Source organism: Glycine soja, chromosome 5, assembly GCF_004193775.1.
Source record: "Glycine soja cultivar W05 chromosome 5, ASM419377v2, whole genome shotgun sequence".
NCBI classification, from domain to species: Eukaryota; Viridiplantae; Streptophyta; class Magnoliopsida; order Fabales; family Fabaceae; genus Glycine; species Glycine soja.
Window position 1 is genome coordinate 13,207,689 of NC_041006.1, and position 72,089 is coordinate 13,279,777.

Below are 72,089 nucleotides of genomic sequence, written 5' to 3' on the forward strand. Positions count from 1 at the left end.
TGGCTCAAAATTTGTTCTATAATTGGTGCCTATTTTATACCAATCCTAGTTCTGAAATTTCAATTGAAAATTATTGTGAAAACAAGGGCCAAAACTAGAGGTTTCTTGAGTCTTTTTTTTAGAGTTTTTCTACTCTACTCTAGAGCCATTCTAGGTTTCTCTTTGAGTCCTAGCTTGCTTTTTTGTGCTTTTCATTGCTTTAATTGTTGAATAATCCTTGGAAATTTGTCTTGTTAAAACTCTTTTGGTTTAGCTTTCATTTCATTTTTTTTTGGTCTTTGGTTATTGCTTGTCTCTTTGTTTCCTTGCTTGTGAGTTGCCATATAGGGAATTGGAAAGGAGGATTGGTGCCATATCTTGAAGAATTTGAGTCAAGAAGCAAGGGGCCAACCACCTTAAGAGCTATTGGACTAAGAAGCACTCCAAATTGAGTGAAACACTAAAGAGAGAATAGCCACCACAATTGAGGACTTTTTTCTTTGTAATTTTGTAATTGGCAATTTGCTTTGCTTTCAAATTTTGTAACAAAAAGGCCTTTCATTGGAAGTAAGTTGGGAGCCTCCGCTAGGTCACCCTACTTCCATTTGTGTGTAATAATTTTAGGCAATTTTCCCTTAGGATAGTGAGTGTTTTGTTGGGAACCATAAATGAGGTCACCCAAACACTCTTAGGATGCGCCTAGTTTGCATTTCTTGCACTTTAATTTCTTGCTTACTTTCATAGCTTATTTCCTTTACCCTCCATTGTCAAACCGCCTAGATAGCTTTCCTTTTACCAATTAGTTTTTACCTTATCTTTCACACCTTTTTTAGTGTTTATTTTGGCTAGTTTCAACCATAGTTTCTTTTACCTTTTTTTCAAACCCCCAACAAGAAAGAACCATAACTTAGGAACCAACATGAGTCTTCATTCTTCATCTAGTGTTAATGGTGAGGGTTCTACTCCTAAGGACCCCTTGTATAAGATATTAGATGAGTTGAGATCCCTTAAGTTGTGGAAAGAAAAACAAGAGAGAAAAGATAAAGGTAAAAAAAGAGTGGAAGAAATAAGTCAAGATGAAAGAGAGAAAATAAGAGAGGAAGAAAGAAGAAAAATAATGAAAGAAATGAAAAGAGAAAAACATGTCTCCTATAGTAGTCATAACTCTTGCAAGAGCCTAAGTGAAGAACTTCGTGACTATTATGAAGGAAGGCATAGGTCACATCTTAGACCTCACTCCCATAGGAGAGAAAATGAAAGAAAGCCTCAAGAGGTTAACATTAAACTCCCATACTTCCATGGGAAGGACAATGTAGAGGCTAATATAGATTGGGAAATAAGGGTAGAGCAACAACTTAAAAGGAAGTCCACTTCAAAATCTTATGGCTCTCACTCTTATCAAAAGAAAGACCAAGGTCAAGGAATCTTAGGGGTGAGACCTTCTAAGCCCAAAGATGATAAGGGGAAGACAATAGAAAAGCAACCCCTTAAGGCTAGTATGCAAGAGAAGACTAGCTCCATGAAGTGCTTTAAATGTCTTGGAAGAGGACACATTACTTCTCAATGCCCCACCAAGAAAACCATGATTATGAGGGGCCAAGACATTTATAGTAGCCAAGATGAGGCTACTACTTCACCTTCCTCTAGTAAAAGTGAAGAAGCAAAAGGGGAAGAATCTAGTGAAGAGATCTACCCCCAAGAAGAAGGACAACCTTTAATGGTTAAGGAGGAGTGTAAGGAGGTAAGTGTCTCCTCCAAGAGGTTAGCTAAGAAGGAAAGACATTTTGAAATAAAAATAAATATTAAAGAAATTTCCCTTCTTAGACAACCTCCACATTTTCTCCTTTGTAAAAAGACACTTGTTAGCATTGCCACATCTCTTAGGCTTGAGTTTAATCCTCAAGTAAAGGAGTTGTTGGATGAGGGTTTGGTTCACAAGAGATTAAATCCTTGTGCTTTGTTGGTTCCCAAAATAGGTATTATTAGGCACCAAATCCCTAAAATAGGTGGTGTGATGAATGTTTTGGGTGGTGCAACACTCTTTTGTAAAATCACTCGTGCACCCAACATCTTCATGATTTGTGTACATAGGGACTCATTAGGTAGGTTTGTTCTTATTTTTAGTTTCAATACAAACTTAGGCACTCATATGGGACACCTTAGGTTTGTCATACTTTTTGGTAGGAATAATCAACATGAAAATACAGAAAAAGGTATGTTCTATTGCTTTACTTTTCTTAATTTTTTAAATTGTGATCAAGGGGTTCCCATGAACCCTAAGAGAATAAAGGTCATTCCTGAGTGGCCCGCTCCACCAAGTGTAAGAAAAATTTGGGGCTTCCAAGACTTAAAAAACTTTTACAAAAGGTTTGCCCCATATTTTTCTATACTTGTAGCACCACTCATTGAGTTGGTGAGGAACCATGTTCCTTCATGGGAAGATGCCCAGGAAATGAGTTTTCAGACCTTACCTTACTTCAACATACTAAACACCACTAATACATATGTTTTTGTTCTTTTTACAGGTGTTGAGGAAAAAAGCCCAGCGTTTCAAGAACCTCGGGATTTGAGGTCAAATCCTTTTCAAGGGGGAGGGAATGATGCAATCCTACCTCGCAAGGGCATTGGATAGAAAACTCCAAGTAGATTGGGCCAGAGATGCAAGAGAAGGCCCTAGGGTTCTTATGAGCCTTAGGGTAGATTTCGGGCCCATGGGCTAAGTACGAGCCCACTTATCTTTGTAAATATTAGATTAAGGTTTCATTATTTTTGGGCCTTGTATTTAGGGCTCCATAATGTAGGTAGGGTACCCTAGAAATATAGGATTTTTCAGCCCTTGTATTTTAGGGCACCTAGACTAGTTTTTGTATTAGGGGTAGTTTTGTAATTTCACATGCACTAAGTGGATATTTGATGTGTGTGGTTGGAAATAAATTTAATTGAATTGGTAGAAGCCCAATCCAATTAAATTTTAGAGGGGGAGGTGAGCATTTGCTTACTACACCCCATTGCCACATCATATAGTCACACTTTGTGCATGTCCTTCATGCTTTTCATGCCTCATGACACCTAAGCACACTTAGTGGAGAATCTTGGAATTGATCTTGGATTAGTGGGCTGAACCATAACTAAAATTCACTAATCATAATTAGTAAAATTTTGGCTCCAAAGTTTGGCTCCACAAATTCAATTTCAAATTCAAGTGAAATTTAAATTTCCCTCCAATTTTGTGTGACACTTAGGCTATAAATAGAGGTCATGTGTGTGCATTTTTTTCAACTTTGATCATTTGAATATTAAACTTCAGATTTCAAAGCTCATTTGGAGCACAAAATTTCGTGCTCTTCTCTCCCTCTCCATTCATTCATCTCCTTCTTCCTCCAAGCTCTTATCCATGGCCTCCTATGGTGGTGAGCTTCTTCTAGACTCATCTTCTCCTTGAAGTGGCGTCTCCTCTCCCTCTCCCTTTCTCCATTCCGCTGCCATTCATCTTCCAAGAAGCAAAGGAATCCATTGATGAAGAAGATCCTAGGCCTACAAGCTCCAATGGAGCTTGCATCACCCCCATTTTTACTAAATACACCCCCAGCTTTTTTTTGGTGCTTCTTTTTTCGTAAAGTTACGGAAACTTACGAATTTCGTAACGATACTTGTTTTCTTTCCGTAATGTTACGGAACCTTGTGGATTACATAATCATCCCTTTTTTGACTTACGGAACGTTACGGAACCTCACAAATTGTGCAACGATGCTTCCTTTTTGATTTCTGGTATGCCACGGAACCTTACGGATTGTGCATCAATACTTTCTTTTGATTTCCGGCATGTCCCGGAACTTCACAAATTGCCGAACGATGGGTGCCAAGCACCACACAAGGACCAAACAAAAGTTGCATGCCACCAAGCAAACGTCCCTGGATGAAATTAGGGTATGATAGTTGCCCCTCTTTACTTGTCTTTTATTGGAGATAAAAGGGAAGTAAAGATAAGACACTAATTTCGTTCCTCTCGGTTGACGAGAGTCACGGGTGACCATAAAATATCTCTGCATGCAACTGACTTGTTGTCCCCGGGGGAACAAAGGGTGCAGAAGACGATGTCAGTCTCTGCATGCTATCAGGCTTTTCATCTTACAGATAGCAAAAAGAATGTTTATACGGATAACCACTCGGGTATTTCCGTCCGTCAGCGTGACTCAAATGTCAGTATGACAGATCTTGTGAGCGCGGAAGATGACGTAAATCTCCGCGTGCCAACGGGCTTGTCGGCCGCGATTGACGAAGGATGCAGAAGACGACGTTAGTCTCTGCGTGCTATCAGGCTTTTTGTCTTACAGACAGCAAAAGAATGTTTATACGGATAACCACTCGGGTATTTCCGCCCGTCAGCGTGACTCAAATGTCAGTATGACAGATCTTGTGTGCGCGGAAGATGACGTAAATCTCCGCGTGTCAACAAGCTTGTCGGCCGCGATTGACGAAGGATGCAGAAGACGACGTTAGTCTCCGCGTGCTATCAGGCTTTTCGTCTTACAGACAGCAAAAGAACGTTTATACGGATAACCACTCGGGTATTTCCGCCCGTCAGCGTGACTCAAATGTCAGTATGACAGATCTTGTGAGCGCGGAAGATGACGTAAATCTCCGCGTGTCAACGGGCTTGTCGGCCGCGATTGACGAAGGATGCAGAAGACGACGTTAGTCTCTGCGTGCTATCAGGCTTTTCGTCTTACAGACAACAAAAGAACGTTTATACGGATAACCACTCGGGTATTTCCGCCCGTCAGCGTGACTCAAATGTCAGTATGACAGAACTTGTGAAGGTGGCCGACAAAAGCGAGGCTCTTGCTCCTACGTATCCTCCAATGAGGAACTCAGACCTACCTAGTTCTTGATAACTTGTGAGACTTGAAAAAGTCTCCACCGAAAGATGCTGACATCTCCGGAAAGGGTGTAGATGACCACATTGGCTTCTGCTCATCAATCACACTTGGGGTCACTGAATGACGAGGTGCGGATAACCGTAAGGTGTCTCCATGGGCTACCAGCTCTTGGGTCATGGTAACAAAAAGCGGTGCGGTCGACAAAAGCGAAGCTCTTGCTCCTACGTATCCTCAAATGAGGAACTCAGACCTACGTAGTTCTGGATAACTTGTGAGACTTGAAAAAGTCTCGGTTTTTTCTCCACTAAAATGCAAACATGCTTTAGTAAAGAGACAAATATTCCAACTGATTAGAGCAGCATATGCTTTTTTGAGTGAAAAACAATGCGTCTACCGGGGAAGGAGAGTCTGCTGATGAAACCCCCCCATAACCATAAATGAGATTTTGGATGTTAGCATTTCGTTTCTAAATGACCATTTAGAGGAAACACTGGGTTCAACAAAAATAGAAGAAAATCACTTAGAGTGTATCAACCTCGCACAGGTAAGTGTTTCATCCTAATTCCGAACAATACGACTTGACTTTGCGAATTATTTCCTATCAAATCAAAGATTACATGCGTGATCATGGATCAATAGGACTTCCCTTGGAAATGGGTTCTTTTGGTGGGTTTTTCGACTTTTGATCTTTTTTTGGCTTTTTCCTTTTTTGTTCTTGTTTGACGCGAGGCGAACAAGTCACCGACGCACAGGATTTTGGTTGGTAATCAAAGGGAGAAGACCACTTTAGGTCATGGTTTCCTTTCCTTCCTTTTGTTCATTTGGTGACAATTCTGTATTGTTCAGATATTGTCTGGTCCAAAGACCTTTCTGCACATTTCTTCTGGTTTCTTTCGATCCTTGATCAGGAACTTTCTTTCCTTCCTTTTTTACTTTCTCCCATTCTTTGGTTGGGAATTTTCTTTCTTTTCTTTTCGCTTTCTCCCACTCTTTGATTGGGAATTTCCTTTCCTTTTTTTTGCTTTCTCTTTGATTGGAAATTTTCCTTCTCTTCTTTTTTTTTGCTTTCTCTTTGATTGGAAATTTTCCTTCTCTTCTTTTTTGCTTCTGAGGGTAAGGATTGACATTCTCACCCTGGGTCAAGGTTTATGGTGAGTCAGGATTTTGGCTCAAGGCTTGTAGAATGGCTAGACATGATACATGTCAAGGTTTGGTTTGGTTCAAGGATAAAAAGGGATGCCCCACATTATTTCCATGACACAAATGCAAAAATGATGATTTGGAAACTTTATGCAAAACTGGTCATGCATGCACCTATGTGGACACTCAAGTGTCAAATTTTTATGGTCATGTGATGCTAGGGCTCAGGATTCATTTCCTCTATTTTAGTCAACCCAATGTTTCCAAAATATGTTCTTTTATCCATTTGTGCATTCATCCGAGTCCATTTTTGGGCGTCTGGGAAAATTTTCACAGCGTTCACCCTTCAGGTGTACACACATTTTTTTCAAGAACTAGCTATGATCGGCGAATTTTCCTTTCAAACAAAAGTCGGAAATCATCTCTTTCAAAAACATGTTGGTTCTTTATCTTCTATTTTCCTTCTTTTTCTCCTTACTTGCTCTCTCTTTTTTTCTTTTTATCATGATTTTTGTTTGTTTTATTTTTTAGGACGATGTTCCTAAATGAAAAACTCTACACGGTTCCAGAATTTCAAATAAACATCATCGATAATAATGATATAAGCACTAACGCAACAATCCAAACAAAAATGTATGCGCGATACAAATGACAATCGAAACAACAAAAACAAACATTAGTCTCTGAAGTCAAAAAATAACATAACATAAAAAATGATAAAAGAAAACATGAAAGAAAACATGAATCTGGGGATCTCCCAGTCATGTAGCTCCACTCCCTCCCAAGAAGTCAAGCAAATCGGCCATCTCCTCGTCCTCGTGGGCCTCCTCTCCATCGTCGAGAGCCTCTGGGGGTGCCTCTCCTGCCTGGGCCTCGGGCCAATCCCCGGGCCATGCGACCTCTGCCCTGAACTGGTCTGGAGTAGGGCATGAAAAAGAAGCGAAGCCCTGGCTCTGCATGCTGAGGCTCAGCTGGTAAAGGGTCTCATTGGTCCGCACATGGGCCCTGTGGTTGGCAGCCTCTTGGCGAACCACATGCCGTAAATACTGCTCCATGTCAAACGACCCAGTTGGGCCAGCCTGATGAGGTGGTGGTGGCGCGCCTACGGCCTGTGGAGCATCACCCTGAGGCTGTCTCTGGGTGCAGTACTTCTCAATAAAAGCCCGGGTGATGGGCGGCTGAATCACCTTGGTAGATGCAACGGGGACTCCGAACAACTGGCAGAGTCCTGTGATCAGTGCGGGAAAACCCAGGGCCCTGTTGGACTTATCTGGGTCCAAAGGGTGCCTGGTCGGCGCCATACCTGCAAATAGATAGATGGCATCAGCGATCAACTGAGCCACATGAACACTCATCCGTGTCAGGATGGCGTACACCAGCTGACACTTCGGCAGAGGGAGGTCGGAATTATGATCGCTGGGCAGGATGTTGCTGAGCAGCAACGTCATCCATATCTAGGTCAGGGTGGTCATGTTGGTGCGCATGATTCGCACTCGCCTCCCTGCAGTAGTCCGGGCAAAATCCTGCCCCGGTATACACAGCAACTGGGCGATGGCCTCCTCATCAAAACCATCGGACCGGTTCCTCCTCTGGCCATACTCGCACTCCTGGCCCTCTTCCAGCACTAAAGGATATCCCAGGAACTGGCTGATAGCATCCGCATCGAACGGGATCCACTGACCCCTCACCCAGGATCTCATATCTCGCATGCCCTCCTCCGCAGGCCAAGCATTGGCATAAAATTCGAGGACTATGTCTGGGTCGAACTTGGCCATGGGGGTAACCAGTGATGCCCACCGCCGACGAACTATCTCCTCCTGGAAATCGGTATACTCATCGTCCCTGACCTGGACGCGTCGCTCCCGGAGAAATGACCATCCCTTGATGGCCTCGAAGCGCTGCTGGTGTTCAGCGCTCCTAAAGCGGTGGCTGTCATACTTGGGAGCGGAACTGGTTCCTTCGGCCGCTTTATCCTTCCTGGATCTTTTTGAGGCAAGCTTCCTCGGGGCCATTTCCTGCGAAGGCAAACATTTGGAAAGTTAGTTTTACCAAGAAATGCTACTCTTAAAACAAAAATGGCATACAAACTCCTCCAATAAACACAAACATCAATGTAAATTTAGAGCAAACTCATGCACATACTTCCTTATGAACATTCACTCGCACAAGATATTCTTCTAACTAAAAAAATGCACCCATGCACAATCAAGGCACCTTCGTTACCTAGACCACTTATATGCACTTCCAAGGTGTATTTGCTACCTACATCACATGCATTTCCTTTGCTAAATTTACATACATGCATACTCAAGGCACTTTGGCTACCAAAAATTGCATACGTGCACATTCAGGTATTTCTAATACCTATACATACACAAACTTCGTGATGAATCTTGGCTACCTGCACAATAAGGTGCTACATTTCATGCTTTATTCAAGTGTTTTTGCTACCTAAAGCCGCATGCAAATTCAAGTATATTTTCTTTTGCTGACTAAAATTGCATTCAAATTAAAAGGTATCTTTGTAAGGTATTTCTATACATAACATGCAACATATATATATTTTTGTGAGACATTTTGACTACCAAAAATTACATGTACATACATCCAAGTATTTTGCTATCATACCCAAAGTGTAAATTGCCAAAGGTATTTTGCTACCTATTCTACACCTACACGTCTGTGATGAACAAAATTCCTAAACGTCTAGGTGTATGGAAACTATTATAGCGTGGCTCATAGCTGATTGCTGGCCAAAAAGGGTAGCTTCACCCAATATGCACCCACTCTTGTGTTTTCTTGCATCAAAACAAGCTTTGGTTACTAGGCCTAGGGTATATGTGGGGTAATTATTCTAGCCCTCACGAAACTGAACATATGTTCAAAAAAATAGAAAACATGCGCAAACCAAATTGTCCCATAGGTTGTTTCCCTATAAAATCATGCGCAAATGCCATTGAGGCATTTCACCGACCACTTGGTGGGCGCGCGTTTAAGCATCAATAGCGAGAGAACGGGAACAATGTGGCATGCCCCATTGCTTCAAAATGCATTATAGGCCTAGGGCCATCTCATACAAACCCTCAATTCAACCCAATCAAGCAAGAAAACAAACAAAAATTGCCCCACATATATGATCACATTCCCACAATTTAGAGCACCAAAAGAAGATCAAAATACACCAATGGAAAGCTAGAAAGCTTAAGGATGGAATACTTACTTGTTGGTGATGAATAAAAGCGCAAAACGGAATCGAAAAATGCGAAAAATAGTGATCCTAGGGTTGCAAACTCGTAAATCCCGTGGGTATTGCTTTTGAATGGGGGGAAAAAATTTTGAATGCAAAAACATCCCCCTCCTTCTTCTTTTTTTTATTTTGGTGCAGGGGGGCGAGCTCAGCTCGCCCAGGCGAGCTAACCTGCACTTTTTTTTTTTGCCGTAGTTTATCAACATCGACCAAAACCTTGATTGGACAACATCCCAGGGATTTTTAAAAGTCAATTGATTTTAGGAAACGACTGTACACGAGAATGACTCGCGTGAGGGGACCAAAGCTTTTGATGCCCCGCCAGCCACTCCGTAAGGTACTGATCGAAACCCCCCCAGGATAGATTAGGCATCGAACAAAGGTAATAATTACTATGAATTCAAAGGATACTGGGCTGCTTTACAGCATCGCTTTTTGCTTGTCCCGGGCTAGGTTAAGGACAACGACCTATTGGTAGTGACCCTAGCCTCTTTTTGTGTCCGCCCCCAAGTATCTGAAAGTAGGAAACAACGAGGTGTGGCAAATCTCGAACGCGTCATTGTCTTACCTTGATTGGTTCCTGCTGCTTTAACTTTGTCTCCACCCCAGAAGGTAGCTCGAGATGATCCTGCCCCTGTTTTATCACAACAATATGCATGCGTATGCGTATGCATGAACGTTTTCAAACGCAGCAAATTTTAGTGAAAGTTGGTTTAGGTTCAATTTTAATTAAGCGCTTGGGGCATCCCATGAACTGAGCGGAAGGGCTCAGGTGATCACAAATTAACGCAAGGTTTAAAACCAACGTGAGGACTAAAGCCTCGAACCCACGTTCACTTCTTTAAAAAATTGTAACGAAAGATACAGTAGACGGGGAATCCCTGGGGGAAACTCAGAAAACACACAAAGATAAAGAACATGCAGCGACATCCTTAATTGCCCCAGATTCTAAGCATAATATCGCTTGACGACATCAGAGTTCACGGGTGAAGGTAGCTCTTCGCCATCCATGTTGGTAAGCACCAGGGCTCCTCCGGAAAAAGCCCTCTTCACAACAAAAGGCCCTTCGTAGTTTGGGGCCCATTTTCCTCGATTGTCCTTGACAGCATGGGACATTTTCTTTAGCACAAGGTCTCCCTCATGGAACTTGCGCAAGTGTACCTTCTTGTCGAATGCATTCTTCATTTTTTGCTGGTACAAGCGCCCATGACTCATGGCCGTTAAGCGCTTACCTTCAATGAGGTTGAGTTGGTCATAGCGCATTTGAGCCCACTCTGATTCCTTTAATCCGAATTCTGCCAAGATCCTTAATGACGGGACTTCTACCTCAAACGGTAGCACAGCCTCCATCCCATATACCAATGAGAAAGGCGTTGCCCTAGTTGACGTTTGTACTAAAGTTCGGTAACCGTGTAACGCGAATGGGAGCATCTCGTGCCAATCTTTGTACGACACGGTCATCTTTTGGATAATCTTTTTGATATTTTTATTTGCCGCTTCCACGGCTCCATTCATCTTTGGTTGGTAGGGCGTGGAATTGTGATGCTGGATTTTAAACTCCTCGCACATTTCCCCCATCATCTGGTTATTCAGGTTGGTGCCGTTGTCTGTGATAATCTTCCTTGGCAAACCATATCGGTAGATGATCTCTCTCTTAATGAACCTGACCACTACACCCCTCGTGACATTGGTGTAAGAGGCCGCCTCGACCCACTTGGTGAAATAATCTATCGCCACGAGGATGAAGCGATGACCATTCGAGGCCTTGGGCTCAATGGCCCCGATGACATCTATTCCCCACATGGAGAAAGGCCAAGGGGCGGACATGACATTCAGAGGATGCTGTGGAGCATTGACATTGTCTGCGAACGCTTGACATTTGTGGCATTTCCTTACATGGACACAACAATCACTTTCCATGGTAAGCCAGTAATAACCTGCCCTTAGGATCTTTCTGGCCATAGCATGCCCGTTGGCGTGCGTTCCAAACGAGCCCTCATGGACTTCCTCGATCATGTGGTTCGCCTCTTTGGCATCCACGCACCGCAGGAGTGTCATGTCGTGGTTTCTCTTATAGAGTATGCTTCCGCTCATGAAGAAGCCGGCCGCCAATCTTCTCAATGTCCTTTTATCATTGTCGGCAATCTCTGGTGGGTATTCTTTGCTTACGACATATTGCTTGATGTCGAAATACCAAGGTTTACCGTCCCGCTCCTCTTCTACTTGGCAACAATGCACGGGTTTGCCACGACACCAGAATTCAATGTATGGTAGATCCCCGTGCGGCGTTAGCTGGAACATAGACGCCAAAGTGGAAAGCGCATCCGCCATCTGATTTTCCTCCCGGGGAACATGATGGAAGGAGATCTCATCAAAGGTCTTAGCCATTTCCTTGATATAGGCTTTGTAGGGTATCAGCTTGGGATCTCTAGTTTCCCATTGCCCTCTCAGCTGATGGATTACCAATGCTGAGTCGCCGTACACCTTGAGTAGTTTGACATTGGAGTCAATCGCTGCCTGGACGGCCAGGGCACATGCTTCATATTCGGCCATGTTGTTGGTGCAGTCGAATCCTAGCCTAGCTGTGAAAGGTACACATTGATTGTCCAGAGAGACCAATACTGCTCCAACGCCATGGCCTAGAACATTCGATGCTCCGTCAAACCATACGGTCCATTTGTCCCGATCTTCGTCCAATTTTTCCTCAAACAAGGCCATGATGTCCTCATCCGGGAATTCGGGATGCATGGGCTGATAGTCGTTAAGAGGCTGCTGAGCCAAATAATCTTCCAAGGCGCTTCCTTTTATCGCCTTTTGGGTGACGTAAACTATATCAAACTCGGATAGCAGGACTTGCCACCGGGCGATTCGTCCTGTGAGAGCTGGCTTTTCAAAGAGGTACTTGACCGGGTCCATCTTGGATATCAACCAGGTAGTATGGCTCAGCATGTACTGCCTTAGGCGATGGGATGCCCATACTAAAGCACAACACGTTCTTTCGAGCAAAGAGTAATTCATTTCACAGGCCGTGAACTTCTTACTCAGGTAGTAGACAGCGCGTTCTTTCTTTCCGGATTCGTCATGCTGCCCCAGCATACATCCCATTGACTCGTCCAAGATTGTCATGTATAAAATGAGAGGCCTTCCAGGTACCGGTGGTATAAGCGCAGGGGGATTCATGAGACACTTCTTAATCCCTCCGAAAGCCTTTTGGCAACCCTCATTCCAGCGGTCAGTTTGGTTTTTGCGTAAGAGTTTGAACAACGGCTCACAAATGGCGGTGAGCTGCTATATGAATCTGGCAATATAATTCAAGCGTCCCAGGAAACCTCGGACTTGCCTCTCTGTACGGGGTTCCGGCATCTCAAGGATGGCCTTCACCTTTTCGGGGTCTACCTCTATCCCTTTCTGGCTTACGATGAAACCAAGCAATTTCCCTGATTTGACCCCAAAGGTACACTTAGCGGGGTTCAACCTTAATTGATATTTCTTAAGCCTTTCGAACAACTTCCGCAGGTTGACAAGGTGTTCTTCCTCGGATTTAGATTTAGCAATTATGTCGTCCACGTAGACCTCGATCTCTTGGTGCATCATATCATGGAACAAAGCTACCATCGCCTGTTGATAAGTTGCCCCGGCATTCTTGAGTCCAAAGGACATCACCTTGTAACAGAATGTCCCCCACAGGGTGATGAAGGTAGTCTTTTCCATATCCTCTAGCGCCATCTTTATCTGATTGTAACCGGAGAAACCATCCATGAAGGAAAATAAAGCGAAATTGGCCGTATTATCTACGAGGATATCGATGTGTGGTAAAGGAAAATTGTCCTTGGGACTGACCCGATTCAGGTCCCGATAATCCACACACATTCGTACCTTCCCATCCTTCTTAGGGACCGGTACAATGTTGGCAACCCATTCTAGGTACCAAGCGACGGCCAGAAAACCAGCGTCAAATTGCTTCTTCACTTCTTCTTTTATCTTCAAGGATGTTTCGGGCTTCATCCTTCTCAGTTTCTGCTTTACCGGGGAACACTCGGGATTTAGAGGTAATCGGTGCTGTACAATGTCAGAACTCAAACCGGGCATATCTTGGTACGACCAAGCAAAGATGTCTTGGTAGTCTCTTAGCAGGGTTATTAATTCTTCACGGATAGGTGCGGTAATACCCGTGCCTATCTTTACTTCCCTTTTTCCACTGCTAGTTCCCAAGTCTACTAGTTCTGTTTCTTCTTGATGAGGCCCCCTTTCTTGGTCCTCATGGGCGACTATCCTTTCTAATTCTGGGGGAAGTCCCACATCCTCGTTCTCTTCATCTTCCATTTGATTCGTTTCTTGCTCAAATTTGATAGGCGGGTCCCAGGTATTAGTACCTTCGAGGGGCTCGTCATCGGATCTGCCGTTTTAAATATAAAGAAGTAAACATGCAAATGGATGAGAATGGGTAGAAACGTAGGAACAGATGAAGAAAGATCCTTGTATTTATAAATTAAAAGACACAAAGCCTTAACAAAAGAAAAACTCTAAAGCCTAGGCACAACTATAGAGCTTTTAAAACCGTAAAGGTTTACATTATGCTCGTTGCGTAAATGCCGGGGCGTTCCTCTACTCGCCAATTTCCCAGCTGGAAATCAGGAAGGCATGGTCGTACCAAATCCAATGTACTCGGAACATCATCTTCGTATATCGCGACCAGTTGACCTTCGTCCCCCAGACCCGCGCTTATAAAGCTCCTACTTATGTGGCAGGGTGGGCTTCCTTCACCTTCTTGTCTCAACCGCGAGCTTTGACTACCGCTCTTCCTTCCCGCGATGCTTCTCTTTATATCTTCCTGAGTGGGCTTATAGCCTAACCCATACCTCCCATGATTTCCTTTGGCATTTATCAGGCTAGTTATGCCGCCGTTGTCTTTGCCTAAACCCATTCCGGGTTCGTAACCGTTCCCCAACATAACTCGGGCCATCATTACTGTTGCATCGGACAGGCAAGCTTGCCCAGAGAAGGAATCCACGGAGGAAATGCTTACCACCTCGAAAGACTGGAAAACGGTTTCTAATGACTCCTCTGCGGCCTCCACATAAGGCATAGAGGATGGGCAGCTCACCAAGAGTTCTTCCTCGCCTGATACGATGACCAGATGCCCTTCCACTATGAATTTCAACTTTTGGTGGAGTGTAGAGGGAACAACTCCCACCGAGTGGATCCACGGACGCCCCAACAGATAGCTGTAGGGGGGGTTAATATCCATTATTTGGAAGGTAACTTGACAGGTGTGAGGGCCTATCTGTACCGGGAGGTCGATCTCTCCCCTAACCTCTCGGCGGGTGCCATCGAAGGCACGAACCACCATTGAACTCGGCTTTAGGTGGGAAGCATTGAATGGTAATTTCTCCAAAGTGCTCTTAGGCATCACGTTTAAACTGGAACCATTATCAATGAGCACCTTGGCCACGATGTGGTCCATACACTTGACTGACACGTGCAAAGCTTTATTATGCCCTCTCCCCTCGGCGGGGATTTCTTCTTCGGCGAAGGCGAGATAGTTGTTGGCAGTGATATTATTGACCAGCCCTCCGAAACCTTCTACCGAGATGTCTTGGGCCACGTGGGCCTCGTTCAGAACTTTTACTAGCAGAGCCCGATGAGGCTCGGAGCTCATGAGTAACTCCAACAGCGAGACCCTGGCCGGGGTTTTGTTGAGCTGCTCGATAACCTTGAATTCGATCTGCTGAATTATACGGAGGAACTCGCTGGCTTCCTCTAGCGACACCTCCTTTTTACCATCCTTTTTCTCCGGAAGACCTTTCGTCGGAATATCTTTATTCGAAGCGAGGGGTATTTCATCATCTTGTTCCTCCACCACTTTTGCTTTCCCCTTGACGTTCGCGGGTTGGACTGGTAGGTCCGGGGGTGCAAACACACGACCGCTACGGGTCACACCACTCAGTCCCGTGATATTTGTTACCTTAGCCGACAACGAGCTGATGTCGGTGGCTTCTTCTTCCTTCCCCCTCGGAGGTGTATATCTCCATGGGACTGCGTGGCTATTTTGGTATGGGAAAGGGACAGGTTTAGCTGCCAAGGGGTGTCCGGGCTTTTACGAAGTTGTGCTCTTGGTGAAGTATATCACCAAGGGTTTGGGCTTCGCAACACTGCTCCCATCCGTGGACTGCATGCATATGTGCTGCTCTTCTCTTCCTTCACTGTCGACTTCCAGTTGACCCTGATCTATCATCCGCTGTAACAATTCCCCCACTTCCAAACACGTTTCCATGTTATGCAGCTCGCCGGAATGCAGCAAACAGGAATCCTCCTTACGCCCACTATGGGGAATCTCACCTCCTTTTTGTAGGGCCTCAAAGATAAACCTCCTAGGGGTTGCCACGTCCCTCAAAGGTTTAGACCTGCGCGGCCTATCGGACTCAACGGCATTAACCGCTCCCCCTCCATGATTGGCGAGCGGGTTGGTTTTCACATTGGGTCGATCCTCTTGGAAAGTCAGCCATCCAGCATCTATTAAATGTTGGACTTTGTGTTTAAAGGCCAAGCATTTTTCAATGGAATGCCCCGGGGCACCCCATGGTACTTGCAAGTCACGTTAGGGTCATACCACTTTGGGAAAGGGGGTTGGAAGACCTTTCCGAGAGTTACCACGGCCAATTGGTTGGCGATGAGGGATGGCAAGAGGTCTTCATACGTCATTGGGAGTGGGGTGAATTCTTGAAATGGCCTCGGAGGGAAGTTCCTCATTGTGTTGGAATTGCCGGCCGAGCAAGTTGTGTTTGGAGTTGGAACTTGGGGAGCTTCCCTCTGGGTGGGTGCCTTAGGCTGCACGGGTGCTGAACTAGAGGCATTCCCGGTGTGAGCTGAGAAGCTCAGATGATGTTGCGCATACTAATGGGTACCATGAGGTGGCTGCGGGGGTTTGACCCATGCGGGCATTGAAGAGACGGCATGGGCATCTCCTTCCTTCCTTTTTGCCCCCGTTGTCCCGATTCTTTTGGCATTCGCACTCATGGAGGAAACGTAATCGAACTTTCCTCTTTTCAATCCTACCTCGATTCTTTCCCCAGCGAACACTAGGTCCGCGAAGCTGGATGGCATGTAACCTACCAACTTCTCATAGTAGAACACTGGCAAGGTGTCTACCATCATAGTGATCATCTCTCTCTCAACCATGGGAGGAGCCACTTGTGCTACCAGGTCTCTCCACCGCTGTGCATATTCTTTAAAGGTTTCGCCCTCTCTCTTGAACATATTCTGTAGCTGAGTGCGATTGGGAGCCATATCGGAATTATACTGATATTGCCTTAGGAAGGCAGTAATCAGATCCTTCCAAGTACGGATACGAGAAGCTTCCAGATTAGTGTACCAAACCACCGCGGCTCCAGCCAAGCTATCTTGAAAAACGTGTATTAACAGCTTCTCATCCTTAGAGTGTGCGCCCATCTTGCGACAGTACATCTTGAGATGGTTCTTGGGACAAGTCGTCCCTTTATACTTGTCGAAGTCCGGTACTTTGAACTTCGGGGGGATAACAACATCGGGTACTAAATAGAGATCCGTCATGTCTGCGAACGGATAGTCACCAAATCCTTCCACGGCCCTCAATCTCTCCTCGAGGAGATCGAGTTTCCTCCTTTCTTCAGTTGCCCGGGGCGGTCCTTCCATGGACAAAACTATTGGTTGTGTCGTGAGGTTGGGCTGAGGCAACGTGTTGGGTGCCGGCCCTTCGGGGATCGGGGGATAGAACTCGACATCCCTTCGGGCATAGTCTTGAGGGTTTTCGTGGACCTCGTCGGGCTGTTGAGGAGGCTCCCCTTCAAGGACGGGAGAAGAAATATGGCCCGCATCGTCTTGCATGACGGGTGGTGAGTAATTAGGTGGCAATCCATAAGGGTAAGCCGTTCGGTTGTATCCCAGATGAGGGTTGCCGTCGTGCCCCAGCGTGTACCTTCCCCGTCCTACTGTGTTTGAGGGAGGATGGCGCGCGGTAGCCAAGAGAGTTGGGTCTGCTTCGGCAGTCGAACTGACAGCGGCGGCCACGTTTTTCTCCATGAGCTGCCTCATTCCTAACATGGCCTCCATCATGGAAGCCATTTGTTCTTTCAGAGCCGACATGTCGGCTTTCATCTGTTCCTGTGTCTCCTCTTGATCACCCATCGTTCTAGATTTGGATCTGGTGCGATAGGGATGCCTTGTAGCGCGTTTAGTTATGGTGTTTTTCCTAAAAAACCAAACGTGAGGAGTAGGTAAAGAAAAATGAATGCATGCTAGAGATAAAATGCAGGAGTGATTTGATTCACACAAGCTTTTAGAGCAGAAACATAGGACCAACTCATTTTAATTAAGAAAGTCATATCTAGTCAAGATCTGAGAGACCATACAAGTTTCCTAGCGGTTTCTAATTATATGGGCCATTAAGTCTATCATATGCTGACAATAGCCGAGAAGCCCGTGGATTTCTTCAGGGGCGGAGTAGGTGTCCGCCATTGCCTTGGCCTTGGCTAGCAATCGGGGAAGTTCCTGACTCCTGTTCAAGGTAAGAGCAAACCGGTCCATCCATATGGTTGCCTCTTGGTGTAAAGAGTCGATCACCCTTCCTCTAGCCTCTTTTTCCGCGTATACTTGGGCATACTCGTCCGCGACCCTATGCTCGTGGGCCGTGGCTAGACTTAGCTCTTCTTGGTACTTGGCGATGATAGCTAGCATGTTGGTCTCCATCTCGCACAAACGCTGAGACAAGTTTCTTTTGGACCTTGAACAGGCAACTAACTCCTCTTTCAAGACCATGCCATGTGCTCGCGACTGGTCTCTTTCTTCCCTTCGCAGCTTTAGTTCACTGTTGCTACCCCACAAAGCTCCACAAAATTTGTTACGACCATACTTTTCCTTGCGAGCCCTCTTGGCCTCTTGTTCAAGGGCTCTTGCGGTAGTTGCATTCTCTTCTCGTAATCCGGCACACTCTTTCCAGATGCCTGTAGCGGCTAACTTGAACTTCTCCTTGGCAAGTCTCGCCTTTCCTAACTCGTTTTTGAGAGCTTGGACTTCTTCGTCCTCTTCCGGCGCTTCGAAACTCTCTTCGCTGACAACCTTTAACTTGGCGAGCCAATCTAAACCTCGTGTATGAACTTTCAGCCATTCATGATAACCACCAATAATGCCATTATGAATGCCCCTAAGTTCTTTATCTTTTCTTAACGGGGTTTCCCACGCTTTATGGATCCTTTGTATAGACTTGAAATTTTGCGTGCCGAAATCTCTCACAAGGAAAGGAGACATGCTTTCTTCCATCGGTGCTCCCCTCATGGGGTACCCTAGTTGTCTTATAGCGAGCGCGGGATTGTAGTTAATACAACCCCTCGTTCCTATCAACGGAATGTTTGGGTACCCTCCACATGAGAAAAGGACTCCCTCCTTTCCTTCCTTCAATCGGGGGAACCAACTGATTGTTCTACCTCCTATCCCAGCCAAGAGCTGGTCCCAATCTATTCTTCTCTTTTCAGCACACGAGCGATGGCTTCGGAGCGGACATGGATGCCTCGTGTCTTGCTGGAACAGGTGTGAAACCAACCAAACACAGAGAGCGGGCAAGCAACAGATGATCCGTGCACTATTCTTCTCGCACCTTTGGTCAAATGTATCAAATAAATCTGCCAAGACAGCTACCACCGGGCTCTCCTTGCTATGGTGGTATGCAAGGAAAGCGTCGATTGCGGCTAGGTCCACCAAACCATCTACGTTTGGAAAGAGGACGACCCCAAAGATTAGCAATGCTAACACATCCATAAATGGGACCCACTCTTCTTGATTTTCCATATCCCTCGCCTTGTCTTCTAGGTACTTCTGTGGTAGGCCCGCTATGCCGTTTTGAGTTTGTTTTACGCGGTCCAAACCTCTTGCTGAGTCCTTGACCACAGTTGCAATTCTGCTCAAGGAGAGGAGAAACCCGGAAAAAAGATATGGTTTTCTCCCCCCAAGAGGACATCCCAGAATCTCCTCAAATTCTTCAATGGTCGGTACCAATTGGAAGTCTCCGAACGTGAAGCATCTCAAAGGCTGGTCGTAGTATTGGGTGAGTGATGCAATGGCTTCTACGGATACCTCTGCTATGGTCAAATCTAAGATCTTTCCGTAAGTCTTGCGGAAGGCTTGCATTTGGAGAGGTCCCATCAACCGCCCCAATTCCTTAATGCTGGTAACATCTAGGCCTTTAACCTTGACTTGATAAAACCTTTTGCCAGTTTGATTTGTCCCCATGTTTACTAAAGTGAGACAAAAAGCTGTGCGAATCAAAAACTCCGATATCTCATGGGTGGAATGGATGAATGCATGGAGGAATGCATATGACATAAATGTAATTTAGGAATGCAGGAGCCCGGGGAACTGTCTCCTTCTTAGATACAACGTCTAGGGGTAGCAAAGTGCCCCAACATATGTATTTAAGAAGGTGACACGGACCCTCCGTTGGTTTGTTTACATAGGGGATCAAGACAGAACCCGTGTGTGATGCATATGCGAAAGGCGCAACACGGGAATGTACATAGTATGGCAATACTCACTGAATATAAGCAAAAGGGTATATGACACTCATGCATGGCAGTGTGAAAAATGGCACGCAGCGTGTTTGCTCCGTGCCCCTATTTAAGGGACCTATAAGGGAGAGAGCTAACTAGGCTTTTAGTGATAATCCCCAAGGTAGTCATATCTCTCTTGATGGTTTCTAGAGGTATCATCCTCTTCGAAGAACATACTGCAGCAGTAGGGACTACTAGCAACAATATGTTTTCAAAGAGAAAAACTCTAGATGAGGGTTCACTGCAATCAAGCAAGTCGGAGACCTAGCATGATCACAGATTCACCTCCACTCCTTATGTTCCCACGAATCCGGGTATAGGGCCCCTTTTTTTTTTTCAACTCACCGTGTGTGCAAATAGTGTTAGTGTTTGTGTGCATCAAATGAATAAATATTTACCTCAAGCATACACTTAAAAATGCACTAAAAACAACAATGAGTTATATATACAAGAACATAATGAAGGGAAACCCAACAAAGGAGTAAGTCACGGTAAAACATTGCACAAGATTAAATGGCCTAACTCTCTAAAAAACTGTCCCCAGTAGAGTCGCCAACTGTCGGAACCTACCCTTCGGCGGGAGGGCGACGCGTGACTCGCGGGATGCGTGTTCCACGAAAGGAATACGCGCGGAGTCGCCACCAACGTTTATTTGGGGAAAACGTCGGAAAAACTGGAAAAGACGTGATCTACGAACTTTAAATGAAAAGGTTCGGGAGTTGTATTTACGCACGGGGAAGGTATTAGCACCCCACACGTCCGTCATAAGAGACGGCAGCCTTCAAATGTGCAAACATGACTTTGATTTTTACGTTCCCTTTTACGTTCTTATATCTTTTATACCCTTTTTATATTTTTTCCTTTTTTGTGGTCGACAAGGGTGTTTCCCTTTGCTCCTACGTATTCCTCAATTGTGATGAGGAAATCAGACCCACGTAGTTCTTTCGGAACAAAGTGTTTGGGTTAAGTTGTTTTTATCCTTTTTGCACGACATGTTTTTATTGAATGAAAAACCATTTAAGGCGTTGGACCATTAAATGATTTCTCTATTTTTTTCGAAGGAAGTAATAAAGTTACGTATTGATTTTAGGGTTTTTTAGAAATCCACACTTAAACCAATAGAAGTAAAAAAGGACCATTTCAAGGTGTTGGACCTTTGAAAATGGCTTTTTTGGCAATGTCAAAAGTTTGGTTTATGAATTGATTTTAGCCTTAGTTTCACTTTGGTTATTAATCGATTCGATTAAGAAAGAGAAATCCAAAAGAAAAACGTCCGATTGATTCTTTTTGATTTATTTTACTAAAAGATATTTTTGGTTATTATATTATTATTTTACCTCTTTTTGGTTTCCAACGTAGTTACGGCGTGACCGAACGGTCGGATTTCATTTTAACAGAAATCAACGGATATTACGATTCAAATGACCGGTGGAAATTTATTTTATTTTTTGATTAGACGAGAAAATAACTTAAGCAAATGACTTAAGCACGTCAAAAGGGGGTACGGAAAGTAAATGAAATGTAAATGAAAGCACGTAAAAACAAATGAGGACCACTAAGGGTGCATAGAATGAATTGAAAAGTTCGATCTAGGGAACTTACCGGTTGAAGACCGAAGAACGACGAAGAACGAATGAAGAACGTCGAAGAACGGTCGAAAACCTTCGCGAAATCACCCCGGGAAATGTTACGGAAACATTACGGAAGCACCTCGACTTGGATTTTCTTCACGGAACCAATTTTTCTCACTAATTTTAAGTGATTCTAAATTACCAGGAGGGCTGAACCCTTTTCTACTTCACTTCTCCCCCTATTTATAGAAAATTGGGGGAGAAGCTTGCCACCCAGCTCGCCCAGGCGAGCAAGGTGGCTTCCTCCAGAAGCAACCGCCTTCTGGAGGAATCTTCTGGAGGGCCCAAGTGGGCCTGGTTGCTATTTGCACCCCCATTTTTACTAAATACACCCCCAGCTTGTTTTTTGTGCTTCTTTTTTCGTAAAGTTACGGAAACTTACGAATTTCGTAACGATACTTGTTTTCTTTCCGTAATGTTACGGAACCTTGCGGATTACATAATCATCCCTTTTTTGACTTACGGAACGTTATGGAACCTCACGAATTGTGCAACAATGCTTTCTTTTTGATTTCCGGTATGCCACGGAACCTTACGGATTGTGCATTAATACTTTCTTTTGATTTCCGGCATGTCCCGGAACTTCACAAATTGCCTAACGATGGGTGCCAAGCACCACACAAGGACCAAACAAAAGTTGCATGCCACCAAGCAAAGGTCCCCGGACGAAATTAGGGTATGACAACACCACAAAGAGAATAGCCACCAAAATTGAAGACTTTTTTTTTTTGTAATTTTGCAATTGGCAATTTGCTTTGCTTTCAAATTTTGTAACAAAAAGGCCTTTCATTGGAAGTAAGTTGGGAGCCTCCAATAGGTCACCCTACTTCCATTTGTGTGTAATAATTTTAGGCAATTTTCCCTTAGGATTGTGAGTGTTTTGTTGGGAACCTTAAATGTGGTCATCCAAACACTCTTAGGATTTGCCTAGTTTACATTTCTTGCTTACTTTCATAGCTTATTTCCTTTACCTTCCATTGTTAAACCGCCTAGATATCTTGTCTTTTACCAATTAGTTTTTACCTTATCTTTCACACCTCTTTTAGTGTTTATTTTGGCTATTTCAACCATAGTTTCTTTTACCTTTTGTTTTCAAACCGCCAACAAGAAAGAACATCAACTTAGAAACCACCATGAGTCTTCATTCTACATCTAGTATTAATGGTGAGGGTTCTACTCTTAAGGACCCCTTGTATAAGATATTAGATGAGTTGAGATCCCTTAAGTTGTGGAAAGAAAAACAAGAGAGAAAAGAAAAAGGAAAAAAAGAGTGGAAGAAATAAGTCAAGATGAAAAAGAGAAAATAAGGGAAGAAGAAAGAAGGAAAATACTAAAAGATTTAAGAAAAGAAAAACATGCCTCCTATAGTAGTCATAACTCTTGCAAGTGCCTAAGTGAAGAACTTTGTGACTATTATGAGGGAAGGCATAGGTCACATCTTAGACCTCACTACCATATGAGAGAAAAGGAAAGAAAGCCTCAAGAGGCTAACATTAACCTCTCATACTTTCATGGGAAGGACAATGTAGAGGCTAACTTAGATTGGGAAATGAGGGTAGAGCAACAACTTAAAAGGAAGTCTACTTCAAAATCTTATGGCTCTCACTCTTATCCAAAGAAAGACCAAGGTCAAGGCATCTTAGGGGTGATTCCTTCTAAGCCCAAAGATGATAAGGGGAAGACAATAGAAAAGCAACCCCTTAAGGCTAGTATGCAAGAGAAGACTAGCTCCATGAAGTGCTTTAAATGTCTTGGAATAGGACACATTACTTCCCAATGCCCCACCAAGAAAACCATGATTATGAGAGGCCAAGACATTTATAGTAGCCAAGATGAGGCTACTTCTTCACCTTCCTCTAGTGAAAGTGAAGAAGCAAAAAGGGAAGAATCTAGTGAAGAAATCTACCCCCAAGAAAAAGAACAACCTTTAATTGTTAAGGAGGAGTGTAAGGAGGTAAGTGTCTCCTCCAAGAGGTTAGCTAAGAAGGAAAGGCATTTTGAAATAAAGACAAATATTAAAGTTATTTTCCCTCTTAGACAACCTCCACATTTTCTCCTTTGTGAAAAGACGCATGTTAGCATTGCCACACCTATTAGGCTTGAGTTTATTCCTCAAGTAAATGAGTTGTTGGATGAGGGTTTGGTTCGCAAGAGCTTAAATCCTTGTGCTTTGTTGGTACCCAAAATAGATATTATTAGGCATCAAATCCCTAAAATAGGTGGTATGATGAATGTTTTGAGTGGTGCAACCCTCTTTTGTAAAATCACTCGTGCACCCAACATCTTCATGATTTGTGTACATAGGGACTCATTAGGTAGGTTTGTTCTTATTTTTAGTTTCAATACAAACTTAGGTACTTATATGGGACACCTTAGGTTTGTCATACTTTTTGGTAGGAATAATCAACATGAAAATATAGAAAAAGGTATGTTTTATTGCTTTACTTTTCTTAATTTTTTAAATATTGATCAAGGGGTTCCCATGAACCCTAAAAGAATAAAGGTCATTCCTGAGTGGCCCACTCCACCAAGTGTAAGAAAAATTTGGGGCTTCCATGACTTAACAAACTTTTACAAAAGGTTTGTCCCATATTTTTCTATACTTGTAGCGCCACTCATTGAGTTGGTGAGGAACCATGTTCCTTCATGGGAAGATGCCCAGGAAATGGGTTTTCAGACCTTACTTCAACATACCAAACACCACAAACACATATGTTTTTGTTCTTTTTACAGGTGTTGAGGAAAAAAGTCCAGAGTTTAAAAAACCTTGGGATTTGAGGTCAAATCCATTTCAAGGGGGAGGGAATGATGCAATTCTACCCCGCAAGGGCATTGGATAGAAGACTCCAAGAAGATTGGGCCAGAGATGCAAGAGAAGGCCTTAGGGTTCTCATAAGCCTTAGGGTAGATTTCAGGCCCATGGGCTAAGTATGAGCCCGCTTATCTTTGTACTTATTACATTAAGGTTTCATTATTTTTGGGCCTTGTATTTAGGGCTCCATAATATAGGTAAGGTACCCTAGAAATATAGGATTTTTCAACCCTTGTATTTTAGGGCACCTAGACTAGTTTTTGTATTAGGGGTAGTTTTGTAATTTCACATGCATTGAGTGAATATTTGATGTGTGTGGTTGGAAAAAAATTTAATTAAATTGGGAGAAGCCCAATCCAATTAAATTTTAGAGGGGGAGGTGAGCATTTGCTTGCTACACCTCATCGCCGCATCATATAGTCACACTTTGTGCATGTCCTTCATGCCTTACATGTCTCATGACACCTAATCATAATTAGTGAAATTTTGGCTTCAAAATTTGGCTCTACAAATTCAAGTGAAATTTGAATAGAAATTCAAATTTCCTTCCAATTTTGTGTGACACTTTGACTATAAATAGAGGCCATGTGTGTGCATTTTTTAGAACTTTGATCATTTGAATATTAAACTTCAGATTTTAGAGTTCTTTTAGAGCACAAAATTTTGTGCTCTTCTCTTCCTCTCCCTTCATTCATCTCCTTCTTCCTCCAAGCTCTTATCCATGGCCTCCTATGGTGGTGAGCTTCTTCTAGACTCATCTTCTCCTTGAAGTGGCATCTCCTCTCTCTCTTCCTTCTCCATTCCGCTGTCATTCATCTTCCAAGAAGCAAAGGAATCCATTGATGAAGAAGATCCTAGGCCTACAAGCTCCAATGGAGCTTACATCAATTACATTGTTAACTTATGTTTTATTTGATCATGCAGTATTTTAATGATGTTAGACCATTGGAAGCAGAGAGATTGAAGGCGCTTCGCATCCATTGGGCACAGTATTATCTCAAAGTTTGTGTCATACCCTAATTTCGTCTGGGGACCATTGTTTGATGACATGCAACCTTCGCTTGACCGCTTCAAGGAACTTGACACCCATCGTTAAGCAATCCGTGAAGTTCCGCGACATGTCGGGAGTCGAAAGGAAACATTATTGCGCAATCCGTAAAGTTCCGTAACATTCCAAAAGCCGAAGAGGGGATGGTTGCGTAATCTGTAAAGTTTTGTGACATTACGGAAAGAAAACAAGTATTGTTATGTAATTCGTGAGGTTCCGTAACGTTACGGAAAAAGATTTAGCAAAAAAGGGGGTAAATAGGGTGTATTTAGTAAAATGGGGGGTGCAAATAGTAATTTTCAAATCTGGGCCCTTCTAGAAGTTTCTGGGCATTTTCTTGCTTAAGGTGGAAGCAACATAGCTCGCCTGGGCGAGTTGGGTGGCAACCACCTCCCCCGTTTTGTTAAAAAATGGCTTTCGGGACACCCGTAATGCTTCTGTAAAATTTTCATAACCCTAAATAAGCATATTTAACTTAATATGGGTGAGAAGCAAGAGAAAAAAGAATAAAATCATGTCCTATATGCTTCCGTAACTTTTCCGTAAATTACGAAAGAAGGAGGTGAACTTATCAAAATGGGGGGGTGCAAATAGCAATTGTGAAATTTTGAATTGGACCTTCTAGAGTGTTTTTTGAAGCTGGATTGCTTCTGAAGGAAGCATCTTTGCTCGCCTGGGCGACCTGGACGGCAACCTCCTCCCCCTTTTTCCTATAAAAAGGCAAAAAGGGGTTGTTCTAAGGGTACCGGATCCCCCTGGCATATGCATTTGAGCTGTTTTTGGTGAAAAAAATTATTTCCGTGAAGAAAATTCAAGCCGAGGTGCTTCCGTAACGCTTCCGAGATGTTTCTGTAAGCAAATCCATGAAGGTTTTCCTCCGTTCTTCACCATTCTTCATCCGTTCTTCGTTCTTCAACGGGTAAGTTTCCAAATCTTAGACTTTCAATTCATTTCTTGTTTTTTTACCTTTCATCTTTATTTCATTCACTTTCGGTTTCTTTTCTTCCATTTTTAACGTGTTTTAATCGTTTATTTAAGCCGTTTTCTCACCTAATAAATGATAAAATAAATTTCAACCGATCATTTGCGTTGTAATCTCGTTTAATCACTGTTAAAACAAAATCTAATCAATCATTCACGCTGCAATCTCGGTTAAACCAAAAAAAGCAAAATAATAATAAAATAACCAAAATATCTTGTAAAATAATAATAAAATAATCAAAATATCTTTAAATAAAATAATAAAAAAATCGATCGGACGTTTTTTGGAAGTTTCCTTGAATGAATTGACTAATAACCAAAGTGAAACTAAGACTAAAATCAACTCACAAATCATGCTTTGTCCGCAAAAATCACTGAAAACCGTTTTAAGGTCTAACGCCTTAAACGATCCTCTTTGCTTTTATCGGTTAACATGGACCGTTCGAAAGCGTAAAATCAACACATCACTTTACTGCCTTTTGCGAGAACTACGTAGGTCTGATTTCCTCTTTGATGGAGGATATGTAGGAGCAGAAGCCCCGCTTTTGTCGACCTCGTGAGATGGTTAGAGGTCCAACGCCTTAGCTTTCTCACCAAGTAAAATGGGTCATTTTAAGGTCCAACGCCTTAAATGACCCCCTTCCAAGTAAAAAGAATCACTTGATTCGCTCCTTTTGAAAGAATTACGCAGGTCTGATTTCCTCTTCGATGGAGGATACTTAGGAGCAAAAGCCACACTTTTGTCGACCTCAAAAAAATAAAAAGAGACAAAAATTTAGGATACATGATTTCACAACTCTAAATCTAAGGCTATTGTCCTTTGGGACAAACGTGAGAGGTGCTAATACATTCCTCAAGCGTAAACATAACTCCCGAATCTGGAATATTCTTTATGACCGGTTTCCTTTGGTTTTTCTAGCGTTTTCCTTTCAATAAACGTTGGTGGCGACTCCATGCATTTTCCTCCCATGGAAGACGCACCCGTGAGCCTCGCCTCGCTCGCCCGCAAAAGGGTAGATTGCGACAGTTAGAAATCAAACTTAGGATGTTAGGGAACTATATAACTTTAGGTTACTTAATTAGTTTATTGTAGCTTGCATTACATTTTTTACCATTGTTGTTTCATTTTAACATTGAATAATCTTTGTTGATAGTTATTAATAACTTATTTATTCATAGTTATCAATTGATTTTTTAAAATTGATAGTTTACTATCTAGCTTTCTGCTAAAACCTATTTGAAAGCAAAATGCAAATGATATATACTGTGCTGTGTGGTCTGATTCTAAATTTACAGGTAAAATTTTGGATTTTTTTTGTAAAAATAGAGAGTATTTAAAAAAAATCCTAATAACAATATCGGTTTTTCCAAAAAACCGATGTTAACATAAAAAATGTTAACATCAATTTTCTACAAAAACCGATGTTAACGTATAAGTTAACATCGGTTTTTTTACTCAAATTGATGTTAACGTTTGGAAGTTAACATCGATTTTTATACAAAACCGATGTTAATGTTTAAGTTAACATCGGTTTTGTATAAAAACCGATGTGAACAGTCAACATTCATACATTTCTTTTGTATAATTCTTATTATATAACATCGGTTATTAAAATAACCGATGTTAACGATAATACTTTTAACATGGGTACTTTCAACATTGGTTAAAAACCGATATAAAAAATTATAAATAACTGATATAAAAAGCATATTTTCTAATAGTGGTGACTAGAGGGGATAAGAGAAGCATACACAAGAAATATGTAACTAGAGGGGATAAGAGAAGCATACACAACAACAATGCCAAGTAACATTCCTTTTCTGAATAGAGCAGGTGATTGATGGTTGCATAGAATGGATGAGAGAACAAAAGACGTCAGAGAGACATTATAGAATCCAAATGCCACCAAAATGTCCAACATCTTCCTGAATAAACATTGGCTTGTACCCTAATTTATTCCAAAAAGCTTCCACCTAATTGTGAACAGACCATGAGTTTCATACAAAAAAAATAGACACATCACGAAATAAATTCATAAAACACGAGTGGAAGGAAAGGAACCAAGCTACCTAAGGTCTACGTTGTGACCATCTGAACCTCAAGTTGTGTCTCTGGCACCATGTCATACTGGCCAGCAGGAGTTTGTGTGTTTGCATTGACCACGTCCATGTTTTGGTCCAAGTCATTCTGATCATCAGGGAGGTGAACAAAACTATTATGAGTAATCTCTTGCATTGGAATTGTTGACTTGTCTCCAAAGCCTACATCATAAATCACGACCCTTAATGGATGGGTTAATGTTCTCACATGATCATTTTTTTATCATTTCATTGTTGTTAGTGGCTTTTTCTCTCACTTGATCATTTTTTATCATTTCATTGTTGCTAGTGGCTTTTTCTCTCACTTGATCATTTTTTATCATTTCCTTGTTGTTAGTGGCTTTTTCTCTCACTTCCATGTGCTTTTTTTGAACATGTTTTGTTTATGAAGCCGTAGCAGTATATGTCCTCATTCTTTTATTAACTTGCTTGCCATTGGTTGGCCTATTGTAGGTTGTTGGCATACCTTCTCCTTGAGGCCCATACGAAATATCCTGTGCATGCCTTAGGTTTGGCAGCAACCCCTTTCTCTTTCTTATAATTAATTGTAGATTGGCGCTGATTTTTTGTAATAGATTCGTTGCCACTTTTACTCTGATTTTTATGAGATTTGCTCCTTGATCTTCCCTTGACAACTAGCCACTGCCAATGCAGGTACTCTCTCTCCTCATCAATATTGGCTCCAATAGTAATGTCCCCATTATTCTCCTTAACATTCGGAGGCGTAACCACCAGTGGAATGATTGTAGTATTAATTGTCACCGGAGTCTGCTTCGCTGTTGTCGTTCCCTAGTTAGCTACCGTTAGAGGATTCTGATCAGTACGCTTTGTCATTGTTGGACACTGTCTGGCTAGATGGCCATAGCATCCGCAAAAGGCATACAGATGCGATGTAATCAATCTTGGGCGTAGGTGAGATGAATTTCGGAGTCCATGTTTGCACATGTTTGCACCGTCAAGTAGTGATCAAAAATCATCCAAAGGCCTCCGTCTCACTTTCTGTCTGTCATCCGCAATATCAAATTTGACCATATAAAAATTGTTGCCAATATCTAATATGTCAAACCCAACCTTCAGTTTCCAAATTCTTCCTAAGAGATCTTTCATGGTGTGGAAGTCAATGTTTTTCCCCAAAAGTTTCACCACCAAAGCATCCTGCCAAGGAGCACATAGACCTTGAAACACAAATTCTTCAATATGAACCATAGGCTTTGAAGGATTATCTTCCTCAAAGACAATTTTGGCCACTTTCTCCTTGATTAAATCCACAGTTGGGCGTTGTGGGGTATAGCCTGTTTATCTCTCATCACCATGTTTTTGAAGGAAATTTGTTCTTCACTGTCGCCGCTGCCAGGTGGCTCTTTGCCGGAGCCGCCATTGCCATCTACGTTAGCAGAGAAAACAACGTCCCGAGTCGCCATTTCAAAATCCGCAAGCTCTCTCTATCTTTAAACATACAATCTTTAAACATACAAGGGAGTGTTAGTGTAACCTTTTCAAACTAAAAGGAAAATTAGTGTAGAAAAAAAAAAGTGTGAAGTTATACGAATATTGATATTTTAAGTTAATTTGAATTATATAGTGTTTATTGCAAAGAGGCTACCTATTTATTTTTAAGTTAGTATAAAATCTTTTAATTATTTTTACTCTCTCATCGTTCATGCTTAAATCATAAAATTTATTTTTGAATTACAATTCGAAATTATTAATAAGTCTCGATATTAAAAAAAAGTTGTTTTTAGTAGGTTAGATTTTGGGAATTAAAATTGAGGAATTAATGCATTATTATCATATTATCATAGTCCCTCATTAGGTGGGTTATCAATTACAAAATTTGAGAACCAAAAAAGGAAGGCTCTCATTTGCTTCATATGACATTCGAATAAAACGTAGTGAGCAATTGAACTCGCTTCCTCTCTCGTTAGCTTCATCTCTCTCTCTCTCTCTATGTGCTTTATTCGTCTTCTCTTTGATGTTAGGGGGAGGACGTTGTACACATTTATGACTTTTCTTTTTCCTTTTTTCTTCTTTTGTTTCTTTTTTGTTGTAAATAACATTGATGTACACTTTTTCTTGATCAAGGTTTGCAAGTTGATGCTGGAGCAAGAAAAAATGTTTGAAGATAGTGTATTTTCTGCACAATTGGTTATGAGGGTATAACATTGTCGTGATCTTTATTTTTTTATGTTTTTATGTTTTTTCTTTTCTTCTTTCTTTCTTATTTCTCTTCTCTCTCTCCCTCTTTTATGTTTACTCTTGGTCTTTGGTTGTAGGTGCTGAGAATAAAGGGAGATTGTGGCTCTGGAAAGTGAGAAATTATTCTACTTCTCCAATCCTCAATTGCTCCTCTCTCCAATGAATTATTTCATTTTTGTTCTTCTTTCCCTGAGCTAGATTTTTCATAAGAAACTACCTTTTTTTAGGCAAATATATAAGAAACAACCCAACCCTGTAATAAGAAAGTGATATATTAGAAAAGCAAGCACAAAGTTATCATTAGATGGCTCCAGTAAAATAAAGATAAGAGAGTTTGAGTGAAATGTAACATGTAGTATTTATTTGATTTTTACTAATTACTTATTGTCAATCATCAACTTTTTATTTTAATGTATTTTCATTGTTTATAAATATTTAGCTACTCTTTATAAATATTTATTGATTACTTATATTTTTTCTTAACACACAAATGCAGGGCCAAAGAAGTTCTGCGTCGAATAAGACAAACATAATATATGCCAATTGTGGTGTGATCATTTAACCATATTTTTTGCCCACACAGGTGGTAAGATAATGTACACGCTACTAAAATTAATAAATGCTTTTTACGACATACTTCCAAAGTCGGTCGTGTTATACGACCGCCATCTTTGTATTAGGAGCGGTGACATCTTAATATTTTACATATGTAAGGAGGTTTTCATTTGGTGTCTTTGAGAGGGAGATAGGGGCATTTTTGTAATTATAAAAAAATTTATTAAGACTGTGTGTCTAGACAACGTCGTTGAAATTCCTACATACAAAGACAGTTTGAATTTGCACCGTCGTGAATCATATGTTATAAAAGTTGTCCCGCGGGTTGCTTCTTGTTCTTCGTGAGTACGTCAAGAGAGTGTCTAAGTGAGTTTCGCAGCACCTTGACACCTTCACACCAAACCTTCCCGCGCTACCTTGCTCGTGAGTGAGTTTCTAAGTGAGTTTTTCAGCTTTTGAGAACCCAAGATATTGTATTTTCGTTGCACTAATATCGTCCAATTTTGACTTTTCAGGAACTTCCTCCCTAGGTGGTTCATAGGCTGGGTTGGGACCCCTAGCTAGTTGTGTTTTGCGACAAGAAGATTTATCGCTTTCCAGGTTCGTGTTCTTTAGTGCCTAACCTTTTTTGTTTAAGGGGTTGTTGCTTGAATTCCTGTATTCCGTTGATTTGTCTTCTTCATCTTCATTTATGTTTGGAAGTACATATTACCTTATAAGCGGTGATTTTTAACTCTACTGAATTTGAAATTCCATGATTCACAAAAGTAAAATTGTATAACTTCAATGTATTGATAGATCTGAAATAGTAGATTTTGGGGTTCAATAGTAGATTTGTATAACTTCAATGTATTGATAGATCTAAAATAACTTTGTATGTATACAAATAAATCAGAACATGAAAATTAAAGAAGAGAGTGATATTGTATGTGCATATGCATAATATTTAGAGTTTAGAGTAGGGAATAACTTAAATTTCAAAATATTTAATTGCTTTATGGAAGGGGGGAATGTGAATAATAATTAAAAAAGAAAACATTTAGGCTAATTGGAAGGACAATGGTTCTAGGTGAATATTCATGAGTTGGGGGTTCAACTAGTTGTATAATATTCATTGCCTTCTACATATTCCATCTAAGGATGGGTCATGAGTTGCCCCGGTAAAGAAAGTAGTGCACAGACGAATCATCAGAAGAAGAGGATAGCCATCTATAGTGATCATGACAGAATACAAGTGAAAGAATATAAGACATGGCTATATATGAATTATCAAATTTTAATTTTCTTAAAAGGAAAATATCAGATGAAAACATGTGTGGATATAAAATATATCTTTATAAATTTAAATAATATAAGAGATGTGTGAAGATAAAAATATTTTAATATATATTAACATTAATAATTATTATATATAATATTTATTGACATATACTAACACACTTTATTAAAATTTAGATAAAACTATCATTAATATATTAAAAACCTCACTACAAGGGCTACATTCTTGTGGTGTGTTGCAAGTGCTCAAGACTATGGAGTTAATGAGAAATTAGAACAATTTTGTCTTGGTTTTCAATCACTCATGTCAAACAATATGACTAGCATCACCTTTTTTAGTTTTTAGGAGGTAGTTAGAGTTTGGCCCAAATTGGGGTCTGTAAATATTTCTAAGACTGGTTGGTCAAATAATTGCATGAGTATAAATTAGCTTTCAAGTAATCCTTAGAACAAAGCACGCCTCATTGAAATTGTTTCTCGTGGATATAGCATGTGACCCGAGTTGGTAAAGCTGGCCATTGACTTAACTTCTTGTCCGGTAAATTCATACCTTCTCATAGACGTTGCAAAGGGTATTTGGAAATTACCTTGGAATAAAGTTTATTATAATCATTGGATATCTTAATCATTTACTAAGTTGCTTTTGAACATGTATATTACTATACTTGTATGTATCTTTAATTGCTGAAGAATCAATGTTAGCTAGACTTTATCAAAGTAATTGAAGCAAGTAACAAAGATCCAAAGTCTAGCTTGATCCCTATACATATAGTACATTCTTAATTTGATCCTTTTACATATACATTCTTAATTTAGTTTCTATCTATTTAGTGTATTCTTAATATGAATTGTTGTTATCTTGTCTCATAAGTTTCAAATTTTTTTGTGATTTTAAATTTCAGTTTAAAATCTATAAATACGAATTTGAGAATTTTTAAATATTTGTTTCATGTTGTGTTTTTTTTTTTCAGCTTTTCTTTCAGTATGTTGTAAGAGATAAAATCATCCATCCCGTCAAAGCCAAGGTACGTCGTTTTCTTAATTTTTCTGGAAAATAATTATTTAATTTAGGATTTTCTCTTACGAATTATAATAACTTTATATCCTAAAATTATAATAACTTATTTTTTGTATGAAATTGTCTTAACAATTTTTTTTGGTTATAGTCTTATAATTAATATATATATATATATATATATTGATTTATAAAATTAATATTTAAATGATAGATTAAATATAAATAATTTGTGAACCTCTTATTTTGATTTAATCTATCCTTTAAATATTAATTTTATAAATAAATTTTATTATTAATATTAATTACAATGCTAACATATATTATTTTTATTTTTTCTGATGACTTATCATTCAGGAAAAATAAAAATAATTAAAAATAATATTTAATTCAAGGACGATGCTTACGTGAGCAACTTCTTTTAAAGTTCTCAACCAAAGACGGTGCTTACGTAAACAACTTTGAAAGTTCGCAAGCAAAAACGGTGCTTACGTAAACAACTTTGAAAGTTTGCAAATAAAGACAGTGCTTACGTAAGCAACGTCTTTGAAAACACAAACAAAGACGGTGCTTAGGTAAGCAATGTCTTTAAAAGTTAGGATTCTAAGACGTTGTCTTTGAAAGTGGATCCTTTTTGACAACGTAGAATTTTGACCCATCGTTGAACGATTTTATTTTCCACGACGTTGGATACAACGATGGTCATCCACCGTCGTTGTATCCTGTTTTCCACCGTCTTAGAATCGCGTTTTTGCAGTAGTGACAAAATCATGTAAATTATCACAACTTCTCTTTTTGTCTTATAATTAACTTCTTTTTATTGTTCTTTCATCTCCTAAAATGGTAAAGGAGAGGGTTACTGCTAAATTGAATAATTTGTCAATTTTCAGTTTACTAATAAATTTGAATTCTTTTTACATTAAAAGAGAAGGTTTACTTGGTGCAGGATATTGCTTCAAAGTTTTCAATAGAACGGGATTCAAAAGCTTTTGAACTAACGGTGTAAACAATTTCTCTTTTTGCACATGTGTTGTCTCTCCATTTTGTTCTCAAAATGGTCTTTACCTTCTTTTTTTATTGAGTAAATTGATCTTTATCTGAGAAATTATGTTCTTCCATGTTTTTATTTGTCATTGGGAATTTTTTTGAAAGTGTATGTAAATTTTTAATTTTAATTAATTTCTTCCATATACTAGTACTTGAGAAACAATATTTGTTTTCTCTCTTCTCTAATAAATATCACAAATTAATAATATGAGGTAACTATACTACTTAAAAAATGTTGTAAATGATTTTTTTAATTTTGTAATAGTTGGATTTAAATTAGTAATTTTAAATAAACTTAACTAATTGTTTAAAAATATTTTATAAATGGTTTCTTGAAAAAATATTAATATGGTCACTTTATAGGTTAAACTTAATTAAAAACATTTACTTGTTATACATACATATTATAAAAATAGGTATCTTAAATATTTAAGATACAGATTTTTTATAATTAAAATGTGTAATAAATGTATTTATCGAAATATGGAGACGTCGGGACAAACGTAACATGTATGGGCTGGGTCCACGATTTTACACCCTTGACTGAAGGTGCCCTTTGTTAGGAAAACGTGAGGATGAACTTATAAAATAAAGGACTCCGACACTCAAGTAAGTACGTGAATTACTTGAGAATGTAATGAAAAGCGTGAGATAAAACCTGATATTTATAGCATGAGCTTCTGGTCGTTTGATTGTAGAACCTATACATTGGTGTAATAACTTTTATAGATAATTCATAACAGATGGATAATAGTTAGTAGATAAATAATAACTTATAGATAATTTGTCTCTAATATTGTATCTTGATAAAAGAATTATAACATTATCATTAATATTCAAATATTGAGATATTTAGTGTAACATGTTAGCCCAATAGCCTGGCTGCCAAGGACTGTGTGTCCGTGCTTCTTTGTCATGACTGACATGGAGGGCTGACGTACGTATTGGAGCACCACGTCACTTGCCACGTCAATTTCATAGACCCCGAACAATACAATAAATAATTTTTTCAATATATAAACTATATTTTAAATTTATAATAAACCATTCTAATTATGATATAAGATTACTTTTAATTACTAAGAATTTAGAAAAATATTCAAATTCAACTTGCTATAAAATATAAAAGATAATAAACTAGAATAAATAAATAATTAAGAAAATCAAATACACCGATAAAGTAAAATAATACTAGTAGTTTGAAAAGATAAGGAGACATGATTTTTGGTTAATTGTAGGGAAAATAAAATATACTGATCTCCAAGTTATGTATTTTAAATTATAATATAGGTATAAAATATTTTCAAATATATCAATTTCATGATTAAATTAATTTTTAATGAAAATTTTATTCAATATAACAATTTAATTATTGGAAATTTGAAAAATTCAAATACGAAATTAGTAAGAAGTTAATAAATTCTTTGACTAATTAAATATAAAAGGACTATTTAACATGAAATTGGAAAATTCAAAAATTAAATTATATGCACGTAAACTTTTAATATAAAATTAACATATATTATCACTTTTGAAAAATGTTTATTTAACTTTTTTTTTAGTTCCCACATTTAGTTATTAAATATAAACAAAATGTATATTAAATTTCTTATATTTCTATATAAATGTTCTATTTGATTTTGTGATTTATTCTTGAAAATATTTATTACTAAAATAATTTAATGTAATTATTTAATTTAAAAATATAATAGTAAAAATATATAATAAAATTTAATTTAAATTTTGTCACTTAAATACACGTTATAAAGTGTTACTCATTGCAAAAAAAATTCATGTTACCGAAACATAAGAAGTGAGGATAACAAAATTTAGTATGACGAAATAATTAAATGATTAATTTATTTATTGATTCTTTTACTTATTATTATTCTAGAAATATATAAAAGTCAAAAACATGGATATATGGTAATTCTTCTCATGACTTTCACTTGACAAACTTTGATCGTTACAAGTTAAATGATATATAAAAGGATAAAATAGAATTTTGGTTTTTATCTACATTTTTTGTTTCAATTTAATCCCTTATATTTAATTTTTTTTTAACTTGGTCCCTTAAAGTATTTCTCTTTAACCAAATTTATTATTTATTAATTTATCACATTAACTTGATCAACTTATTAACACGTTATAAATTCTGAGAGATTTTATATCTGTAAAAAATTATGTCGTTCAAATCAAAAGCTAATGGAAGGATCAAAGCGAAACTTTTTAAACTAAAGGAATTGAACCAAATTGAAAAGAAAAAAACTATAAATAAAAGACCTAAATTCTATAGCCTATGTAAAATTATATTCTTTATTTAGATTTTTTTTTCTTTTGTTTAGATTTTTTTTAATTGTCTCTTTACTTCAACTAAATTGTTGGTGTTGTCAAGAAACAAATTTGGTGAATAAGAGATTTGGAAAATAGATAAGTGAAAATTCAAGATAGTAAGTGAACTTGATGAAGAATGTTGGACCATGAAAAGCTAAAATTGCCAGAACTTAAGCACGACGGTGAACAAACCTGTTGAGATCGAGGAGGTTGTGAACGATGAATCTTTTGCTCTAGATGTTTGGTGTTAGGTTTCAATTAGTGGCGTTTTTGCTCTAGATGTTTGGTGTTAGGTTTCAGTTAGTGGTGTTTTTAAACTTACAGAAATTATATTTTAAAATTTAAATTATAAAATCAAATTTTGACTACTAAAAGTAAAAAATGTAAATCCGTTATTCATTGTTTGGGACCTATTATGGAGAAGGACTAAAAAAATGCACTTTCCAATTTTAAAGGAATAAAGAAAATAACTTTTAATTTGAGGAAGTAAAATAGACATACTCTCATACTTAAATGATTAAAAAAAATTTAAATCTATTTTATTATTTTGAATTTTTAAATTTATTTTTTAAAATAATTAGAAAATATTATTACTCGCACACAATTTTTCCAGTGTATTATACGGATAGATGCACTAGTTGTAAAAAATATAACAATATATATGTATATTATTCAACGCATTATTTATATATTTTTAAAACAATTTTAACATTTAAATTTTAAATATATGATTAATTATAATATTGAAATTTAAATAATTATTTAAATATTTTCTTAAAAAATTGAATAATAATTATAATTATAATTATAAAACTTTATATAACTTTTTTGTAACTTTAAGAAAAGTATTTATGGAAATAAAAATAATAATTCTGTATAACTTAGTTTAAATATATTTTTAATAATTTATAAAATTACAAATTTCTTTTTTAAAAAATTATATGTAATTTAAATCAAAGAATAATTTTTCATTTGAACACAATTTATTATATTATATGGTATATGTCAAATATATATATGAGATAGGATAACGTAATAATATTATTTATTTTGTTATATGGTGTGCATCAAACACTCATTTAGGATCAAAATTTATCTTTCTCTTATCTTGCCTTTTAACCCCTTCTTCTCTTATTGTTTGTTACCTATCATATTATATAATAAATTATTTTGTTTCTAGTCTTAAAATTTGTTTAGGCAACACTTTGAAAAGTTATTTTGATAGTGTCTAACAGGTCATCAATAAAATAAAAAATTTATTAAGGATCAAATCATTAAAAAGTAAAAATATATTTAAGCCTAAAATATATACTTGATATTATCACCTTAATTACTGTGATGATGTGCTTTCATAAATTAAAAAAATGATAAACTTAAGCAAATAAAAAAAAAGGAATGTGAGCATGTGCCCACGCCGTATCAGCCTATATGGCAGAGTAATCTTTTATAATATATAATTGATGATTAATTATAGATTCTATTTTCAATTAAATTTTTATTTATTAATTATTTTGAAAATTAAAGCGTATGATAAAACAAGCAAGTACCGTGACATACATTGGAAAGGGACTTTTTTTCCTTTGAAGGTGCATCTCTAGAATTTAATAACACCAATTGCAATGACCATCCTTATAAACAAGAAGCACACGTAAATGGTCAAGAGCCCAGCTCCCAAGAACTTATCAAGCTTCATATTCTTCCTTACCAATATCACAAGGTCCCAAAACACTCCTCCCATCAAGAACAAAAGTGTTGAATAAAGAGAAGGGTCTCTGGGAATGACATAAGAGTTTGGGGTTCAATCAACAATGATGTAAGTCCATGTTACACTCATAGAGAAGCCCCCGGCTAGCCAAGGAAACAAGCACTTTCTTGGTGGACTAGTGCTCTTGGTGGTCACACATGCCATGTTCCCCAAAACAATCCCAATTAAAGCAGCTATTAGGTATGAAACAAGACTACTCTTTGAACTCACATTTTCCATTTGAGTGTTACAAAGAGTTGCAAACAACACTAGTGCCAAAGTAACTGATATAACAACGTATGGCTTTGACCAACTGATATGAACCCTCATGGCACAAGGGTTGACTTAGGATCGTCTAGGATTAAACCTTGATGGAAAATACGGAAATTGATTAAGGAAATGATGGAAAATAAGGCGGTTAATTTCGTGGGTCTTAATAAGGTGGTTCTTGGCACAAAATGGATGAATGGGATGGTAAAATTTAGGTTAAGTGGTGGCTGGACAGAAATATAGAAATGGCAATAACTGAAGCTACAGGGCTCCAAATGAGGTGATTCCAAAACGAGGTGAAATGTCTCGTTTTGAAATTCAATTTAGGCTCAAGAATCACTTAATTTGAGTGCGTAAAACGGGAGTTATGGCCACGAGATAATTCTGGGCAGAAATGGATTTTCTGGAATTGTGGTTTGAAAGAACAAGGGTGAAGATGAAAGGAAGAAAAGAATCACTCTTTCCAGGGAGGGCAACACACAAAGGTTGTGAAAGTCCTTTGATACAGCCAGGGTGTTCTTGAATCACTCAAGAATTTAGGAGAATCACTCTCACTAAGATAAAAGAGATAAACTCTAATTTTCTGAATAAAACTCAACTTGTCTTTATTGATAAAATGGTTCAGCTTATATAGAAGCTTTACAACAGATTTTAGTAATGACCCACTAACCTAGAATTAAAATAAATTAATGCCATTAACCTAGGGAATTAAAAAAAAACTTAATGGCTGAGTGTAACTGAAATTGTGGCAACCAAAGGTCACCCCCAACAGCCAACAAGTCAGCCACCATTTGGTCTCCCAAAAGGCTGATGCCTAGGTTGCCAATTGGGCCCTTATTACAACTTGAACTAAACCTACTAAAGCTCTTTTAGTTGATTAACCCAAAACATATTTTTGGTCAGCCAACTTTATAAGGATTGGGCCATTATTTAGACAAACTAAACACTCTAAAATTGAGACAAAGTGGTGCCATTTAGTCCTCCTCCATTTGGGCCATGATACAACTCACAACCTTGGACTTTTCTCCTTGAAACTTGGGCTTGTATTCAAATAGTATGGACAGCACTTGTTGAAGAGCTTCCTTGGCTTTCCTTGCTCTAGCCCTTGTCATAGGCCCTCCAAGTCCTTCAAGTGGATCCTTGCCCTTGCTCTTGGTCATGTCCTCATCATTCTCTCCCTCTTGAGAAGGATTTGTCCTCAAATCGGATTCTCCATCTGCATCAAAAAGAGATAAATCAGAGACATTGAAGGTGGAACTAACATTATACTCACCGGGCAGCTCAACTTTGTAAGCATTGTCATTGATTCTTTCAAGCACTTGAAATGGTCCGTCTCCCCTTGGTTGAAGCTTTGATTTCCTTTGTTCCGGAAACCTTTCTTTTCTCATGTGCACCCAAACCCAATCTCCGGGTTTGAAGACAACCTTCTTTCTCCCTTTGTTGGCTTGTTTAGCATAGCTTTTATTTTTCCTCTCAATTTGATCTTTGACTCTCTCATGAAGCTTCTTCACATAGTCCGCCTTTGCTTGACCTTCTTTATGCTTAAAAACAGAAACATTAGGCATAGGCAAAAGATCAAGAGGAGTTAGTGGGTTAAAACCATAAACAACTTCAAAAGGAGAACAATTAGTGGTGCTATGAACAGCTCTATTGTAAGAAAATTCAACATGGGGTAAATAAGCTTCCCAAGTTTTTAAGTTCTTCCTCAAAACTGTCCTAAGCAAAGTTCCCAAAATCCTATTAACAACTTCCGTTTGCGAATTGGTTTGTGGGTGACAAGTGGTTGAAAATAACAATTTAGTGCCCAACTTGCTCCACAAAGTCCTCCAAAAATGACTTAGGAACTTAGAGTCCCTATCACTAACAATGCTCCTTGGCAAACCATGGAGTCTCACAATCTCCTTGAAAAACAAATCAGCCACATGAGAAGCATCATCAACTTTTTTACATGGAATAAAATGAGCCATTTTAGAAAACCTATCAACAACCACAAAAATGGAATCTCTACCATTGCTTGTTTTTGGCAGCCCCAAAACAAAATCCATGGATAAATCAATCCAAGGATACTCCAGAATTGGCAATGGAGTATACAATCCATGAGGCTTTACCTTAGACTTTGCCTTTTTACATACAATGCAATGTTCACAAAATTTCTGGACATCCTTTTTCATATGAGGCCAATAAAAATGTTCTTGTAATGTTTCTAGAGTCTTTTGGATCCCAAAATGCCCCATTAAACCTCCTTCATGTGCTTCACAAACAAGAAAATTTCTAGTAGAACATTTAGGCACACACAATTTGTTTTCTTTGAAAAGAAAGCCTTCATGTCTAAAGAAACCATTTTCTGAAAATTTTTCACAATTTTTAAAAATTTCTCTAAAAGTTTCATCATTTTCATACATGCTTTTCAAACATTCAAGACCAATCAATTTTGTTTCAAGCATAGAAAGTAATGCATGAAGCCGAGAAAGAGCATCGGCTACAATATTACCTTTTCCCTTTTTATGTTTGATAACATAAGGGAATTGCTCTAGGAATTCCACCCACTTCGCATGCCTTTTGTTAAGCTTGTCTTGCCCCTTGATATATTTGAGGGACTCATGGTCACTATGAATGACAAATTCCTTGGGATAAAGGTAGTGTTGCCATGTTTTCAAAGCCCATACTAAGGCATACAATTGTTCTTCTCTAAGCACAGTCAAGACAGATTTTAAATAATCAATATGCAAATCAAGTGAAGTGCTATAGATAAGAATATCATAAAAGTACACCACAACGAACTTTCCTATGAACTCTCTCAAGATATGGTTCATTAGTCTCATGAAAGTGCTAGGAGCGTTAGTTAGGCCAAAAGGCATAACCAACCATTCATACAAACCATATTTTGTTTTAAAAGCAGTTTTCCATTCATCCCCTTCTCTAATCCTAATTTGATTGTATCCACTTTTTAAATCGATTTTAGAGAAGTAACATGCATCATGCAATTCATCAAGCAAATCATCAAGCCTAGGTATAGGATGCCTATATTTAATGGTGATGCTACTAAGGGCTCTACAATCGGAACACATGCGCCATGTCCCATCCTTTTTAGGGACCAAAATCACTGGGACAGCATAAGGACTCATACTATCTCTTACCCAACCTTTGCTAATGAGTTCATCCACTTGTCTTTGAATCTCTTTGGTTTCTTGTGGATTACTTCTATAGGCTGGCCTATTGGGCAAAGAAGCTCCCGGAATGAGATCAATTTGATGCTCAATTCCCCTCAAAGGTGGTAGTCCACTTGGCACATTTGGTGGAAACATGTCTTGAAAATCCTGCAAAAGAGTTTTAACACTAGAAGGCACTTCAAAATCATCAAAAGTGTTAGTGGTCAAAATCTGATTTTTGCAAAACAAGATATATAGTGACTGTTTAGCACGAAACAACCTCTTGACCTCACTTTTTGTGGCTAAATAGCTCTCCCTCACTTCAAGTGTTTCACTCTTCTTTTGTTCACTCTTTTTCCTCTCAAGTGTTTCCCTCTTTTTCTCACTCTCAAGTGTTTTGCTCACTTTTTCTTTTTCTCTTTTCTCTTGAAGAAGTTTTTCTCTCATTTTCTTTTGATCCTCACACACTTCTTGTGGACTCAATGGCTTGAGCACAATCTTTTTGTCTTGGTGCATGAAAGAGATCTTGTTGGTGTAACCGTCATGATTGGCTCTTTTATCAAATTGCCATGGTCTCCCCAAAAGTAAGTGACTGGCCTCCATAGGAACAACATCACAAAGTACCTTATCATTGTATTTCCCAATGGAAACGTCCACTTCAACTTGCTGCCTCACTTGCACCTCCCCATCCTTACTAAGCCATTGAAGTTTGTATGGCCTAGGATGTGGTTTAGTAGCTAAATTTAGCTTTGACACTAATCTAGCACTAGCCACATTGGTGCAACTACCTCCATCAATTATCACCATGCACACCTTGCCATTGATTAAACATCTAGTGTGAAAGATGTTTTCTCTTTGGCTCTCCTCCTCATGCTTCAATTGACCACCAAGTAACCGCCTAATCATCAACAAATCTCCCTCCGGAGTCTCCTCTTCCTCTACGTACTCACTCTCCTCTTCCTCTTCAACATCAGATTCACTTATATATTCTCCATCTCTAAGAACCATGGACCTTTTGTTAGGGCACTCATAAGCATAGTGTCCTAGGCCTTGGCACTTGAAACACTTCACATCTCTACTCCTTTTAGAGGGTTCCTCTTGGGACTTTGAGCGAGTTTTTGATGGGATAGGTGTGGAACTACTAGAAGTAGCAGCCCCATCTTTCTTACCTTTGTCTTTCCAACTAGAAGAACCAAAGTTGGTAAAACTCCTCTTAGCCACTCCCTTCCTTTTTAATTGTTTCTCTACTTGGATTGCTTTGTGAAGCAAATCATCCATTTCAACAAACTCCTGCAGCTCAACAATATCACAGATATCATTAGTCAAACCATTAAGAAATCGAGCCATAGTTACCTCCTCATCTTCTTCAATCTTTGCTTGAATCATGAGCACATCCATTTCCTTGAAATACTCCTCAACCCCCTTGTTGCCTTGGGTTAGTTTTTGGAGCTTGAATTTCAAGTCCCTTGAGTAACTAGCCGGCACATACCGCTTCCTCATGATCTTTTTCATCTTCGTCCATGTATCAACCATTGGCTCTTCATTTCTTGCTCTCTCCTTTTGTAGCTTGTTCCACCACACAAGAGCATAGTCGGAAAACTCCGTGGCGGCAAGCTTCACCTTTTGGTCCTCCTCATAGTTGTTGCATGAGAAAACATGCTCTATTTTCATCTCCCACTCCAAGTAGGCCTCCGGATCATTCTTTCCTTTAAATGGAGGAATGTTGAGTTTAATACCATCAATTCGGTTTTGTCTAGGAACACCATCATTCCCTCTTCTCCTCCTTTCTTCTTCATTATGATCTCTATTCTCCATTTGATCCAACCTCTCATGGAGCGCATCATCTCGTTGTTTCATTAACCTCTCCAAATGTTTCATCAAAGCTTGCATTTGGAATTGCGAAAGCCCCACTTCATCATTAGGATTAGTACCTGACATCTCAAACAAACAAATCAAACGTAACAAAACAATTATAGTTGCTGTTTGAATACCTCACCCACTCAAGTGTATCACACAATTATGGCTTTTCTCTAATGAAACACTCTTGCCTTTTACCACTCTAATTCCCCTTGAGTTCTTAGGCAATTCAAGAGATTATGGTCACAACAAAGAACAATTCACCAATATGTGTAAGGTAAGGCTAGAGAGACAAGGAAAAGGTTAACCAAGAAAAAGGCTAACAATGTTTTTAGGCACAAATGAAGGAAATAAAATTCAGAATTTAGGAATTCAAGTAACAATCCTTCATGCAACCAATATATTACCTTAAAGAGATATATTTTTTTTTAAAGTTCTTCAAGCATGAACCATTCAGCCCAATTTTTTTTTTAATTTTGCTTATACGAAATTCAGCTTTTTTTTTATATATATAACAAAGAGATCAAAAGGCTTAACTTTTGCAATGGTTCAGCCTAAAAAAAATATATATGAATAAGAAGGTAATATAAATGGCAAAGAGAATTGTCGCAACCTACCCTTCGGCGGGAGGGCGACGCGTGACTCGCGGGATGCGTGTTCCACGAAAGGAATACGCGCGGAGTCGCCACCAACGTTTATTTGAGGAAAACGTCGGAAAAACCGGAAAAGACGCGATCTACGAACTTTTAAGTGAAAGGTTCGGGAGTTGTATTTACGCACGGGGAAGGTATTAGCACCCCATACGTCCGCCCCAAGGGACGGCAGCCTTTAATCGAATGTGCAAACATGACTTTGATTTTTTTATGTTCCCTTTTTATGTCTCTATATCCTTTATACCCTTTTTATATTTTCTCTTTTTGTGGTCGACAAGGGTGTTTCCCTTTGCTCCTACGTATTCCTCAATTTGGGATGAGAAAATCAGACCTACGTAGTTCTTTTGGAACAAAGTGTTTGGTTAAGTTGTTTTTGTCTTTTTTGCAAAATATGTTTTTATTGAACAAAAGGTCATTTAAGGTGTTGAACCATTAAACGGTCTTTTGATTTTGAAAGGGGAGAAACGTTAAGGCGTTGGACCATTAACGATCTCTTGTTTTTGAAAGGAGAGAAACGTTAAGGCATTTGGACCATTAACGATCTCTTGGGGTGGTCGACAAAAGCGGGGCTTTTGCTCCTACGTATCCTCAATTGCGATGAGGAAATCAGACCTACGTAGTTCTTGCAAAAGCGGTAAAGTTACATGTTGATTTTATGCTTTTGAACGGTCCATGTTAACTGATAAAAGCAAAGAGGACCGTTTAAGGCGTTGGACCTTAAAACGGTTTTTAGTGATTTTCGGACAAAACTTGATTTGTGAGTCTATTTTAGTCTTAGTTTCACTTTGGTTATTAATCAATTCATTCAAGGAAACTTCCAAAGAAAAAACGTCCGATTGATTTTTTTGTTTTATTTTATTCAAAGATATTTTGTTTATTTTATTATTATTTTTCAAGATATTTTGATTATTTTATTATTATTTTACTTTTTTTGGTTTAACCGAGGTTATAGCGTGAACGATCGGTTAGATTTCATTTTAAAAGTGATTAAATGAGATTACAACACAAATGATCGGTTGAAATTCATTTTATCATTATTTAGATGAGAAAACGGCTTAAATAAACGGTAAAAGCGCGTTAAAGACGGAAGAAAAGAAATCGAAAATAAAGATGAAAGCTTAAAAAAACAAGAAATGAATTGAAAGTCTCGGATTCGAAAACTTACCCGTTGAAGAACGAAAACGGATGAAGAACGATGAAGAACGGACGAAAACCTTCACGGATTTGCTTACGGAAACATCTCGGATGCGTTACGGAAGCACCTCGGCTTGGATTTTCTTCACGGAAACAATTTTTTTCACCCAAAACAGCTGAAGTACATAGCTAGGGGTGACCATGAAAATCAGTGTATGACACTAATTTCGCTCCTCTCGATTTGACGAGAGTCGCGGGTGACCATGAAATTTCCGCATGTAAATGACTTGTTGTTCCCGGAGGAACAAAAGGTGCAGAAGACTGTGTCAGCCTCTGCATGCTATCAAGCGTTCTGTCTTACAGATAGCAAAAGAATGTTTATACGGATAACCACTCGGGTATTTCCGCGTATCATCGGGCCCGCCGCCTCTGGATGATACAAGGGTGCAGAATGACCAAACTTGGTCTCTGCTTGTCATCGGGCCCGCCGCCTCTGGATGATACAAGGGTGCAGAATGACCAAACTTGGTCTCTGCTTGTCATCGGGCCCGCCGCCTCTGGATGATACAAGGGTGCAGAATGACCAAACTTGGTCTCTGCTTGTCATCGGGCTCGCCGCCTCTGGATGACAAAAGGGTGCGAATAACCGTAAGGTATCTCCGCGTATCATCGGGCCCGCCGCCTCTGGATGATACAAGGGTGCAGAATGACCAAACTTGGTCTCTGCTTGTCATCGGGCCCGCCGCCTCTGGATGACAAAAGGGTGCGAATAACCGTAAGGTATCTCCGCATATCATCGGGCCCGCCGCCTCTGGATGATACAAGGGTGCAGAATGACCAAACTTGGTCTCTGCTTGTCATCGGGCCCGCCGCCTCTGGATGACAAAAGGGTGCGAATAACCGTAAGGTATCTCCGCGTATCATCGGGCCCGCTGCCTCTGGATGATACAAGGGTGCAGAATGACCAAACTTGGTCTCTGCTTGTCATCGGGCCCGCCGCCTCTGGATGACAAAAGGGTGCGGATAACCGTAAGGTATCTCCGCGTATCATCGGGCCCGCCGCCTCTGGATGATACAAGGGTGCAGAATGACCAAATTTGGTCTCTGCTTGTCATCGGGCCCGCCGCCTCTGGATGACAAAAGGGTGCGAATAACCGTAAGGTATCTCCGCGTATCATCGGGCCCGCCGCCTCTGGATGATACAAGGGTGCAGAATGACCAAACTTGGTCTCTGCTTGTCATCGGGCCCGCCGCCTCTGGATGACAAAAGGGTGCGAATAACCGTAAGGTATCTCCGCGTATCATCGGGTCCGCCGCCTCTGGATGATACAAGGGTGCAGAATGACCAAACTTGGTCTCTGCTTGTCATCGGGCCCGCCGCCTCTGGATGACAAAATGGTGCGGATAACCGTAAGGTATCTCTGCGTATCATCGGGCCCGCCGCCTCTGGATGATACAAGGGTGCATGTCACATGACCTCAGGGTCAGTATGACAAAGATTATGGGGCGGCCGACAAAAGCAAGGCTCTTGCTCCTACGTATCCTCCAATGAGGAACTCAGACCTACGTAGTTCTAGATAACTTGTGAGACTTGAAAAGTATCCATTGGAAAATGCTGACATCTCCGGAAAGGGCGCAAATGACCATATTGGTCTCTGCTCGTGAATCACACTTGGGGTCACTGAATGACGAGGTGCGGATAACCGTAAGGTGTCTCCGCGGGCTACCAGCTCTTGAGTCATGGCAACAAAAGGCGGTGTGGTCGACAAAAGCGAGGCTCTTGCTCCTACGTATCCTCCAATGAGGAACTCAGACCTACGTAGTTCTGGATAACTTGTGAGACTTGAAAAAGTCTCAGTGTTTTCTCCACTAAAATGCAAACATGCTTTAGCAAAGAGACAAATATTCCAACTGATTTAGAGCAGCATATGCTTTTTTGAGTGAAAAACAATGCGTCTACCGGGGAAGGAGAGTCTGCTGATGAAATCTCCCATAACCATAAATGAGATTTTGGATGTTAGCATTTCGTTTCTAAATGACCATTTAGAGGAAACACTGGGTTCGACAAAAATAGAAGAAATCCACTCAAAGTGTATCAATCTCGCACAGGTAAGTGTTTCATCCTAATTCCGAACCATAGATATGTCATGACTTGACTTTGCAAATTATTTCCTATCAAATCAAAAATTACATGCGTGATCATGGATCAATAGGACTTCCCTTGGGAATGGGTTTTCTTGATGGGTTTTTCGGCTTTTATGTGTTTTTGGCTTTTGATTTTTCTGGCTTTTTTCTTTTTCTGTTTTTGTTTAGTGCGGGGCGAGAAAAAAAAGTCGCTAGCGCACGGGATTTTGGTTGGTAATCAAAGGGAGAAGACTATTTTAGGTCGTGGTTCCCTTTCCTTCTTTTTTGTTCATTTGGTGACAATTCTGTATTGTTCAGATATTGTCTGGTCAAAAGACCTTTCTGCACATTTCTTCTGTTTTCTTTCGATCCTTGACCAGGAGCTTTCTTTCCTTCTTTTCTCTTTTTTCTTTCTCCCATTCTTTGATTGGGAATTTTCTTTCTTTCCTTTTTGCTTTCTCCCACTCTTTGATTGGGAATTTCCTTTCTTTTCTTTTTTTGCTTTCTCTTTGATTGGAAATTTTCCTTCTTTTCTTTTTGCTTCCGAGGGTAAGGATTATGGTGAGTCAGGATTTTGGCTCAAGGTTTGTAGAATGGCTAGACATGATACTTGTCGGGGTTTGGTTTGGCTCAAGGATAAAAGGGATGCCCCACATTATTTCCATGACACAAAATGCAAAAATGATGATTTGGAAACTTTATGCAAAACTGGTCGTGCATGCACCTATGCGGACACTCAAGTGTCAAATTTTTATGGTCATGTGATGCAAGGGCTCAGGATTCATTTCCTCTATTTTAAATCAACCCAATGTTTCCAAAATATGTTCTTTTATCAATTTGTGCATTCATCCGAGTCCATTTCGGGCGTCTGGGAAAATCTTCACAGCATTCACCCTTCAGGTGTATACACATTTTTTTCAAAAACTAGTTATGATCAGTGAATTTTTCCAAAGAAAAGTTGGAAGTCATCTCTTTTCAAAAGCATGTTGGTTTTTCAGCTTGACAACTTATTTTTTCTTTTTTCTCCTTCTTTTTTTTTTATCATTATCATTTGTTTATTTCTTTTTCTTGTTTGTTTTTTTTTTCCTTCTTTTTTCATGAGGTATTTTGCTACCTAAACATGTGTATATTTTTGCGAGGTATTTTTGCTATATACATGCATATCCAAGGTATCTTGCTACCTAAACATACATATATATGTTTTGTAAGGTATTTTTTGTTTACATACACGCACATCTAAGGTATCTCTCTACCTAAACATACATATATATATTTTGTGAAGTATTTTTTTGTTTACATACATGCATATCTAAGGTATCTCTCTACCCAAACATACATATATATATTTTGTGAAGTATTTTTTTGTTTACATACATGCATATCTAAGGTATCTTTCTACCTAAACATACATATATATATTTTGTGAAGTGTTTTTTTTTGTTTACATACATGCATATGTAAGGTATTTTCACTACCTAAACATACATATATATATTTTGTAAGGTATGACTACCTTTTGAGCTTGTGCTCGTTTTATTTAAATCCCCAGGATCATGAGCAACTAGGTGCATCCTACTATAAAAAGTGATCAAATAACAAGCATAGATTCAAAAGGTACTAGGTTGCCTCCTAGTAGCGCTTCTTTAACGTCTTTAGCTGGACGCCTTATGACTTGTCGGTCACTGACCTAGTACTTTTCTTACATTTGGCTTTGGACTTGGTCGCCTATTGGTCGGCCATGTTGTGTAGGCAATACTCAAACCTTTTTGTGGATGAGCAGAGGTGAACTCTAGAGGTGATGGCGGTGCGTCTATTTCCCGCTGCCGACCATCCCAATGCTGCTGTGGTGTTTCGCCCTGCGCCTGTCTGGGGCGCAGTACTTCTTGATGAAAGCTCGATTAGTAGGGGGCCTGATGCCCTTGCTGGAGGTGACAGGTACTCCGTAGAACTGACAGAGACCCGTAATTAGAGCTTGACAATTCCAAGACTCTGTTGGACTTCTTCGGGTCCACTAGGTGTCTTGCAGTCGCGATCCCTGCAAACAATAGATGAAATCAGAAATCAGTTGAGCGATGTGCATACTTACCTATGATGACGTGACCTTGCCGGGGGGGTACGGGCACCCCGTAGGACTGATAGAGGCCCGTAACCAGAGCTGGAAACCCCAGGGCCCTGTTGGACTTCTTCAGGTTCACTGGGTGTCTTTGTGGGTGCGATCCCTGCAAACAAATAAATGGTATCAGAAATCAGTTGAACCATATGCATACTTACCCATGTAGGGACGGCACAGACCAACTGATACTTCCGCAGGGGGAGATTGACATTGCGGTCGCTGGGCAGAATGTTGCTAAGTAGCAATGTCATCTATATCTGTGTAAGAGTGGTCATGTTGGTGCGCATGGTCCGCACTCTTCTCTTTGCAGCGGCACGGGTGAAATCTTGCCCCAGTATGCATAGTAGCTGTGTGATAGCCTCCCTCTCTGGTTGTGCTCGCACAGTTGGCCCTCCTCCAATATCAGGGGGTGGCCCAGGAACCGTTAAAAGTAAACTACTGGTCCCTTAACCGGGAGTGCAAGTCTCGGTTAAGCATTTAAGGATAGAGGACCTTAAATTATCTTAAGGTGTGGATATGGAGCCCACTGAAAGTGAGGACGCGTAGTCCTCTAAAGGCGAGGGCGTGTAGTCCTCTGAAGTTCAGGACGTGTCGCCTTTCGAAGGCGAGGGAGTGTAGTCCTATGATGGCAAGGACGTGCAATCCTCTAAAGGTGAGGGCATGCCCCCCTTTGAAAATGGGGAACATGTAGTCCTCTGATGGCGAGGACGTGTAGTCCTCTAAAGGTGAGGACGTGTAGTCCTCTGAAGGTGAGGGCATGTAGCCCTACAAAGGTGAAGGCACATGACCCTTTGACGGCGAGGACGTGTAGTCCTCTGAAGGCGAGGGCGTGTAACCCTCTGAAGGTGAGGACATGCAGTCCTCTGATGGCGAGGGCGTGTAGCCCTCTGAAGGTGAGGACACGCAGTCCTCTGATGGCGAGGGCGTGTAGCCCTCTGAAGGTGAGGACATGCAGTCCTCTGAAAGTGAGGATGTGTAGCCCTCTGATGGTGAGGACGTGTAGTCCTCTCAAGGCGAGGACGTGTAGTCCCCTCAACGGTGAGGGTAACTAGTACCCAAGGTGAGGGCGTGTAGCCCTCTCAAGGCGAGGACATGTAGTCCTCTAGAGGTGAGGGCGTGCAGCCCTCTGATGGTGAGGACGTGTAGTCCTCTCAAGGCGAGGACGTGTAGTCCTCTCAACGGTGAGGGTAACTAGTACCCAAGGTGAGGGCGTGTAGCCCTCTCAAGGCGAGGACATGTAGTCCTCTGGAGGCGAGGACGTGTAGTCCCCTCAACGGTGAGGGTAACTAGTACCCAAGGTGAGGGCGTGTAGCCCTCTCAAGGCGAGGACATGTAGTCCTCTAGAGGTGAGGGCGTGCAGCCCTCTGATGGTGAGGACGTGTAGTCCTCTCAACGGTGAGGGTAACTAGTACCCAAGGTGAGGGCGTGTAGCCCTCTCAAGGCGAGGACAGGTAGTCCTCTGGAGGTGAGGGCGTGCAGCCTTCTGATGGTGAGGACGTGTAGTCCTCTCAACGGTGAGGGTAACTAGTATCCAAGGTGAGGGCGTGTAGCCCTCTCAAGGCGAGGACGTGTAGTCCTCTGAAGGTGAGGGCGTGCAGCCCTCTGATGGCGAGGACGTGTAGTCCTCTCACTGGTGAGGGTAACTAGTACCCAAGGTGAGGGCGTGTAGCCCTCTCAAGGCGAGGACAGGTAGTCCTCTGGAGGTGAGGGCGTGCAGCCCTCTGATGGCAAGGACATGAAGTCCTCTGATGGCGAGGACATGTAGTCCTCTGATGGCGAGGACATGTAGTCCTCTCAAGGCGAGGACGTGTAGTCCTCTAAAGGTGATAGGTACAAGTACCCAAGGGTCCACCCTTATGAGAAAGCAAGAGATCGACTCATCGAGAGGGCCGGTCATCCCAAATCCACAAGATTTGGACATTAGATGTAGGAAATCTATGCAGTTAACATAATTTTTGGGGATGCAGATGCATGCAACCTTTGTCGTGAAATTTTGGTAAATGCAGACTTCATATGAAACAATGCAATGTAATGGAAAGTTGTACAATGTTCATGACATTCTTTCCCTATTTTGTGATTTTGATTTTGATTTAATTTTTTTTTTTTGGAAAACACAAATTGACTGTCCTTTTGAAAGAGTTGATAATTCATGCAACCTCATCCTATCTTTTTGCAAATCTCTCCAGGAACTCCCTCAGAGTGTGTGTTCTGTTTGATTTAGTCACTTGACCATTTTGGAGTGACGGCAATGGAGTCGTTTGATGTTTGATCAATCCATTGAAAACCTAGGGTTTGTCCCCCCTTTCCCTTTTCTTGTTTAAAAACATCGACAGGTGAGAACTTTTGATCTGCCCCTATGTTCACTTGAGGCTCATGCACGATGCCCCTCATTGCCCCAGTGTAAGGCTTTGAGGTACCAATCGTTGTCTTTCGTCATGACCTTGTAGGAGGGAACCTATTGGGTGAGAACTTCTAATCTGCCCCTAGGTTCACTTGAGGCTCATGCACGGTGCCCCTCATTGCCCCAGTGTAAGGCTTTGAGGTACCAATCGTTGTCTTTCGTCAGGACCTTGTAGGAGGGAACCTATTGGGTGAGAACTTCTAATCTGCCCCTAGGTTCGCTTGAGGTTTTTGCATGGTGCCTTTCGTTGCCCCAGTGTAGGGCTTAGAGGTACCAAGTGTTGTCTTGTTTTCACGACCTCGTAGTGAGGAAGAATGAAAGAAGCAGTTGATTCTTGCAAAAAGAATTTTCCAAGGACGAGAAATAGTTGAAGGATTTTTCAGCTGATGGATTTAAGTCAAATGACTCCTATGTAGAAGCAAGATGTTTTGATGTCTTGATGATGCTAAAGGATCAAGTACTTCTAAGTTTTATTCAAGACAAGAATCCAAGAAAGTCAAGATATATTATCAAGTTTGATCTCTTAGAATCTTTAGGAAGAAGTTTCCAAATTGAAACAAACAAAAGGTTTGACCAAAGAATTCTATCATTTCAAATTGAGATTTGCTCTCTGGTAATCGATTACCATTAGTTAAAAATGTTTTAATTCAAATTTTTAAAACCTGTAATCGATTACATAAGTCTTGTAATTGATTACCAGAGGGGATTTTCAGAAAATAATTTCCAAGAGACATATCTATTCAAATGTTTTAAAGAGAGTTTTCATTGCCCAAACAGTTTTATCCTCTCGAAAGATCAAGAGTTTTTCTGAACTGAAATGTCTTATCCTCTCAAAAAGATTCCTTGGTCAACCACTTGCTTATTCAATAAGGAATTTTTGATTGATCTTCATTTTACAATCTACCTCTTTTACGAGAGACCTCTTCTTCTCTTCTTCTTATTTCTGAAAAGGGATTAAGAGACCGTGGGTCTCTTGTTGTAGAGGATTCCTGAACACAAGGGAAGGGTTATCCCTATGTGCATTGTTAATCCGAAAAGAGAGATTGATAGTTCAATTGGGGAATAGTCTTTGCATCTTAATTCAACCCCCCTTTTTCTTAAGGTAACTGAGGTCATTTGTCCAACATCCTATTCTTGATAACTCACTTCTCTCTAAAAAGACAAAATGAGGTCACATGAACGTCTATATTTTTACTTGAAAACACAGTCAATCAAATGCCTTTTTATTTTTTATTTTGAAACTTATTTTTTATTTTGAAACTTATCTGTTTTGAACTTTGCTCGTTGTTTTACGGCACCCCCACCAACGTGCAAGATGAGTAATCTCTGATTGAACGGTCTTGGAAGTCAACACTCAGGAGCGCAGGTTGCTTGAGCAAACAGACCAATGGCTTACACTCACATTCCGGTGGAAGTTGAATAAGCAAAGATGTGTTCGTGAGAGGATGAGGGACAAAGATATCAACTTTATCCATTTCATTTAACATTGTAGCTGTGGTTTACAATAATGGCATAAACTTGGAAACCCTGATGAGTCATTAGGGACACCTAACAACAGCTTTCAAAATTGCCCCATGTGTGGCATTTCTTGTCAATGTCAGGATTTACACGCAATTCTCCTCAAATTTCAGCCAGTCCGTATCAATTAGACTTCACACTTTATGCTTCGGGGTCATACAATTCTCAATGGAATGCCGTAGGGCTCCTCCACGATAAGCACACGTTGCGTTCGAGTCGTATCCTCAGAAAAGTGGAGGTTGATGAACCTTGGCTAGGGTTATGGCTACCATTGAATTATCAAGTAGATATGGGAGCAAGTCAGCATAGGACACTGGAATTGGGGTGAATTCTACAGGCTTTCTCGCTGCAAAATTCACTTCTTGGTTGGTGTTTTTGGTTTGTGCTAAAGGTGGTGTTCGTCATTGGAAGTGCGGTAGACAGACTTTGTGGTAGATTTAGGGATGGCCTTTGTGGATACCTGGGTGGTGGGTAAGGAGAAGGTTTGTTATTGGCTGAGTAATGACATTGTTGGGTTTGGTGGGAAACTTGGCCGTATAGGAATGGCAGTCACAGCATGGGTTTCTCCCTCTTTCTCACCCTCTTCATTTGCCCCAGTTTTCTCAGTCGTCCTAGTAGGATGATCAAATTTGCCTCTTTTCGGACCCACATCGATCCTTTCACTGGCGAAGACCAAATCCGCAAAGCTTTGAGGTGTGTAACCCACCATTTTTTCATAGTGGAGTACCGATAATGTGTCTACCATCACGATTATCGTCTCCCTTTCCATTATTGGGGGTACCACCTGGGCCGCCAGATCCCTCCACCTTTTGGGCGTGTTCTTTGAAAGATCCGTCCCCCCTTTTTGCACATGTTCTGTAGTTGCATCCTATTCAGAACCATATCAAAATTGTACTGATACTGCCTAACAAAGGCAACCATTAGGTCCTTCCAAGAATGGACTCGGGAAGGTTCCAAGTTAGTGTACCAGGTAACAGCTACCCCAGTAAGACTTTCTTGGAAGGAATGTATCAGCAATTCCTCATCTTTTGCGTATTCCCCCATCTTCTGACAATACATCTTTAGATGGTTCTTGAGACAAGTAGTCCCCTTGTACTTGTCAAAGTCCAGCACCTTGAACTTGGGAATGACCATGTTTGGGTATTAGGAACAACTTTTCAAGGTTAGCAAAGGCATAATCTTCACCTCCTTCAATGGCCCTGAGCCTTTCCTCTAGATGATCCAACTTTCCCATTCCTGCCATAGTCATGAGGGTTTTTAACCGCTGTGGAATGCAAGAGGTGCAGTTATGGGTGATACTGAGGGCCCTCCAAAGGGTTTTGTAGGGGTATACCACCAAATGCTTGCCCTTCAGTGGTATATCCGAGCCAAGGCTCGAAGTCGGCTAGATTGTGATGGGGAATTTCATGGGTCTCTTCCACGGTTTAAGAGACATGTGCATGATCAGTTTGGGGTTGCTGGCTTTCAATGGGTATGGGAGTGGAGTTATTGACATCCTCATTGGGAATGTACACCACATTGGGTGGTGTATAGTTTGGAGGCAAGCCATATGACGGGAAGGCGTGCTCGTTTTGAATTTGCACATCATGGGGGCCGCCCGTACTTCCTAAATCTTTGCCTACCATATTTGAGGTTGGATGATTCATTTGCTTGAGGCCGGATGGGGACGTCGGGTTCACCTTAGCAACAACGCTGGTAGCGGCAATTGCAACCGCATTGGCTTCCATTATCTTCTTCACGCTCATCATGGCCTCCATCATTGTGGCCATTTTCTCTTTAATGGCCTCCATGTCGGCCTTCATCTTCTCTTGTATCTCCTCTACTTCACCCATTACTCTAGCTCTAGCACGAGTTCGGTAAGGGCGTCGTAAAGCGTGTCCCTTTCTTTTTTATAACAATGATTAAGTTCATTTTATTTTATTTTTCAAGGAAAGAATGCAACGAGCAATGCAACCAATGAAAAGCATGGATGCATGCGAATGATGTACAGTTGAAGTATTGCGAATTTTTACGCAAGATATGGGGTTGAATCAATTTAGATTTTCAACATGGTCCATGACATCTTTGTCAAGGTGAAACTGGAAGTAACAAGGACATCAATAATCCTAAATATGTTTGGCAGTAGATGAAGCAGTGATGTGACTCGATTCATCTTTTGCCCCAATTTTGCAAGACGGTTACTTCCATATTTCAACTTGACTTGATGAACCTTTTTGTAAAAGCATGAGCTTGGTTCAACTCTATAATCCAAGGAATGGCAATTCTGATCGCCAATACTTCAACAACATCTCATAGGGATGAACTGACTCGGGCGTACTTTAAGCTTATGCACGGAAAATGTAATTATGAAATTGAGATGCCCGAAGAAACACCATTTCCTAGTTAACCATGCATTAGGTACCATGTTCAATTATTTTGTTTTTAAGTGAAACGGGTTTATGATCCCAACATGGTTGGCTCGTGGTGCCTAACACATGAAACTAAGAATGTAGTGTGAAGTTTCACGCTTCCCCCTTTTTGTTTTTGTTTTGTAGAGGAAAACGCAAGGATGAGCAAACATGAAAACAAATGGTATGCAATTTTGCAGATCAAAAAGTTTGTTGAACGCATATGCATGATGATGCCATGACTCATGCAAAATGTGAGGCTGGAATATGATAACGGACAAATGCAGGATATGTCCATTATGATGTTATGAAGAGATGTTTATGCGATGCATGATATGAATGCATTTTACGGACACGAGAGCCCGGAAAATTATCTCTTCTTACTTGCGCATTTGGGGGCGCAGTGCCCCATGTGTACAATTAAGAAGGTGATATGGACCTTCCGGCTTCCCGTGACAAAGGACGAGACCAACATACAATGCATGCTAGAGATAAAATGCGGGAGTGACTTGATTCGCACTGATTTTTGGAGTAAAAACGTGGGATAAACTCATTTTATTCAAAAAGTTATAACTAGTCAAGATCTGAGCGACAATACAAACTTCCTAGCGGTTTCTAATCATATGGTCCATTAAGTCTATCATATGTTGACAATAGCTGAGAAGTCCGTGGATCTTCTTGGGGGCGGAGTAGGTGTCCGCCATTGCTTTGGCCTTGGCTAGCAATCGGGGAAGTTCTTGACTCCTGTTCGAAGTAAGAGCAAATCGGTCCGTCCACATTGTTGCCTCTTGGTGCCATGAATCAATTACCCTCTCCCTTGCTTCGCTTTCTGCTGATATCTTGGCGTACTCATCCTCTAGCCTTTGCTCGTGAGTCGCCGCTAGATTTAGCTTCTCTTTGCACTCATCGATGATGGCCCACATATTCCCTTCAGTCTCACTTTAACCGTTGGGACAAATTTCTTTTCGACCTAAGGCAAGCCTTTAGCTCGTCCTTCCAGATCATGCCTTTGACCCGTGATGATTCCTTTCACCTCTTCGGAGTTTGAGCTCACTATTGCTGCCCTATAAAGCCCCTCAAAACTTGTTTTGGTCGTGTTCTTCCTTTCGGGCCTTCTTGGTTTCTCATTCCAAGGCTTCATCGGTGGCCATATTGACGTCGCTTAGTTCATCATACTCTCTTCAGACTTTGATGGCTATGGACTTGAACTTCTCTTTGACTACTCAGGCTCTTTCAAGCTTTGCCTTTAGGGCTTGTACCTCATCACTTTCTTCCGAAGCTTTAACCTCATTGTCTCTCACAGTCTTTAGATTTGGGAGCCAATCCAATCCTTGTGTCCGGACTCTCAGCCACTTATGATAGCCGCCGATGATCCCATTACTGCTTCCCCTAAGCTCTCTGTCCTTTCTTCACGCCGCATCCCATGCCTTGCGAACTCCTTGGAGTACCTTTGCATTGGGGTCACTGAAACCCCGTGTAATGAAAGGCGTGATGCTTTCGTCTAATGGCGCTCCTCTCATGGGGTAGCCAAGCTGTCTTATGGCGAGAACGAGATTATAATTAATACAACCCCTTGTTCCCATCAAGGGAACATTTGGACATCCTTCGCATGAAGATAGAATCTTGATTCTTCCTTCCTTCTAGCGAGGGAACCAATTAACAGACGCCCCCCCATGCTAGCCAAGAGTTGGTCCCAATTCGCCTTTCCTTTTTCGACGCACGAGCGGTAACCTTGTAGCGGATAGACGGGCCTACCTTCTTGGAGAAAAAGGTGTGAAACCAGCCCCACATAGAGAGCTGGAGTACAGCAAACAATCCTTGCATTGCTTTCTTCACATCTTCGGTCGAAGGTGTCATATAGGTCGGCTAGCATAGCGACAACCGGACTTTCCTTGTGGTTATGATAGGCGAGAAAAACGTCGATCGCTGCCAGGTCCACCAACCCATCCACATTTGGAAAGAGGACTCCCTCGAAAATCAACAGTGTGAGAATATCTATGAATGGGGTCCACTCGCCTTTATCTGCCAAGATTCTTGCTTTTACCTCCAAATATTTTCTCGGTATTCCGACCACCCCATTTTCGACTTGCCTTTGGCGGTCTAATTCCTGCGCCGAGATTTGGACTTTTTTAGAAATTCTGGCCAATGAGGGGTAGAACCCTGAGAAGAGGTATGGTTTCCTTCCCCTTAGAGGACATCCTAGGATCTCTTCAAATTCTTCCACCATTGGTGATAGCTGGAAGTCCCCAAAGATGAAGCACCTCAACGGCTGATCATAATACTGGGCGAGGGAGGCAATTGGTTCCATGGAGACTTCTACCCTAGCTAGGTCCCAAATGCTTACCATAGGCTTTGCGGAAGGCTTGCCGTTTGAAGTTGACCCATTAATTGCCCCAACTTTCATAAACTGGTGACCTCTAAGCTCTTGATTTTGACTTGATAAAACCTCTTTTTAAGCGAAGGCTTTTGACTTGATCCCATGTTTTACTAAAGTGAAATAAAATCTAGTGCGAATCAAAACTCCGACATCTATCATGGGTGGAATGGATGAATGCATGAAGGAATGCATATGACACAGATGCAATTTATGAATACGGGAGCTCGGGAAATTGTCTCCTTCTTAGATACAACGTCTTGGGGTAGCAAAGTGCCCAACGTATGTATTCAAGAAGGTGACACGGACCCTCTGTTGGTTTGCCCAAGAGAGGGGATTAAGACGGAACCCACACATGATGCACATGCGAAAGGTACAATACGGGGATGTACATAGTATGATAATATTCACTGAACATAAGCAAACGGGTATATGATACTTATGCATGGCAGTGTGAAAAATGGCACGCAGCGTGTTTGCTCCGTGCCCCTATTTAAGGGACCTATAAGGGAGAGAACTAACTAGGCTTTTAGCAATAATCCCCAAGGTAGTCATATCTCTCTTGATGGTTTCTAGAGGTATCATCCCCTTTGAAGAACATATTGTAGCAGTAGGGACTACTAGCAACAATAGGTTTTCAAAGAGAAAAGCTCTAGATGAGGGTTCACTGTAATCAAGCAAGTCGAAGACCTAGCATGATCACAGATTCACCTCCACTCCTTATGCTCCCATGAACCCGGGTATAGGGCCCTTTTTCACTCACAGTGTGTGCAAATAGTGTTGGTGTTTGTGTGCATCAAATGAATAAATATTTACTTCATGCATACATTTAAAACGCACTAAAAGCAACAAAGAGTTTATATACACAAGAACATAATGAAAGGAAACCAACAAAGGGGTAAGTCACGGTAAAACATTGCACAAAATTAAATGGCCTAACTCTCTAAAAACAGTCCCCAGTGGAGTCGCCAACTGTCGCAACCTACCCTTCGGCGGGAGGGCGACGCGTGACTCGCGGGATGCGTGTTCCACGAAAGGAATACGCGCGGAGTCGCCACCAACGTTTATTTGAGGAAAACGTCGGAAAAACCGGAAAAGACGCGATCTACGAACTTTTAAGTGAAAGGTTCGGGAGTTGTATTTACGCACGGGGAAGGTATTAGCACCCCATACGTCCGCCCCAAGGGACGGCAGCCTTTAATCGAATGTGCAAACATGACTTTGATTTTTACGTTCCCTTTTATGTCCTTATATCCTTTATACCCTTTTTATATTTTTTCTCTTTTTGTGGTCGACAAGGGTGTTTCCCTTTGCTCCTACGTATTCCTCAATTGATAAAATGGTTCAGCTTATATAGAAGCTTTACAACAGATTTTAGTAATGACCCACTAACCTAGAATTAAAATAAATTAATGCCATTAACCTAGGGAATTAAAAAAAAACTTAATGGCTAAGTGTAACTGAAATTGTGGCAACCAAAGGTCACCCCCAACAGCCAACAAGTCAGCCACCATTTGGTCTCCCAAAAGGCTGATGCCTAGGTTGCCAATTGGGCCCTTATTACAACTTGAACTAAACCTACTAAAGCTCTTTTAGTTGATTAACCCAAAACATATTTTTGGTCAGCCAACTTTATAAGGATTGGGCCATTATTTAGACAAACTAAACACTCTAAAATTGAGACAAAGTGGTGCCATTTAGTCCTCCTCCATTTGGGCCATGATACAACTCACAACCTTGGACTTTTCTCCTTGAAACTTGGGCTTGTATTCAAATAGTATGGACAGCACTTGTTGAAGAGCTTCCTTGGCTTTCCTTGCTCTAGCCCTTGTCATAGGCCCTCCAAGTCCTTCAAGTGGATCCTTGCCCTTGCTCTTGGTCATGTCCTCATCATTCTCTCCCTCTTGAGAAGGATTTGTCCTCAAATCGGATTCTCCATCTGCATCAAAAAGAGATAAATCAGAGACATTGAAGGTGGAACTAACATTATACTCACCGGGCAGCTCAACTTTGTAAGCATTGTCATTGATTCTTTCAAGCACTTGAAATGGTCCGTCTCCCCTTGGTTGAAGCTTTGATTTCCTTTGTTCCGGAAACCTTTCTTTTCTCATGTGCACCCAAACCCAATCTCCGGGTTTGAAGACAACCTTCTTTCTCCCTTTGTTGGCTTGTTTAGCATAGCTTTTATTTTTCCTCTCAATTTGATCTTTGACTCTCTCATAAAGCTTCTTCACATAGTCCGCCTTTGCTTGACCTTCTTTATGCTTAAAAACAGAAACATTAGGCATAGGCAAAAGATCAAGAGGAGTTAGTGGGTTAAAACCATAAACAACTTCAAAAGGAGAACAATTAGTGGTGCAATGAACAGCTCTATTGTAAGAAAATTCAACATGGGGTAAACAAGCTTCCCAAGTTTTTAAGTTCTTCCTCAAAACTGTCCTAAGCAAAGTTCCCAAAATCCTATTAACAACTTCCGTTTGCGAATTGGTTTGTGGGTGACAAGTGGTTGAAAATAACAATTTAGTGCCCAACTTGCTCCACAAAGTCCTCCAAAAATGACTTAGGAACTTAGAGTCCCTATCACTAACAATGCTCCTTGGCAAACCATGGAGTCTCACAATCTCCTTGAAAAACAAATCAGCCACATGAGAAGCATCATCAACTTTTTTACATGGAATAAAATGAGCCATTTTAGAAAACCTATCAACAACCACAAAAATGGAATCTCTACCATTGCTTGTTTTTGGCAGCCCCAAAACAAAATCCATGGATAAATCAATCCAAGGATACTCCAGAATTGGCAATGGAGTATACAATCCATGAGGCTTTACCTTAGACTTTGCCTTTTTACATACAATGCAATGTTCACAAAATTTCTGGACATCCTTTTTCATATGAGGCCAATAAAAATGTTCTTGTAATGTTTCTAGAGTCTTTTGGATCCCAAAATGCCCCATTAAACCTCCTTCATGTGCTTCACAAACAAGAAAATTTCTAGTAGAACATTTAGGCACACACAATTTGTTTTCTTTGAAAAGAAAGCCTTCATGTCTAAAGAAACCATTTTCTGAAAATTTTTCACAATTTTTAAAAATTTCTCTAAAAGTTTCATCATTTTCATACATGCTTTTCAAACATTCAAGACCAATCAATTTTGTTTCAAGCATAGAAAGTAATGCATGAAGCCGAGAAAGAGCATCGGCTACAATATTACCTTTTCCCTTTTTATGTTTGATAACATAAGGGAATTGCTCTAGGAATTCCACCCACTTCGCATGCCTTTTGTTAAGCTTGTCTTGCCCCTTGATATATTTGAGGGACTCATGGTCACTATGAATGACAAATTCCTTGGGATAAAGGTAGTGTTGCCATGTTTTCAAAGCCCATACTAAGGCATACAATTGTTCTTCTCTAAGCACAGTCAAGACAGATTTTAAATGATCAATATGCAAATCAAGTGAAGTGCTATAGATAAGAATATCATAAAAGTACACCACAACGAACTTTCCTATGAACTCTCTCAAGATATGGTTCATTAGTCTCATGAAAGTGCTAGGAGCGTTAGTTAGGCCAAAAGGCATAACCAACCATTCATACAAACCATATTTTGTTTTAAAAGCAGTTTTCCATTCATCCCCTTCTCTAATCCTAATTTGATTGTATCCACTTTTTAAATCGATTTTAGAGAAGTAACATGCATCATGCAATTCATCAAGCAAATCATCAAGCCTAGGTATAGGATGCCTATATTTAATGGTGATGCTATTAAGGGCTCTACAATCGGAACACATGCGCCATGTCCCATCCTTTTTAGGGACCAAAATCACTGGGACAGCATAAGGACTCATACTATCTCTTACCCAACCTTTGCTAATGAGTTCATCCACTTGTCTTTGAATCTCTTTGGTTTCTTGTGGATTACTTCTATAGGCTGGCCTATTGGGCAAAGAAGCTCCCGGAATGAGATCAATTTGATGCTCAATTCCCCTCAAAGGTGGTAGTCCACTTGGCACATTTGGTGGAAACATGTCTTGAAAATCCTGCAAAAGAGTTTTAACACTAGAAGGCACTTCAAAATCATCAAAAGTGTTAGTGGTCAAAATCTGATTTTTGCAAAACAAGATATATAGTGACTGTTTAGCACGAAACAACCTCTTGACCTCACTTTTTGTGGCTAAATAGCTCTCCCTCACTTCAAGTGTTTCACTCTTCTTTTGTTCACTCTTTTTCCTCTCAAGTGTTTCCCTCTTTTTCTCACTCTCAAGTGTTTTGCTCACTTTTTCTTTTTCTCTTTTCTCTTGAAGAAGTTTTTCTCTCATTTTCTTTTGATCCTCACACACTTCTTGTGGACTCAATGGCTTGAGCACAATCTTTTTGTCTTGGTGCATGAAAGAGATCTTGTTGGTGTAACCGTCATGATTGGCTCTTTTATCAAATTGCCATGGTCTCCCCAAAAGTAAGTGACTGGCCTCCATAGGAACAACATCACAAAGTACCTTATCATTGTATTTCCCAATGGAAACGTCCACTTCAACTTGCTGCCTCACTTGCACCTCCCCATCCTTACTAAGCCATTGAAGTTTGTATGGCCTAGGATGTGGTTTAGTAGCTAAATTTAGCTTTGACACTAATCTAGCACTAGCCACATTGGTGCAACTACCTCCATCAATTATCACCATGCACACCTTGCCATTGATTAAACATCTAGTGTGAAAGATGTTTTCTCTTTGGCTCTCCTCCTCATGCTTCAATTGACCACCAAGTAACCGCCTAATCATCAACAAATCTCCCTCCGGAGTCTCCTCTTCCTCTACGTACTCACTCTCCTCTTCCTCTTCAACATCAGATTCACTTATATATTCTCCATCTCTAAGAACCATGGACCTTTTGTTAGGGCACTCATAAGCATAGTGTCCTAGGCCTTGGCACTTGAAACACTTCACATCTCTACTCCTTTTAGAGGGTTCCTCTTGGGACTTTGAGCGAGTTTTTGATGGGATAGGTGTGGAACTACTAGAAGTAGCAGCCCCATCTTTCTTACCTTTGTCTTTCCAACTAGAAGAACCAAAGTTGGTAAAACTCCTCTTAGCCACTCCCTTCCTTTTTAATTGTTTCTCTACTTGGATTGCTTTGTGAAGCAAATCATCCATTTCAACAAACTCCTGCAGCTCAACAATATCACAGATATCATTAGTCAAACCATTAAGAAATCGAGCCATAGTTACCTCCTCATCTTCTTCAATCTTTGCTTGAATCATGAGCACATCCATTTCCTTGAAATACTCCTCAACCCCCTTGTTGCCTTGGGTTAGTTTTTGGAGCTTGAATTTCAAGTCCCTTGAGTAACTAGCCGGCACATACCGCTTCCTCATGATCTTTTTCATCTTCGTCCATGTATCAACCATTGGCTCTTCATTTCTTGCTCTCTCCTTTTGTAGCTTGTTCCACCACACAAGAGCATAGTCGGAAAACTCCGTGGCGGCAAGCTTCACCTTTTGGTCCTCCTCATAGTTGTTGCATGAGAAAACATGCTCTATTTTCATCTCCCACTCCAAGTAGGCCTCCGGATCATTCTTTCCTTTAAATGGAGGAATGTTGAGTTTAATACCATCAATTCGGTTTTGTCTAGGAACACCATCATTCCCTCTTCTCCTCCTTTCTTCTTCATTATGATCTCTATTCTCCATTTGATCCAACCTCTCATGGAGCGCATCATCTCGTTGTTTCATTAACCTCTCCAAATGTTTCATCAAAGCTTGCATTTGGAATTGCGAAAGCCCCACTTCATCATTAGGATTAGTACCTGACATCTCAAACAAACAAATCAAACGTAACAAAACAATTATAGTTGCTGTTTGAATACCTCACCCACTCAAGTGTATCACACAATTATGGCTTTTCTCTAATGAAACACTCTTGCCTTTTACCACTCTAATTCCCCTTGAGTTCTTAGGCAATTCAAGAGATTATGGTCACAACAAAGAACAATTCACCAATATGTGTAAGGTAAGGCTAGAGAGACAAGGAAAAGGTTAACCAAGAAAAAGGCTAACAATGTTTTTAGGCACAAATGAAGGAAATAAAATTCAGAATTTAGGAATTCAAGTAACAATCCTTCATGCAACCAATATATTACCTTAAAGAGATATATTTTTTTTTAAAGTTCTTCAAGCATGAACCATTCAGCCCAATTTTTTTTTTAATTTTGCTTATACGAAATTCAGCTTTTTTTTTATATATATAACAAAGAGATCAAAAGGCTTAACTTTTGCAATGGTTCAGCCTAAAAAAAATATATATGAATAAGAAGGTAATATAAATGGCAAAGAGAATTGTCGCAACCTACCCTTCGGCGGGAGGGCGACGCGTGACTCGCGGGATGCGTGTTCCACGAAAGGAATACGCGCGGAGTCGCCACCAACGTTTATTTGAGGAAAACGTCGGAAAAACCGGAAAAGACGCGATCTACGAACTTTTAAGTGAAAGGTTCGGGAGTTGTATTTACGCACGGGGAAGGTATTAGCACCCCATACGTCCGCCCCAAGGGACGGCAGCCTTTAATCGAATGTGCAAACATGACTTTGATTTTTTTATGTTCCCTTTTTATGTCTCTATATCCTTTATACCCTTTTTATATTTTCTCTTTTTGTGGTCGACAAGGGTGTTTCCCTTTGCTCCTACGTATTCCTCAATTTGGGATGAGAAAATCAGACCTACGTAGTTCTTTTGGAACAAAGTGTTTGGTTAAGTTGTTTTTGTCTTTTTTGCAAAATATGTTTTTATTGAACAAAAGGTCATTTAAGGTGTTGAACCATTAAACGGTCTTTTGATTTTGAAAGGGGAGAAACGTTAAGGCGTTGGACCATTAACGATCTCTTGTTTTTGAAAGGAGAGAAACGTTAAGGCATTTGGACCATTAACGATCTCTTGGGGTGGTCGACAAAAGCGGGGCTTTTGCTCCTACGTATCCTCAATTGCGATGAGGAAATCAGACCTACGTAGTTCTTGCAAAAGCGGTAAAGTTACATGTTGATTTTATGCTTTTGAACGGTCCATGTTAACTGATAAAAGCAAAGAGGACCGTTTAAGGCGTTGGACCTTAAAACGGTTTTTAGTGATTTTCGGACAAAACTTGATTTGTGAGTCTATTTTAGTCTTAGTTTCACTTTGGTTATTAATCAATTCATTCAAGGAAACTTCCAAAGAAAAAACGTCCGATTGATTTTTTTGTTTTATTTTATTCAAAGATATTTTGTTTATTTTATTATTATTTTTCAAGATATTTTGATTATTTTATTATTATTTTACTTTTTTTGGTTTAACCGAGGTTATAGCGTGAACGATCGGTTAGATTTCATTTTAAAAGTGATTAAATGAGATTACAACACAAATGATCGGTTGAAATTCATTTTATCATTATTTAGATGAGAAAACGGCTTAAATAAACGGTAAAAGCGCGTTAAAGACGGAAGAAAAGAAATCGAAAATAAAGATGAAAGCTTAAAAAAACAAGAAATGAATTGAAAGTCTCGGATTCGAAAACTTACCCGTTGAAGAACGAAAACGGATGAAGAACGATGAAGAACGGACGAAAACCTTCACGGATTTGCTTACGGAAACATCTCGGATGCGTTACGGAAGCACCTCGGCTTGGATTTTCTTCACGGAAACAATTTTTTTCACCCAAAACAGCTGAAGTACATAGCTAGGGGGCTGAGGGATCCTTAGAACAGCCCCCTTCAGCCTTTTTATAGGAAAAAGGGGGAGGAGGTTGCCGCCCAGCTCGCCCAGGCGACCTGGATTGCTTCCTCCAGAAGCAACCCAGCTTCAAAAAACGTTCTGGAAGGCCCAATTCAAAATTTCGAAATTGCTATTTGCACCCCCCAATTTTGATAAGTTCACCCCCTCTTTCGTAATTTACGGAAAAGTTACGGAAGCCTTACGGAAGCATATAGGACTTGATTTTCTTCTTTTTTTCTCTTCCGTCTCACCCGTATTAAGTTAATTATGCTTATTTAGAGTTATGGGAATTTTACGGAAGCATTACGGGTGTCCCGGAAGCCCCGGAATCCCATTTTTCAACAAAACGGGGGGTGTGGTGGCCATCTAGCTCGCCCAGGCGAGCTCAGCTCGCCCAGGCGAGCTAGGTTACTTCAACCTTAAGCAAGAAATTGCCCAGAAACCTCTAGAAGGGCCCAGATTTGAAAATTACTGTTTGCACCCCCCATTTTACTAAGTACACCCCCCTGCTGTTTTTTTGGTGATTCTTTTTTCGTAAAGTTACGGAAACTTACGAATTTCGTAACGATACTTGTTTTCTTTTCGTAATGTTACGGAACTTTGCGGATTACATAATCATCCCCCTTTTGACTTACGGAATGTTACGGAACCTCACTTAATTATGCAACGATGCTTCCATTTGATTTCCGGTGTGTCACGGAAACTTACGGATTGTGCATCAATATTTTTTTTGGTTTTCCGGCATGTCCTGGAATTTCACAAATTGCCTAATGATGGGTACCAAGTACCTCACAAGGACCAAAGAAAGGTCACATGTCATCAAGCAAAGGTCCCCGGACGAAATTAGGGTATGACAAGAATAAAGAAGGATGTTACCCAATATTTCCAGCAAAGGAAGTGTTGATCCTAGAACCGGAGCTCTGATACCAAATGATATGAACCCTCATGGCACAAGGGCTGACTTAGGATCGTCTAGGATTAAACCTTGATGGAAAATATGGAAATTGATTAAGGAAAGGATGGAAAATAAGGCGGTTAATTTCGTGGGTCTTAATAAGGTGGTTCTTGGCATAAAATGGATGAATGGGATGGTAAAATGTAGGTTAAGTGGTGGCTGAACAGAAATATAGAAATGGCAATAACTGAAGCTACAGGGCTCCAAATGAGGTGATTCCAAAACGAGGTGAAAGGTCTCGTTTTGAAATTCAATTTAGGCTCAAGAATCACTTAATTTGAGTGCGTAAAACGGGAGTTATGGCCACGAGATAATTCTGGGCAGAAATGGATTTTCTGGAATTGTGGTTTGAAAGAACAAGGGTGAAGATGAAAGGAAGAAAAGAATCACTCTTTCCAGGGAGGGCAACACACAAAGGTTGTGAAAGTCCTTTGATACAGCCAGGGTGTTCTTGAATCACTCAAGAATTTAGGAGAATCACTCTCACTAAGATAAAAGAGATAAACTCTAATTTTCTGAATAAAACTCAACTTATCTTTATTGATAAAATGGTTCAGCTTATATAGAAGCTTTACAGCAAATTTTAGTAATGACCCATTAACCTAGAATTAAAATAACTTAATGCCATTAACCTAGGGAATTAAAAAAAACTTAATGGCTGAGTGTAACTGAAATTGTGGCAACCAAAGGTCACCCCCAACAGCCAACAAGTCAGCCACCATTTGGTCTCCCAAAAGGCTGATGCCTAAGTTGCCAATTGGGCCCTTATTACAACTTGAACTAAACCTACTAAAGCCCTTTTAGTTGATTAACCCAAAACATATTTTTGGTCAGCCAACTTTATAAGGATTGGACCATTATTTAGACAAACTAAACACTCTAAAATTGAGACAAAGTGCTGCCATTTAGTCCTCCTCCATTTGGGCCATGATACAACTCACAACCTTGGACTTTTCTCCTTGAAACTTGGGCTTGTATTCAAATAGTATGGACAACACTTGTTGAAGAGCTTCCTTGGCTTTCCTTGCTCTAGCCCTTGTCATAGGCCCTCCAAGTCCTTCAAGTGGATCCTTGCCCTTGCTCTTGGTCATGTCCTCATCACCAACCCTTCTCACTCATCATTGGTATAGTAAGCCTTCTTGGCAAGGAAAGAGGTAACTCTAGTACTTGTAGAAACTTGCTCAAGTAAGTAAAGTCAAATGAATCATAACCAAAACACTTTTTTCTTGTCCCCATTATTATCTTCAGTAACCTCTTTATTTGATACATTTGATTTCTCATCATCAACACAACCTATAGCATGGGTAAGCCAGATTCTGTCAAGTCATCAGAAGATGAGGCAAGCTCACATTCTATCTTGTCCTGATGAGGAAATGGCAAGGACTAAGGGCAAGGAACCTTTAGGAGGACTTGGAGGACCTATGTCAAGGGCTAGAACAAAGAAGGCCAAGGAAGATCTTCAACAAGTGTTAACCATGATATTTGAATTTAGGCCCAAGTTACAAGTGGAGAAGCTTCAGATTGTCAATTGCACCATGTTCCAAGAAGAGTAGAGGGTGCCACCTTTGTTGAGTGGTTTTATTAGCATTTTGTTAGTTGAAATAAAGGTTCAAACTTGTGTTAAAGTGGCTATCAATTCTCTTTGGATTTGTACCACCTATGGGCTTGTTTTAATGTGAAAAAATTAAGATTTAATAAGGTGGAAACTTTAGGCTTGTGGCTGCCTCTTGGCGGACCAGGAGATGCGCATTTTTCCACATGTTTTGTGTCTTAATTCTAGTTTTAATTAGGTATAATGACACCATCAATTGTTGTTATTGGTGATCATTTCATCTTCTCACTTTTGTAACCAACTTGATGTCATTGCTATTTATGGGCTGTGCATTTTCTAATAGAAAGACAGACCTTGAATTGAGTTTTAATCACCTTCTAAAGTGTGAGAGTGAATCTCCTTAGTTACTTGAATGACTCAAGAAATTGGTTTATCGAGGAACACCACCTTGTGTGTGACACCAATTCTGGAGGAGTGATTCTTCCAACCACCTTCTTCATTCTCCTTCTTCATCATTCTAAACCATTCTTTAATCCCACTTGAACACCATCGTTATCATCATCATTCTCCATCCAAACACATTCAAACTTTGAACCAAATCCCTTCCATTCAGCCCTCCATAAACTCGCCACTTTCTCTCTCCTTATCCCTTCCATTTTCTAAATTTTCATACAAGTAAAAAAAAAAACCTTTGAAGATCCATCCTCAACCCTTGTGCAAATGGGTTTACATCATTTTGGTTATCAGAGCTCCGGTTCAAGGGTTTTTCAAGACTGCTTGGGCTAAAATTTCTTGGTAACATCATTCTAATTTCTTCTTTGCCATTTTATATTACCTTGTTCATGCTATTTTTTTTATTGTGGCTGAACCATTACAAAAATTAGGCCTTTAATTTGTTAAAAAAAAGGCAGAAACTTATTTAAGAAAACTTTATTTGGGCTGAATGGTTCATGCTATAATAGCTTTCAAATATTCTTGACGGTAATATAATTGGTTGTTAGAAGGTTTGAATTACCAAATTCTGAAGTTTAATTCCTTCAGAAAAATCCCATGGTGTAGTTGCTAGAATTTTTGTCCTTGTTCTAAGCCTTTGTTAGCCTAACCTTAAGCCTTTTCCTTATCACAAATTGGTGGTTGAACCTTGTGTAAACTTTCTCTTGAATTGCTTTAGAACTCAAGGAGAATTCTAGAGTGGAAAAAGGCAAGAGTGCACAAAATTGAAAAAAAAGCCATATTTGAGAGATACACTTGAGTGTGGTGAGGTTCTATTTTCTTTATAACTATTATTATTTTTATTTTGAATATGTCAAGTGGTGGTGAACATCAATTGGATGGGGCACAAAGATTCTTGTTGGATGCTCTCAATGCTCAAATGCAAAGACTATTGAGAGAGAACAACGAGGAGTTGTATGAAAGAATTGAGCGATTAGAGAATCATGAACGTCATGAGGAAGAAAGGAGAGAAGGAAATGGTGGTGGCCCAAGGCCAAATCGAATTGAAGGAGTCAAGCTCAACATTCCTCCCTTTAAAGGCAAAAGTGATTCAGAGGCATATTTGGAGTGGGAGCTCAAGATAGAGCATATCTTCTCATGTAACACCTATGAGGAGGCCTAAAAATTGAAGCTAGCAGCCGCAGAGTTCTTGGATTATGCTCTTGTGTGGTGGAACAAATTACAAAGGGAAAGAACTAGAAATGAGGAGCCTTTGGTGGAAACTTGGGTTGAGATGAAAAGGATCATGAGGAAGTGGTATGTGTCGGCAAGCTATACTAGGGACTTAAAATTCAAACTTCAAAAGTTGTCCCAAGGTAGCAAAGGCATTGAGGAATACTATAAAGAAATGGAGGTGCTCATGATTCAAGCCAAGATAGAAGAGGATGAAGAGGTAACTATGGCTAGATTTCTTAGTGGTTTAAATAGTGATATTCGTGATGTGGTTGAGCTGTAGGAATTTGATGAAATGGAGGATTTGCTTCACAAAACAATCCGAGTAGAGCAACAATTGAAGAGGAAAGGTGTGGCCAAAAGGAGTTCCACTAATTATGGTTCTTCTAGTTGGGAGGACAAGAGTAAAGGGGCTGCCACCTCTAATGCAGCACATATACCATCAAAAACTCCTCCAAAATTCCAAGAATAATCCTCAAAAAAGAGTCGGGATGTGAAGTGCTTTCGATGCCAAGGCTTGGGACATTATGCATATGAGTGCCCTAACAAGAAAGCCATGATTCTTAGAGATGGAGAGTACATTAGTGAGTCCGAAGTTGAAAAGGGAGAAGAGAGTGAGGATGATGAGGAGGAAGTAGAGAAAACACTGGAGGGAGAATTGTTGATGATTAGGCGGTTACTTGGCCATCAATTGAAGTCTATGGAGGAAAGTCAAAGAGAAAACATTTTCCACACTAGATGTTTGATCAATGGCAAAGTTTGCATGTGATCATTGATGGAGGGAGTTGTACCAATGTGGAAAGTGCAAGACTTGTGTCTAGATTGAATTTAGTCACAAAACCACATCCTAGGCCGTATAAGCTTCAATGGCTTAGTAAGGATGGAGAGGTGCAAGTAAGGAAGCAAATGGAGTTGGATATTTCCATTGGAAATTACAATGATAAGGTGCTTTGTGATGTTGTTCCTATAGAGGCCAGCCACTTACTCTTGGGGAGACCATGGCAATTTGATAAGAGGGCTAATCATGATGGTTTCACCAACAAGATCTCTTTCACGCATCAAGGCAAAAAAGATAGTGCTCAAACCATTGAGTCCACAAGAAGTGTGTGAGGATCAAAGAAAAATGAGAGAGAAAATTCTTCAAGAAAAGAGAGAAAAAGAAAAAGAGAGCCAAACACTTGAGAGTTCAAAAAGTGAGGACAAAAAGAGGGAAACACAAGAGAGGAAAAAGTTGAGTGAAACACTTGAAGTGAGGGAGAATTTTCATGCTACAAAAGGAGAGATCAAAAGGTTGTTTCATTCAAAACAGCCCCTATACTTGTTGATTTGCAAAAATTATGTTTTGACCACTAACGCTTTTGACAACTTTGAATTGCCTTCTAGTGTGAAAACTCTTTTGCAAGAATTTTAGGATGTGTTTCCATCAAGTGTTCCAAGTAGGTTGCCACCATTGAGGGGAATTAAGCATCAAATTGATCTCATGCCGGGATCTTCTTTGCCTAATAGGCCATCATATAGGGGCAACCCTCAAGAGACCAAGGAGATCCAAAGACAAGTTGAACAACTCATTGGTAAAGGATGGGTAAGAGATAGCATGAATCCATGTGCTGTCTCGGTAATTTTGGTTCCAAAA